This window comes from Zalophus californianus, chromosome X, assembly GCF_009762305.2.
Source record: "Zalophus californianus isolate mZalCal1 chromosome X, mZalCal1.pri.v2, whole genome shotgun sequence".
Lineage (NCBI taxonomy): Eukaryota > Metazoa > Chordata > Mammalia > Carnivora > Otariidae > Zalophus > Zalophus californianus.
The window spans coordinates 71274300-71344274 of NC_045612.1; the positions used below are offsets into that span (position 1 = coordinate 71274300).

At 43.8% G+C, this 69975-nt stretch overlaps 3 protein-coding genes across 18 annotated transcripts in view; 1 reads left to right on the forward strand and 2 right to left on the reverse strand.

Annotated features, from left to right (window-relative positions):
- Positions 1 to 9486: 9486 nt before the first annotated feature.
- On the reverse strand, positions 9487 to 32669 carry ITGB1BP2 (integrin subunit beta 1 binding protein 2). 6 transcript variants are annotated; one of them, XM_027609198.2, is made up of 12 exons: positions 31786 to 32067; positions 31640 to 31696; positions 31416 to 31561; positions 30622 to 30716; positions 30458 to 30516; positions 30252 to 30322; positions 30031 to 30130; positions 29651 to 29764; positions 29344 to 29406; positions 24609 to 24647; positions 13583 to 13624; positions 9515 to 9714 (listed from the first exon to the last, which is right to left on the reverse strand). In XM_027609198.2, the coding sequence occupies exons 1-11, from the start codon at positions 31918 to 31920 to the stop codon at positions 13616 to 13618; spliced, it is 888 nt and encodes a 295-aa protein (XP_027464999.2). In that variant the 5' UTR covers positions 31921 to 32067; the 3' UTR covers positions 9515 to 9714; positions 13583 to 13615. The 6 variants fall into 6 exon arrangements, with proteins under 6 accessions (XP_027464998.2, XP_027464997.2, XP_027464999.2 ...); XM_027609196.2 differs by lacking the exon at positions 13583 to 13624 and having other exon boundaries at positions 9505 to 9714; XM_027609199.2 differs by lacking the exon at positions 24609 to 24647.
- Positions 32670 to 32784: 115 nt separating this feature from the next.
- Positions 32785 to 47033, reverse strand: NONO (non-POU domain containing octamer binding). Of its 6 annotated transcripts, XM_027608803.2 has the most exons (14): positions 46879 to 46944; positions 45301 to 45390; positions 45089 to 45212; positions 41372 to 41423; positions 40624 to 40783; positions 39263 to 39456; positions 37751 to 38052; positions 36856 to 36951; positions 36465 to 36661; positions 36038 to 36122; positions 35531 to 35633; positions 34905 to 34944; positions 34565 to 34674; positions 32785 to 33813 (listed from the first exon to the last, which is right to left on the reverse strand). In XM_027608803.2, exons 5-14 carry the CDS (start codon positions 40772 to 40774, stop codon positions 33679 to 33681), a joined length of 1413 nt encoding a protein of 470 aa, XP_027464604.1. In that variant the 5' UTR covers positions 40775 to 40783; positions 41372 to 41423; positions 45089 to 45212; positions 45301 to 45390; positions 46879 to 46944; the 3' UTR covers positions 32785 to 33678. The 6 variants fall into 6 exon arrangements, with proteins under 6 accessions (XP_027464604.1, XP_027464605.1, XP_027464607.1 ...); XM_027608804.2 differs by lacking the exon at positions 41372 to 41423; XM_027608806.2 differs by lacking the exon at positions 45301 to 45390 and having other exon boundaries at positions 46879 to 46940.
- An 11298-nt stretch (positions 47034 to 58331) lies between these two features.
- ZMYM3 (zinc finger MYM-type containing 3) overlaps positions 58332 to 69975 on the forward strand; it is a 15824-nt gene continuing 4180 nt past the window's right edge. Inside the window, exons 1-21 of one of the 6 annotated variants that reach the window (XM_027609051.1) lie at positions 58332 to 58359; positions 60188 to 60873; positions 61874 to 61917; positions 62241 to 62313; positions 62761 to 63055; positions 63283 to 63460; positions 63813 to 64031; positions 64326 to 64476; positions 64774 to 64889; positions 65062 to 65148; positions 65276 to 65426; positions 65686 to 65858; positions 65995 to 66160; positions 67038 to 67135; positions 67219 to 67381; positions 67629 to 67741; positions 67890 to 68064; positions 68249 to 68395; positions 68878 to 68981; positions 69303 to 69471; positions 69812 to 69963. In XM_027609051.1, the coding sequence (XP_027464852.1) occupies positions 60207 to 60873; positions 61874 to 61917; positions 62241 to 62313; positions 62761 to 63055; positions 63283 to 63460; positions 63813 to 64031; positions 64326 to 64476; positions 64774 to 64889; positions 65062 to 65148; positions 65276 to 65426; positions 65686 to 65858; positions 65995 to 66160; positions 67038 to 67135; positions 67219 to 67381; positions 67629 to 67741; positions 67890 to 68064; positions 68249 to 68395; positions 68878 to 68981; positions 69303 to 69471; positions 69812 to 69963 (3441 nt within the window). In that variant the 5' untranslated portion in view covers positions 58332 to 58359; positions 60188 to 60206. Of the gene's footprint in view, positions 58360 to 58445; positions 58603 to 58728; positions 58779 to 58961; positions 58992 to 59281; positions 59429 to 60187; positions 60874 to 61873; positions 61918 to 62240; positions 62314 to 62760; positions 63056 to 63282; positions 63461 to 63812; positions 64032 to 64325; positions 64477 to 64773; positions 64890 to 65061; positions 65149 to 65275; positions 65427 to 65685; positions 65859 to 65994; positions 66161 to 67037; positions 67136 to 67218; positions 67382 to 67628; positions 67742 to 67889; positions 68065 to 68248; positions 68396 to 68877; positions 68982 to 69302; positions 69472 to 69811; positions 69964 to 69975 lie in introns of those variants that run through there. The other 5 variants (XM_027609050.1, XM_027609052.2, XM_035725751.1 and 2 more) reach the window with 5 other exon arrangements.

Genomic DNA, 69975 nt, shown 5'->3' on the forward strand with positions numbered 1-69975 from the left:
GGTGGCATTTTGATAGGGATTGCATTGAATGTGTAGATTGCTCTGGGCAGCATAGACATTTTAACAATATTTATTCTTCCAATCCATGAGCATGGAATGTTTTTCCATCTCTTTGTGTCTTCCTCAATTACTTTCATAAGTGTTCTGTAGTTTCTAGGTACATATCCTTTACCTCTTTGGTTAGGTTTATTCCTAGGTATCTTAGGGTTTTGGGTGCTATTGTAGATGGGACTGTTTCCTTAGTATCTCTTTCTTCTGTCTCATTGTTCGTGTATAGAAATGCAACTGATATCTGTGCATTGATTCTATAACCTGTCACATTGCTGAATTCCTGTATGAGTTCTAGCAATTTTGGGGGTAGAGTCTTTTGGGTTTTCCACACAAAGTATCATGTCCTCTGTGAAGAGTGAGAGTTTGACTTCTTTGCCAATTTGAATGCCTTTTATTTCTTTTTGTTGTCTGATTGCTGAGGCTAGGACTTCTAGTACTATGTTGAACAACAATGGTGAGAGTGGGCATCCCTGTTGTATTTCTGACCTTAGGGGAAAAGCTCTCAGTTTTCCCCATTGAGAATGACATTCACTGTGGGCTTTTTGTAGATGGCTTTTATGATAATGAGGTATGTTCCCTCTATCCCTACACTGTGGAGAGTTGTAATCAAGAAATGATGACATAGGGGCGCCTGGGTGGCTCAGATGGTTGGGCGTCTGCCTTCGGCTCGGGTCATGATCCCAGGGTCCTGGGATCGAGCCCCACGTCGGGCTCCTGACTCGGCGGGGAGCCTGCTTCTCCCTCTCCCTCTGCCTCTCCCCCTGCTCATGCTTTCTCTTCTCTCTCTCTGTATCTCTGTGTCTCAAATGAATAAATAAAATCCTTAAAAAAAAAAAAGAAATGATGACATATTTTGTCAAATGTTTTTTTCTGCATCAATTGAAAGGATCATATGGTTCTTGTCCTTTCTTTTATTAATGTGATATATCACATTGATTGATTTGTGACTGTTGAACCACACTTGCACCCAGGAATAAATCCCACTTTGTTGTGGTGAATAATCTTTTTAACGTATTGTTGGATCCTATTGGCTAATATCTTGGTGAGAATTTTTGCATCCATGTTTATCAGGGATATCGGTCTGTAATTCTCCTTTTTGGTGGGATCTTTGTCTGGTTTTGGGATCAAGATAATGCTGGCCTCATAGAACCAGTTTGGAAATTTTCCTTCCATTTCTATTTTTTGAAACAGCTTGAGAAGAATAGTTCTTCCTTAAATGTTTGGTAGAATTCCCCTGGGAAGCCATCTGGCCCTAGATGCCTGTTTGTTGGGAGATTTTTTATTACTGCTTCAATTTCCTTGCTGCTTATGGGTCTGTTCACGTTTTCTATCTCTTCTTGTTTCAGTTTTGGTAGTTTATAAGTTTCTAGGAATGCATCCATTTCTTCCAGATTGCCTAATGTTGGCATATAGTTGCTCATAATATGTTCTTAAAATTGTTTGTATTTCCTTGGTGTTGGTCGTGATCTCTCCTCTTTCATTCATGATTTTATTAATTTGGGTACTTCCTCTTTTCTTTTTGGTAAGTCTGGCTAGGGGTTTATTGATCTTATTAATTCTTTCAAAGAACCAGATTCTAGTTTCATTGATCTGTTCTACTGTTCTTTTGGTTTCTATTTCATTGATTTCTGCTCTGATCTTTATTATTTCTCTTCTCCTGCTTGGTTTAGGCTTTATTTGCTCTTCTATCTCCAGTTCCTTTAGGTGTAAGGTTACGTTGTGTATTTGAGACTTTTCTAATTTTTTGAGAAAGACTTGTGCTGCTATGTACTTCCCCCTTAGGGCCACCTTTGCTGCATCCCTGAGGTTTTGAACTGTTGTGTTTTCATTTTCATTTGTTTCTATGATATTTTAAAATTCTTCTTTAATTTCCTGGTTGACCCATTCATTCTTTAGTAGAATGCTCTTTAACCTCCAAGTATTTGATTTCCTTCCAAATTTCCTCTTGTGATTGAGTTCAAGTTTCAAAGCACTGTGGTCTGGGGGCGCCTGGGTGGCTCAGTTGGTTAAGCGACTGCCTTCGGCTTGGGTCATGATCCTGGAGTCCCGGGATCGAGTCCCGCGTCGGGCTCCCTGCTCAGCAGGGAGTCTGCTTCTCCCTCTGACCCTCTTCCCTCTCATGCTCTCTATCTCTCATTCTCTCTCTCAAATAAATAAATAAAATCTTAAAAAAAAACAACAAAGCACTACTTGAGACGTGATTTGTGACCCAGTATGTGACATATTCTGGAGAATGTTCCCTGTGCACTTGAGAACAATGTTTATTCTGTTGCTTTAGGATGGAATGCTTTGTATATATCTGTGAAGTCTATCTAATCCAGTGTGTCATTCAAAGCCCTTGTTTCCTTGTTGATCTTCTGCTTAGATGATCTGTCCATTGTTGTTAGTGGGGTATTGAAGTCCCCTGCTATTATTATATTATTATCAATATGTTTCTTTAATTTTGTTATTAATTTGTTTATATGATTGGCTGCTCCCAAGTTAGGAGCATAAATACTTATAATTGTTAGATCTTCTTGTTGGATGGTCCCTTTAAGTATGTATAGTGTCCCTCTTCATCCCTTACTACAGTCTTTTGTTTAAAATATAATTTATCTGATACAAGGATTGCCACCCCAGCTTTCTTTTGATGCCCATTAGCATGATAAATTGTCCTCCACCCCCTCACTTTCTTTTTTTTTTTAAAGATTTTATTTATTGGGCGCCTGGGTGGCTCAGTCGGTTAAGCCACTGCCTTCAGCTCAGGTCATGATCCTGGAGTCCCAGGATCGAGTCCCGCATCAGGCTCCCTGCTCGGCGGGGAGTCTGCTTCTCCCTCTGACCCTCCCCCCTCTCATGTTCTCTCTCTCTATCTCATTCTCTCTCTCAAATAAATAAATAAATAAATCCTAAAAAAATAAAGATTTTATTTATTTATTTGAGAAAGAGAGAATGAGAGATAGAGAGCACAAGAGGGAAGAGGGTCAGAGGGAGAAGCAGACTCCCTGCTGAGCAGGGACCCCCGATGCGGGACTCGATCCCGGGACTCCAGGATCATGACCTGAGTCGAAGGCAGTTGCTTAACCAACTGAGCCACCCAGGCGCCCCACCCCCTCACTTTCAATCTGGAGCTGTCTTTAGGTCTAAAATGAGTCTCTTGTAGACAGCATATGGATGGGTCTTGCTTTTTTATCCAAACTGATATGATACCCTGTGTCTTTTGATTGGAGCATTTCACTTATTTACATTCAGAGTAACTATTGAAAGATATGAATTTAGTGCCATTGTATTACCTGTAAAATCCCTGTTTCTGTAGATTGTCTCTGCTTCTTTCTGGTCTATGTTACTTTTGGGATCTCTCTTTATTTATAGGATCCCCTTTAATATTTCCTGTAGGGCTGGTTTAGTGATCACAAATTCTTTTAGTTTCCGTTTGTCCTGGAAGCTCTTTATCTCTCCTTCCATTCTGAATGACAGCCTTGCTGGATAAAGTATTCTTGGCTGCAATGCTTTTCTCATTTAGTACCCTGAATGTATCATGCCAGCCATTTCTGGCCTGCCAGTTCTCTGTGGATAGGTCTGCTGCCAGTCTAATGTTCCTACCCTTATATGTTAAGGACCTCTTGTCTCGAACTCCTTTCGGGATTTTCTCTTTATCTCTGAAATTTGCAAGCTTCACTATTATATGTTGGCATGCTGATCTATTTTTATTGATTTTGAGGGGGTTTCTCTGTACCTCCTGGACCTGAATGCCTGTTTCCTTCCCCAAATTAGGGAAGTTCTCAGCTATGATTTGCTCAAATATACCTTCTGTCCCTCTCTTTCTTTCTTCTTCCTCTGGGACCCCAACAATTCTTTCTTTTCTTTAATTTTTTTAAGGATTTTATTTATTTATTTGAGAGAGAAAGTGAGTGAGAGAGAGAGAGAGAGCATGAGCGGGGAGAGGGAGAGGGAGAAGCAGACTCCCCACTGAGCAGGGAGCTGGACCCGGGGCCCAATCCCAGGATCCCAGGACCACGACCTGAGCCGAAGGCAGATGTCCAACCGACTGAGCCACCCAGGTGCCCCTGGGACCCCAATAATTCTAATATTGTTTTGCTTTATGGTATCGATGATTTCTCAAAGCCTCCCCTCATGGTCCATTAGTTGTTTTTCTCTCTTTCTCAGCTTCCTTCTTTTCCATCATTTTGTCTTCTATGTCACTGACTCTCTCTTCTGCCTCACTTACCGTAGCTGTTAGAACATCCATTTTAGACTGCATCTCAGTTAAGGCATTTTTATTTTATTTTTTCATTATTTTTTAAAGATTTTATTTATTTATGTGACACAGAGAGAGAGAGCACAAGTAGGCAGAGTGGCAGGCAGAGTGGCAGGCAGAGGGAGAGGGAGACGCAGGCTCTCCGCTGAGCAGGGAGCCCGATGCAGGGCTTGATCTGAGGACCCCAGGATCATGACCCAAGCCGAAGGCAGCCACCCAACCGACTGAGCCACCCAGGTGCCCCAGTTAAGGCATTTTTAATTTCGGCCTGATTAGATTTTATTTCTTCACTAAGAGATTCTCTAGTCTTTTATGCTTTTTTCAAGCCCAGCTAGCAACTTTATAATCATTATTCTGAATTCAATTTCTGACATTTCACTTATGTCCATATCGATTAGATCTATGGCAGAGAATATTACCTCTGGCTCTTTCTTTTGCTGTGAATTTCTCCTTCTAGTCACTTTGTCCAGAGAAGAATAGATGGATGAAAGAACAAAATCAAAAATATCAACCACAACCTCCCTGAAATACACAGTAGACAAATTTGAAGAGGTAAGAAACCAAAAAAGAAAAAAAAGGGGGGGAAAGAGAGAATATAATCTCACAGGTGGACAAAACAGGGTGATCCACTGGGTCCTCGGTGTATTTTGGTCTGTTTGTTAGAAGACACTAAGTCCCAAAATTGTAAAGAAAAACTATATATATATTTAAAGGAAGTAAAAAATGAAGCATATATCTAGAAAATGTAAATGTAAAAATGAAAATTAAAGAAGACTTAAAAACAAAGAGTTGGGGCGCCTGGGTGGCTCAGTTGGTTAAGCGACTGCCTTCGGCTCAGGTCATGAACCTGGAGTCCCGGGATCAAGTCCCGCATCGGGCTCCCTGCTCGGTGGGGAGTCTGCTTCTCCCTCTCACCCTCTTCCCTCTCATGCTCTCTATCTCTCATTCTCTCTCTCTCAAATAAATAAATAAAATCTTAAAAAAAAGAGTTGATAAAATGAGAAAGTTGAAAAGGAAAGAAAAAGAAAATTTTAAACCAAAAGACTAAGGAGTCATGAGAAAAAAAGCTCAAATTCTATATACTATTTTCCCCTAGCACAGGAGTTTTTCAGTTCTGAGTGATCCATAAACTTGATATTCACCCGAGGATCCTGCTGGTCTTCTGAGGGAGGGGCCTGTTGCACTGATTCTCAGCTGTCTTTGCCTGGGTGGAGCTGCACCACTCCTTACCAGGGGCCAGGTTCAGTGTAAGCTGCTTCGGGTTGCTCTATTTGGCCTTGGCTCCCTGAAGGCTCCTCTCACTGCTCTTGCAAAAAGTGGTCACTTTTCTATTTGTAGAAAGGCAGCAATTCTTTTTTTTTTAGATCTCAGGTTGAATTCACAGGTGTTCAGAATGATTTGATAGATAACTAACTGAATTCAAGGGACCAGATGAAATGCAGGTCCCCTATTCTTCCGCCAGCTTCCCTTCTTTTATATACAGTGGAATATTACTCAGCCATAAAAAAGAATGAAATCTTGACATTTGCAACAACATGGATGGAGCTAGAGAATATAATGCTAAGCAAAATAAGTCAGAGAAAGACAAATACCATATGATCTCACTCATATGTGGAATTTAAGAAACAAACCAAACTAGCAAAGGAAAAAAAAGGAGAGAGATAAACCAAGAAACAAACTCTTAACTATAGAGAACAAACTTATAGTTACCAGAGGGGAGGTGGGGGGTGGGAAATAAAAGAAAACAAATAGATAAATGTCAGAAGTAAATTTCTCATTATCAGTACTCACATTAAATGTAGATGGTTTAAACTCTCCTAGCAAAAAGCAGAGCTTGGCAGATTGAATTTAAAAAAGAGGATCAGAATCTATATGCTGTCTATAAGAAACTCACTTTAAATATAAGAACGCAGAGGTTGAAACTAAAAGAATTGAAAAATATGTTCCATGAAAATAGTAACCAAAATAGCACAGGGGCTAGGCTTTAAATATAAAAAGGTTACAAGAGACAAAAAATGACATTATATATTGACAATATGTTTGATTCAGCAAGAATATATAATAATTATAAACATAAGAACAGAGCCCTAAAATATATAAAGCAACTATTAACAAAGCTGAAGGAGAAATAGACAGTTCTATAATAAGTTGGAGACTTTATTTTTTTTTAAAGATTTTATTTATTCATTTGAGACACAGAGATACAGAGAGAGCGAAAGCATGAGTAGGGAGAGAGGCAGAGGGAGAAGCAGGCTCCTCGCTGAGCCAGGAGCCCGATGTGGGGCTCGATCCCAGGACCCTGGGATCATGACCTGAGCCGAAGGCAGATGCTTAACCATCTGAGCCACGCAGGCACCCCTAAATTGGAGACTTTAATACTCCATTTTCAATAATGGATAGTACAACTAGACTGATCATTGCAAAACAGAAAACTTGAACAAGACCATAAACCAGAAGACCAGTAGCTGGGGGGTTCTGGATAGCCTCAGGATGGGGGCTGGTAGCGAGGAGAACCGACCCTGTGTATAGAGAATAGGGAAGGGAGAGAGGCTGGAGACTTACCAATGGCCAATGATGTAATCAATCATATCTATGTAATGAAGCCTCCATAAAAATCCAAATTGAAGAGGTTCAGAGAGCTCCCAGGCTGGTGAACATGTGGAGATGCTTTGGGTATGTGGGGCATACCCAAAGAAAGCATGTAAGCTCCACACTCCTTCCCCTATACATTTCTGTATCTTTTCCATCTGGCTGTTCCTGAGTTTCGTCCTTTTATAATAAACTGGTAATCTAGAAAGTGAACTGTTTTCCTGAGTTTTGTGAGCTGTTCCAGCAAATTATCAAATATAAGGAGGGGGTTATGGGGACGCCCAATATGTAGCTAGTCAGTCAGGAGCACAAATGACAATCTGGACTTGCAATTGGCATCTGATGTGGGGGCAGACTTGTGGGACTGAGACTTTAACTTGTGGGATATGATGCTATCTCCAGGAGACAGTGTCAGAATTGTAGAACACCCATTTGGTATCTGCAGAGACCTGGATAATTGCTTGGTGTGGGAAAAACACCCACACATTTGGAATACAAAAGTATTCAATTGGGGGGGCCCCTGGGTGGCTCAGTTGGTTAAGTGGCTGCCTTTGGCTCAGGTCATGATCCTGGGGTCCTGGGATCAAGCCCTGCATCGGGCTCCCTGCTCAGCAGAGACCCTGCTTCTCCCTCTCCCTCTGCCTGCCTCTCTGCCTACTTGTGCTATCTCTGTCAAATAAATAAATAAAATATTTAAAAAAAAGAAGTATTCAATTGGTAGAGGAAACAAATATGTCCCTTTCACACACACTCTACCAAAACCAACCCATGAAAAAATAGAAAATCTGCAAAGACCTATGAGTAGGAAGGACTTGAAACAGTAAGACTTCCTGACAAAAAAAGGCTCAGGACCAGATGGCTCCACTGGTGAATTCAACCAAATATTTAAAGAAGAATTAACACCAGTCCTTCTCTGACTCTTCCAAAAAATTGAAGAGGAGGAAACACTTCCTAATTCACTCTATGAGGCCAGCATCACTCTGATACCAAATCCAAAGACATCACAAGAAAAGAAAACTACAGGCCAACATCCCTGATGAACATGGATGTAAAAATCCTCAACAAAATACTAGCAAACTTATTTCGACATCACATTAAAAGGATCATATACCATGTCCAAGTGGGATTTATCCCTGGGATGCAAGGATGGTTCAATATATGCAAATCAAAGTGATACACCACATTAACATAATAAAAAATAAAAATCACACAGTCATGGGGTGCCTGGGTGGCTCAGTCAGTTAAGCATCTGCCTTCAGTTCAGGTCATGATCCCAGAGACCTGGGATTGAGCCCTGCATGGGGCTCCCTGTTCAGTGGGGAGTCTGCTTCTCCCTTACCCTCCGCCTCTCCCCCACCCTATTCCCCATCCCCGCTCGTGCTCTCTTTCTCTCTCTCAAATGAATAAATAAAACCTTCACAAAAATAAAATGGTAAATTTCATGTTATACATATCTGGCCATTAAAAAATACGAAAATAGGAGATCAAGTTCTCATGAATTCTCCCAGGAGCCACCACTCTTCCTCTTCCCCTATAGTGGCCTGAGGTGGCCTCTGAAAATGGTTCACTATTCACTTGACCCAGAAAACCCTACAAAATCATCCAAATCAAGAGGTTCAAATCTTTGTGTTCACTTTAATAACACACGTGAAACTGCCCAGCCCATCAAGGGTATGCATATCTGAAAAGCCACCAAGTATCTGAAAGACATCACTTTGCAGAAGCAGGATGTGCCATTCCTTCACTACAATGGTGGAGTTGGGAGGTGTACCCGGGGCCAAACGGTGGGCTGGACACAGGGTCGGTGGCCCAAGAAGAGTGCTGAGTTTTTACTGCACATGCTTAAAAATGAGAGAGTAATGCTGAACTTAAAGGTTCAGATGTAGATTCTCTGGTCATTGAGCACATCCAGGTGAACAAAGCCCCCAAAACTGCGGCATAGAACGTACAGGGTTCATGGGCGGATTAACCCATACAGGAGCTCTCACTGCCACATTGAGATGATCCTTACCAAAAAAGAGCAGACTGTTCCTAAACCAGAAGAGGAAGTTACACAGAAGAAACAGGTATCACAGAAGAAACTGAAGTAACAAAAACTTATGGCCCGGGGGTAAAATTCTGCATAGAATAAATGCAAATTAAAAAAAAAAAACGAAATAAAAGTAAAGTCAAAAGCCAAAGGAGAAACTCGGAAAAAATATTACAACCCATTTGACAAAGGCCTGATTTTCTTAGTATACAAAAAGCTTCTATGAAGCAATAAGAAAAAGAAAAATAGAAAACTAGGCAGAGGACATGAGCAATATACACATATATTCACATACACATAAAGGAAATATATGTGACTTTGAAATATATTAGAAAGAAGCTTAACCTTACTCATGATAAAAAGATCATGTTAAAAATACAATGAGATAACACTCTTTTCCAGTAGAAATGGCAATATCAGAAAGTTTGACAATACATTGTTTTGGCAAGGGTGGGGCGAAATAGACACCCTTGTATTTTGTTGTTGGCATTGTAAATTGTTATAACTTTGGGAAGGCGACTTATCAAAAACTTTTAAAGTACATATGCCTTTTTATTGGTAACAGAAAACCCAACTCCAATAGGCTTAAACAATAAAGAGGATTTATTGGTTCCCATACAAATGCAAATTCCAGGGGATGAGAGAACTCTGCAGTTGATTTGATTCCATGGATCAACAATGTCACCAAGGACCTAATTTCTTTCTGTCAGATCTGTCTTCCAAAGTATGAACTTCATCATAGATTTGACTTCCTTCTTGGTAGCAAAAGGGCTGTAGCATTTGAAGGCTTCACATCAGCCATACCACACTGTCCAAAAGAAGAGACAAAGTTGGCTTCTGTTATCTGTCTCAGAAGAGCAAAGAACAAAACCAAAACCAAAAACCTTCTCCCAAATACTTCAACAAACATCCTCTAACATTTCATTAACTTGAATTGGGTCAATGGTCCATTCCTGAGCAATCCCCTTGACAGGACAATGGTTTGCATTCATTGGCTATGGCCTGGGTAGTCAGAACCAATCACTAAGCATGGGGGATGGGCTTACCTTGATTGGGTTAGGAGGGTGGTGCACCCCAGCGAGAAGCTGGGGCTGAGATCAATTACAAACTTTATGACCATTAAACAATGGGGAAGATGCAGAATGGATTTTGGGCAGGGAATCACAGCAGCCACTAACCACTTTGATCCAGGAACCATACTTCTAGGAATTTATCCTATAAATATAGTGTCAGATGTATACAAATAAGTGTGTTCAAGGAGATTATAATAACAGGATATTGAAAACAACGAAAATGCCTGGAACTGGTTAAATAAGTGATATAACCATAAAAAAGAAAAGGCAGCTGTAAATGTATTATGACACAATCTCAAAGATATGTTAAATGAAAAAAGCAGAGTGAATAGCCTGCTGCCATTTGTGAAAAAAAGAGAAGAAATGGATACAGATATACAGATATAGATAGGTTTTTAAGGGGAAGGGGGAAAGTAAACTTGTTTTCATCAAAGTACGTGCCAGATAGAGATATCCAAACACATGTGCACACATACACCCATTTATACTTGCATATGCATGGTTTGCACAGAATGTATCTGGAAGATTCATGAGAGACCGACAATAGTGGTAGTCTGGAAAGGGAACCAGGGGAACTAGGGACTAGGAGGAGGGGTAATATATAACTTTCATTGTATATCCTTTTATATTGCTTGGATTTTCTTACCATGTGCATGTATTTTTAGTCAAAAAATATGTATTAACTACGTGTTTCTATGTGTTACCTGTCAGATCAGCAAAGATAAAAATATTTGTTAATAGTTGGCAAAGATGTTGGGAAACAGGCCCTCACATATATTGTTATTTAATATAATACATCCTCTTTGAAGGCAATTTGGCATTATTTATTAAAACTAATAATGCACAGGGCGCCTGTGTGGCTTAGTCAGTTAAGGGCCCAACTCTTGATTTCGGCTCAGGTCATGATCTCAGGGTTGTGGGATCAAGCCCCACATCAGGCTCCACCTTCAGTGCGGAGTCTGCTTGTCCCTCTCCCTCTTCTCCTCTCCCCTCTCTCAAATAAATAAATAAATAAAATCTTCAAAAAATTAATAATGCACATAATCTTTCACCTAGCACTCACAACATATCTAAGATTTTATCCTACCGATATACTTACACATATTGGCAAAGATACATGAATAAACATGCAGTGTTTGTGGTAACAAAAGACTGAAAAAAAACACTTAAATGTCCATCAATAGAGGATTGGTTAACTAAATTATGATATATCCATAAAATGGAAGTTAATTTAAAGAAGGTAGAATTCTACACAACAATGAAAAAGAACTACTGATATATTCAACAACATAGATGAAGCTCACAGAAAATGTTGAATGAAAGAAATTAGAGGCAAAAAGCGTACATACCCTTGATATGAAATTCAAATATAGGCAAAACTAATCTATGACCATAGAAGTCAGAATGTAGTTAATCTTGGGAGTGGGTAAAAAGAGGGAGCACAAGGAGCCAGCCTTCTGTGGTGCTGTAAATGTTCTATATTTAGACCTGGGGGGGAGGTTACATAAATGTATACACATATAAAAATATACTCTTAAGATACATAAATTTTACTAAAATGTAAGTTATACCTCAATATATGAAAAAGAGGAATGAACTAGGGCGCTTGGGTGGCTCAGTCGGTTAAGCGGCTGCCTTGGGCTCGGGTCATGATCCCAGGGTCCTGGGATCGAGCCCCGCATCGGGCTCCCTACTCAGCGGGAAGCCTGCTTCTCCCTCTCCCACTCCCCCTGCTTGTGTTCCCTCTCTCGCTGTCTCTCTCTGTCAAGTAAATAAAATCTTTAAAAAAAAAAAGAGAAAAGAGAAAGGAATGAGGTAGATTATACAGTGATATGGAATGAATTTCAAGATATATTTTTAAGTGTGTACAGATATGTATATCTCCATCCATATACATATATATGGTACACTGAGAGTAAAGTACAGGAAACAATGAATAAGCACAACTCGGCTGGGTAGGTTCTGGAGCAGACTTTTGCCCTGAAGTCATCTGATCTCTGGTGGCCTATAGCTTAAGTTTGTTTGTTTATTTGACAGAGAGTGAGCAGGAGGGAGAGGGAGAGAATCTGAAGCAGAACCACCCCCACCCCGCCCGGCACTGAACACAGAGCATGATGCAGCCTGATCCTACCACTGCGAGATCATGACCTAAGCCAAAACCAAGAGTCAGATGCTTAACCAACTGAGCCACCCAAGCACCCACCTACGGCCTAAGTTTAAAAGGCCCCATGCTTACAGGTGATGTCCAACTGGAGTTCAGGTGAAGAATAGAGAAAACAGTGGAACAGCAGTATTTGAAGAAAAAAATAGCTGAGAATTGGTGAAAGATGCCAATCTCCAAAATTCAGGAATCCCAAACATGAAAAAGAAACAAAAAAAGAAATCCCCACCCAGACACACTGTAGTGAAACTTCAGAACATCAAAGAGAGTATCTTAAAAGGAGCAAGAAACTTGTTACCTACTTATAAAAGTATACGACACTACCTATGACATATTCTTGCCCCCCAAAAGAGGAAAAAAATAGAACTGGAATCTAAATCTAATCAAGCCTTAGATCTAATCAATATTCAGGAAATAAAAAGAACAGGGGAACAACACCACAGGGATGCAATCACTAAAATCCATTCTATAGGAAGCACTACAGGAAGAACCACCCAGTTTCTTCAACAAATAAATCCCGTGGGACAATAAAGGGAGGGGGAGAAGGAAGGGGCACCTATAGATTAAGAGATTTAAGAAACATCAACCAATTGCAATGTATAGCCTGACAATCCTTGACAACAAACTCAAAATAAACACATAAATGTTTATGAGACAATCAGGAAAATGTTAACAGTGACTATAACATTTGATGATAGTTAAAGAATTGTGATGGTTTTATTGCAATGTTTAATAAAAGTCCTTATATCTTAGAGATACATACCAAAATGTTTATGGATAAAATGAAGTAATACAATGTCTGATATTTGCTTCAGAATAACATTGGTGTGCAGGTTGGGGAGCAGGTGTTAGGGGAATATAGATGAAACAAGATTGGCCATGAGTTAGTAATCACTGAAGCTGGGTGACAGGTACATGGGGATTCAGTATACTATTGTCTTTACTCTTGTATGTTTGAAATTTTTCATAATGAAAGTAGGGAAAAAAAGAGCTAAAAAGAAAAGATAGATTACCTACAAAGAAATGACTGACAGCTGATTTATCAACAACAACAACAAACCCACAGGGTTTAGAAGGTTGTTATAGTACAACACTCTTTGTGTAAAAAATAACATATTCACATACATATTTTTTTACATATATTCTTATATCTGCATTGATTTATTTCTGGTAGTTCACATAAAAATTGTTAATAGGAATAGCTTCTCAGTAAGGGAATTGGGAAACTGGGGAATAGAGATGGGCAACTCTTCAGCTACCCTTTTGTACTATTTGAATTTTTTAGCTTGTGTTTGTAGTACCTTAAAAATATTTTCTCAGTAGGCTAGGAACAAGAGAATTTACAACTTGATAGAGTATAGATAACAATGACAATCATCATACTCAATAGCAAAATATTAGTGGCATTCACCTTAAAGTCAGAACAAATCAAGAATACTCACCTGTTTTTACAAATACCACTACTCAACATTGTTCTACAGGTTCTAGTGAAAACATTAAAGACAAAAGAAGATAAAAGTTATAAATATTTTAAAGGAAGAGTCATAAAATGTCCTTGTTTACATAGGATATATAATCTAAGAAAATCAACTGAGAAATAATTAAAATTAAACAGGAAGAGTTTGTTTGAAATCAATAACTTCTCTATAAAAAATTTCTTTGTATTAAAATATCCAATTAGAAAATATAATGGGGAAAAAGATCCCATTCATAGTAATGGAAAAAAATGACAGAAGTAAATCCAACAAGGAATGTACAAAAAGGAGTGCCTGTCTGGCTCAGTCAGTAGAGCATCTGACTCTTATCTTAGGGTTGTAAGTTCAAGCCCCATGTTGGATGTAGAGATTACTTAAAAATAAAATCACACAAAAAAGATATGTATAAAACATTTACATGAATAAAACTACAAAATATTGCTGAAGGCTATATGTAATATTCCTGAATAAGAGGTTTTACAATTGAAAAAAATTTCAAATAACTATAAATTTCCATAACAATCTCATTGAGATTGGGGGGGTAGGGTGGGAATACCAGACAAGTTGGTTCTGAAGTTTATCTGAAAGAATGTTCAGAAAAAGCCAAGAAACTTTTTTAAAAGATAGAAAAAAGAAATGAGAAGACTTGCCTACCAGATATAAAATTACTATATAAAGGTGTGATATGCTTCAAGAATAGACAAACAGGGGTGCCTGGCTGGCTCACTTGGTAGAGCATGAGACTCTTGACCTTGGGGTTATGAATTGGAGCCCCATGTTGGGTGTACAGAATACTTTAAAAAATAAAAAAATAAGAAAGAATAGACAAACAAGTGGAACTAAATAGAGAGGCAGTTAAATGTGGGAATTTATTTTTTAAAGTAATCTCTATACCCAAGTTGGGGCTCGAACTTACAACCCCAAGACCAAGTTGCATGCTCCACTGACTGAACCAGCCAGGTGCCCCTTATGTGGGAATTTATTATGACAAATATAGCATTTCAGAGCCCTTCTGAGACACCACTAAAAGTATACTAATATATAAAATATGTACAAACACAAAGGACAAAAAGTTCCAGGTGTTCTCTAGAAGCAGGAAAGCCATTTGAGAAACGGTACCCGAAATAGTAGCTAGGAAGAAATTCTGGCCTAGTGCAAAGGATACAGAGCCACCCAGGGGGTGCCTGGGTGGCTCAGTAAGTTAAGTGTCCAATTCTCAATCTCAGCTCAGGTCTTGATCTCAGGGTTGTGAGTTCAAGCCCCGCGTTGGGCTCCACGCTGGGCATGGAGCCTACTTAAAAAAACTGAGGAAAAAAAAAAGGATACAGATGAGAAGGGGCAGTTTTACCACGAAAACTATGGAAAGGCTCCAGGATCTAGGAAAACAAGAAAATGAGCATGACACATGGGGCTGAAAACTAAGTTAGTTAATTAGTTTAGTTAGTTTGTTTATTTATTCATTTAATATTTTTTAGAGAAGCAGGCTCCCTGCCGAGCAGGGAGCCCAATGTGGGACTCAATCCCAGAACCCTGGGATCATGACCCGAGCCAAAGGCAGACATTCAACCAACTGAGCCACCCAGGTGCCAGTGAAAACTAAGTTTAATTGAAAGTCTGTATATGAATATTCAGTAAAAAAGAAAATGCTCACCCTTTGTTTTTTATTTTTATTTTCTTAAAAGATTTTATTTATTTGACAGAGAGAGACAGAGAGACAGTGAGAGAGGGAACACAAGCGGGGACTGGGAGAGGGAGAAGCAGGTTTCCTGCTGAGCAGGGAGCCCGAGGCGGGGCTCAATCCCAGGACTCTGGGATCAGGCCCTGAGCCGAAGGCAGACGCTTAACGACTAAGCCACCGAGGCGCCCCTCACCCTTGTTTTTTTTTTTTTTAAAGATCTTATTTATTCGATAGAGATTGCAAGTAGGGGATGGGAAGAGGGAGAGAGAATCTCAAGTAGACTCCCTGCTGAGCACAGAGCTCCACTTGGGGCTTGATCCCAGGACCCTGAGATCGTGACCTGAGCCGAAATCAAGAGTTGAATGCTTAACCAACTGAGCCACCCAGCTGCCCCTCACCCTTTCTTGTAATCAGAGGAAATGCAAAATAAAAATGAGATACCATCATTTGTACATCTGGTTGATAAATATTTTTTAATTGATAACAAAGTATTGATGAGGTTATTAGGGAAACTGGTACCTCATACATTGCTGGATGGCCATGTAAATTGGAATAGTTTTTGTGGAGGGAAATTGAATAGTACCTGTTAACATATTTTACTTTTTTAAAAGATTTTATTTATTTATTTGAGAGAGAGAGAACACAAGCAGGGTGAGAAGCAAGAGGGAGCAGGAGAGGGAGCAGGAGAAGCATGCTCCCCACTGAGCAAGGAGTCTGATATGCGGCTCGATCCCAGGACCCCGGGATCATGACCTGAGCTGAAGGCAGACGCTTTAACCGACTGAGCCACCCAGGTGCTCCCCTATTAACATTTTTAAAAATTAATTAATTAACTAGTTAATTAATTAATTTATTTATTTTAAAGGTTTTATTTATTTGCCAGAGAGAGGGAGAGAGACAGAGAGCACACACAAGCAGGGGGCGGCAGGCCGAGGGAGAAGCAGGCTCCCCGCTGAGCAAGGAGCCCGATGTGGGACTCATTCCCAGGGCCCTGGGATCATGACCTGAGCTGAAGGCAGACCTTTAACCAAATGAGCCACCCAGGCATCCCTAAAATTTATTTTTTAAGTAATCTCTATGCCAACGTGGGGCTCAAACTCATGACCTGAGATCAAGAGTCATGTGCTCTTCTGACTGAGCCAGCCAGGCTCCCCTCTATTAACATTTTAGATATATAAAAATATATATGTCTTCTTTAGATATATAAGATATATAAAAATGTATGTCTTCTTTTCAGCAATTCCACTTCTAAGAATCTATCTTTAAGAAATATTAGCACAAAGGGCGCCTGGGTGGCCCAGTTGGTTAAGCGACTGCCTTCGACTCAGGTCATGATCCCGGAGCCCTGGGATCGAGTCCCACATCAGGCTCCCGGCTCAGCGGGGAGCCTGCTTCTCCCTCTGACCCTCTCCCCTCTCATGCTGTTTCTCTCTCTCTCTCTCTCTCTCTCTCTCTCAAATAAATAAATAAATAAATAAAATCTTAAAAAAAAAGAAATATTAGCACAAACAGTAAAGATACATGTAAAATGATTTTCATTGCTGCATAATTTGTAATAACAAAAAACTGGAAACAACCTAAGTGTCCATCAGTAGGGGAACAGATAGATAAATTATGGCATATATGTACAATCAAGTACTATGCAGCACAAAAAAGAATGTCAGAGATCTATACATACTGACATGGAAATATCTTCAAGGACTATAGAGTGACATATTTAATGATTAAGCAAGCAATGGAAAAATATAGAATGATTTCAAATTGGCCAAAAAGAAAAAAAAATTTCTCCATATGTATATAGATTGCCACTTGGACTTTTACTATGTCCCTACATGTTATATGCCAATATGTTTGCAAATGCATAGAAAATGTTTGAAAGGATACACACCAAACTAACAGTGACTTCCTCTGAAGGATAAATTTAAGGGTTCAAATATTTTATTTTCCATTTTATTCACTTTTGCAGTTGTTGTTTTTTTAAAGATGAAAGTTGAATATTTAAGTCTCATATTGATGAAGATGATACTCAAATCTATTTTCAGTGCTGGCTTTTCTCATGAATTCTAATTTTGTATTTACAATTAACTTCCTGCTAGCATTTCTACTCATATTTTGCCATAATTTCAAACTCATATCTAAAATAAAATTATCAGAATATTCAAATATTAGCTCTAGTTCCCACTTCTCCTATTTTTGTTAAAAGCACTAGCCTTCTACCTATTACTTAAACTTGAAGCCTTGGAGTAGTCATCTTATACCATTCCATCCCATATCAGAAAAAAAAAATCACCAAGTCCAAGGTTTGTTTCTTCTTTTAAAATAATATCTTATGTGTCTCTTTCTTGTCTATTCTTTGCCACTCTAATCCAGGCCCTTCATTCAACAAATATTTATTGAGCATGTATTATATATGTGCTAGGCAGTTTTAGGTTCTGGGAATAGTGCATAAATACAGACTTATATTCTAGTGAAAGAAATAATGTACAAATAAAAAACTGATTATGCATTAATAGTGTTAACATTTTTATAATGTTTACCCTATACCAGACACTGTACTAAGCTCTTTAGATATGTTAACTCATTTAATACTACTAATGACCTTATGATCTAGGCACTTTTTTTTTTAAAGATTTTATTTATTTGACAGAGACAGCGAGAGCAGGAACACAAGCAGGGGGAGTGGGAGAGGGGGAAGCGGGGCTCGATCCCAGGACCCCGGCATCATGACCTGAGCTGAAGGCAGACGCTTAACGACCGAGCCACCCAGGTGCCCCTCTAGGCACTGTTATTAATCCCATTTTACAGTTGGGGAAACTGAGGCACATAGCTCTTAAGTAATCAAGATTTGAACCCAGGCAGCCTGATGTTATAGTTTGTCCTCTTAACCGTTAATGCTATACTGTTTCTCATGTAAAGAAACCTCAGTTGATGATAAAGACTATGGGGGAAAATCAAATGGTGTAATGTGATAGTAACGTGGACAGTAGGTGCTAATTTAGAGGGGATGGTCAAGAAAGGCCTCTCTGAGAGGTGATTTTTTTTTTTTTTTTTGTGGAAGAACTTGAGCAGTTTGACCTGTTAAGCTTCTCACTGTGGATTTTGCTGATTACCCAGGCATTGTGCAGTTCCTGTCTATTTCCTACAAATTGGCAGCTGGATCCAAAGACTAAATCAAACTTGGGTTCCATCTCTTTGGTATGACTATTGGATGGATACAATATCTGTTGTCTCTTTATAATCTTAGAAGCCGTTGATGCTTACTATTTTTATCTATTTATCAAGGATTGCCAAAAAGTGATGTTCTGATTTTATTATTTCTTTTCATTCATTGGAATAGTTTTGTCAAAAGACATTTCGCCCCATCTATTTTGTTACCCAATTCAGATAGGAAAGGCAGGATAAATGCTTGATTCTCTCCCTTTATTGATTAATTTTCAAGATAATGAATTGGTTACCTATCACGAGCTGAGACATGGATAACAAGAAGGAGCCAGCTATTCAAAAACCTGGAAGGAGACTATTCCAGGCAGGGGGATCAGATATTACAGAGGCACTGGGGAGGGAGGGAGTTGTGTAAGTTCAAGAAACACAGAACAGCACAGCCACATTACTTTCATTCTTACCTGTGGAACTATCTTGTTACAGACTGATTATGTCCCCTTATAATTCATATATTGAAATCCTACCCCCCCACAATATGAATGGTATTAGGAGGTAGGGCCTCTGGGAGGTAATTAGGATTAGATGAGGTCATAAATAAGATTAGTACCCTTATAAGAGTCATGAGAGAGCTTGCTTCCTCTCTCTGCTCTCCACCTAGTAGAGGGCCCTCATCAGAACTCAACTGTGTTGGTACCCTGATCTCAGACTTCCAGCCTCCAGAACTATGAGAAATAAATCTCTGTTGTTTATAAACTACCCAGACTATGATACTTTGTCATAGCAGCTTGAACTAAGACATATCTCTTTTTCTTTTAAGATTTTATTTATTTGACAGAGAGCGAGAGCAGGAACACAAGCAGGGGGAGTGCGAGAGGAAGAAGCAGGCTTCCCGCCGAGCAGGGAGCCCGATGCGGGACTCGATCCCAGGACCCTGGGACCATGACCTGAGCCGAAGGCAGACGCTTAACGACTGAGCCACCCAGGCGCCCTAAGACATATCTCTTACATCTGTGACTCTCTCCTCCATTCTTACTATCATGCCCACTTAGTCTGGGGTCTTAGCTTTCTCCCCTGGACCACTGCCAATTATCTTCAATTAGTTTCACTGCCTCTAAGTATCTCTTCCATCCTACTCAATTAACTCTTTACTCATCAAAAGTTTTCAATTCAGTGTATAACTATTTTTGGTGATAATGCATCTATAATTTTATAACAGATGTCACTGGCAAAATAGGATTCATTTGTGGAGGGAGGGAGGTGTTTGCTAGAAAGTACTGCTGGAACACCAAAGAACACGGGCTTTGTAGTCAATACCTAGATTTCTGTCCCAGGCTCTGACACTTGATAGCTGTGTGACCTAGGGAAAATTATGTAATCCCCCTGAAGCTCAATTTCCTCATTTTATAAAAATGATAATAAGGGCGCCTGGGTGGCTCAGTCAGTTAAGCGTCTGCCTTTGGCTCAGGTCATGATCCCAGGGTCCTGGGATCAAGCCCCGTGTCTGGCTCCCTGCTTCTCCCTCTCCTCCCAGCTTGTGCTCTCTCTATCTCTGTTTTTCTCTCAAATAAATAAATAAAATCTTTAAAAAAATTACAATAATAATGCTTTTGATACACTGTTTTGAGAATTAAATATATTCTCATTTGAGATACATGTATATATTATATAGAGACAGAAAAGGATAACAGAATAGACAGATTTATTACAGAGCTTAGATCACATTAAAGGCTCAATAAAGAGTAGTTTAATTTTTTGCTACTCCTCCCACCATGCCTCTTGCAGAAGCTCCAATTTCAGGGATGAATTCCACCTTAAAACCCCTGTTCTAGAGCCATTTGAGAATATCCATAACCTAAGGACCCCAGTGGAGTCCTAGAAGAGTCCCTTTGACAAGCCTATCTGGAAACCAATGAGTCCCTTGGTTAATCATTCATATCTCACATTGATGTAACACTTCTCCAAACAACTGGTTCGTCTCTGATCTCTTCAACTCTAATCTCAGTGGAACCCCTAGGTACTTTACCTCTCACTACATCCAGATCAGTTATTATCTCCCAGTTACACCAGATTCAGTGTTATGGTCTTTGGGATCCCTGCTTTCACTGTCCCCTTTCTTCCTTTCTGCTCCCCAAATCTCAGAACACTGCTACAGGGAGAACCAAGCAGACCAATATAAATTCATGCTGTCCAATTTCAACTTGGCCCTTGCAGCTACTCAGCAACTCCTTTATTTGTCTCATATGTTCCCTGGCACTCTCCCCACAGAGGCTGTTCCAGACCCTCCTCATTCTACTCAATCTCCCTGCTTCTACTTCTACCGAATTCATAGCAGACACTTTCATCAGTGTCCCTCCTGCAACAAATCAGCAATATCTTTCTCCCTTCCAGCCCTGTCCTCTAGACATCCAATTCCCTTCCTGGAAAAGCAATCAATATTCATTTTTTTTTTTAGGTTTTATTTATTTATTTAGAGAGAATCTCGAGCAGACTGTGTGCTGAGTGCAGAGCCCGATGCAGGGCTCAATCCCTATGACCCTGAGATCACGACCTGAGCTGAAACCAAGAGTCAGATGCCTAACCAACTGAGCCACCCAAGCGCTCCAAGCAATCAATATTCTTGATCTCTTATTTATCCTTTCAGAGATATTTTATGATTCTACAAGCAAAAATATGGAAAACAAAGAACTTGCACTGGTCATTAAAGATAAATAGGATTTGGATATGTGGAGACAAAGGAGATGATATTCCAAACAGAGGAAACATCCTAGGCAAAGGCACAGAGGTGGGAACGAATGGAAAAGATATATTTAGAAAACAGGGTATAGCAAGTAGAGTAATCCCTTGAGAAATAATCCCAACTGCTACCTCAAGTTCTACATCTCCTTTTCCAGTTCTGACTTCAGCCTGATCACCACTTCCTTGCCTGTCCTGCTCTACATACCAGCAGAGTGGAAATCTGACACTGCACGGCCCCTCACCCATCCTATCTTGCCTGGACCTCCGTTACTATTTATTGAGCTCTGACCCCAACCATCTGTTTCAGTACTGCTAAAGAGTCCTAGCTCTTTCCTGAGTCACTTGCCAAGCCAGACACCTTCCACTTCTTTGGTCACACGGACAATTTCTCCACCCCACTGAAAATAGGACAATGAATATAGAAGATGCATTGTACAGACACTGATTTTACCAATATATACAACAGAGGTCAAGGAAATATTTTAAACTGTACAGCAGAGATGCAATCAGCAAAACCCAGACAAAACTCTACTGAAAAATAATCTGATTTCCTCAGTAAAAAATTGTAAGGAAAAAAAGAGATGAAAGGGAACGTTTAGTTTAAAAGTGACATATGGGGTGCCTGGCTGTCTCAGTGGGTGGAGCATACAACTCGATCTCTGGGTCATGAGTTCAAGCCCCACAGTGGGTGCAGAGCTTACTTAAAAAAATAGATAAAAGTGACATACAACACATATCCACCAATCACAATGTGCAGGCTTTACTTGGATACCGATTCAAACAAAAAAGCTGTAAAAAATTCTTTTGACATTTATGAAACTATTGGAAATTTAAATACTGATTGCCACTTAATGATATTAAAGGGAATATTGCTTGTTTATGTGTGCTAATGGTATTACAACTATGATTCTTTTTAAAAAAAAAAGGATCCTTACCTCTTAATGATACATACTAAAATATTTAAGTATGAAATGATATCATGTCTGGGATATACTCCAAAATAATATGGAAAGGAGATAGATGAAACGAGTGTGTGAAAGCTGATACTAGTTGGAGCTGAGTGTTTGGTAAATGGGGATTCATTATACTATTCTGTCTACTTTTGCACATGTTTTAAATTCTCTAAAAAAAAAGTTTTAGAACAATGTTATTGAATTGTCAAGCGTCTCATGAAAGTGTGTGTATTAGTCTGAAGGAGTGGAACCGGAGGAGCTGGAATTTGAGAAGAGGAAGATCAGGGAACAGCCTCTATGGGGAGAATGCCAGGGAACGTATGAGACAAATAAAAGGGTTGCTGAGCAGCTGCAAGGGCCAAGTAGAAATTGGACAGCATGAATTTATATTGGTCTGCTCGGTTCTCCCTGTAGCAGTGTTCTGGGACTTGGGGAGCAGAAAGGGAGAAAGCGGACAGTGGAGGCAAGGATCCCGGAAATAGTAACTCTGAATCTGGTGTAAAAATTTTTGGAAAGGTGTTACATCAGTGTGAGATATCACTGATCCACCAAATGCTTCGCTGGTTCCTAGATAGGCTTGTCAAAGGGACTCTGCTAGGCTAGAGTGGCTTGGTGTTATGCTTCTCTTCTAAGACCCCTCTTCTAAGACCTCAGTTGGGTCCTTAGGTTTTGGATATTCTCAAATGGCTCTAGGACAGCTCTCAGCAATGACTGAGTTTTAATCAGTAGTTATGTTACTTCAAGCAAGCTATTTCCTGCCCTGAGTCTTGGTTTCCTCATCTATAAAAATTTGGGATAATAATACCTACCTCACAGAGCAGGTGTGAGGATTAAGTAAAATAATGTGGGTAGAAGTGGTTAGCACAGTGGCATTCTATACATGATGCTTCATTCCTTCAGCAGGTGAATACAATCTCCCTTAATCCTAGAGCTGAGGCAATGGTATGTTAAATATGTTATCACTTTGTGGACTAGCAAAACCTGACTGTCAAGAAAATCCTATTTTCGGGCGTCTGGGTGGCTCAGTCATTTAGCGTCTGCCTTCGGCTCGGGTCATGGTCCCGGGGTCCTGGGATCGAGTCCCGCGTTGGGCTCCTTGCTTGGCGGGGAAGCCTGCTTCTCCCTCTCCCACTCCCCCTGCTTGTGTTCCCTCTCTCTCTGTCTCTCTCTCTGTCAAATAAATAAATAAAAATCTTTAAAAAAAAAAGAAAATCTTATTTTCTTATTGAAACATTATAAAATTGGATATTGAAGATGTGTCCCTCCTCTCCAAGAGAAAAAAACACCCCAACTTTCCTAATAGTCTGAAGTGAAAGCTTTTGGTGAAGAGAAAGAGGAGTAATAGTACTAACAATAGCAAACACTTATATAGTACTTACTATATGTGCCAAACACTGTTCTAAATATGTGTTAGCTATTATTACTGTAAAATACAAATCTGGACCTCAAAGGAAAGATATGACCTAGAGATAAAAATGTGTGAGTCATCTGCATGTGGGTGGTATTTGAAGTCATGGGCATAATTGAAAATGTCTAGAAGAGTTATATATAAGAAGAGAGCAAGACTAGGGCTATGTCCTGAGGAACTTCATCATTTGATGGTCAGGTAGAAAACGAAGAGCCTGCAAAGGAGACTGAAAGGAATGGTCAGAGAAGTAGGAGGACAGCCAAGAGGAGCCATGGGTCATAGAAGCCAATGTATTGAATGTTATTTCAAGGAAGAAACCATCATGAGTGCCAATTTTTGCTTGTGAGATCAAGTAAGACAAGGACTAAAAAGTATCCACTGGATTTAGTGACTTGATGGCCCAAAGTGACCTTATCACCACAGACTGAGTGGGATAGAAGCCAAATTGAAGTGTGTTTTGAAGGGAATAAGAAGGTGGAAATAGAAAATGAATAGTTATTTCAAGAAGTTCACTTATAAAGGAGAGAAAGGAGTTAAGTAGCAGTTGGAAAGGGTTATGTAGTCAAGGGAAATTGTTTTTGTAGAATCGGAGACTTGAGCATGTTTAAATGTCAATGAAAATATCCAATGAGAGGGAAAGGTTGAATAAACAGGAGAGAGAAAGGATAATTAGTAGTAATAAAGTTCCTGGGAAGGTATAAGGGAAGAGGATACAAAGTACAATGGGAAGAAATAAGAAGTGTAAAGGAGGTAAGGAGAGGATTTGTGCTAATGTGAACAGATATGTACATTTGATGGTGGGAAGTAGGGAAGTAAATGAGATAACGCATGCAAAGCACTTAGCATAGTGTCTAGCAGGTTAGTTTGTATGAGAAACAGTAGCTATGGTTATTGTTGTTGTTATTATTAATGTTATGCACCTGCTTGAAAATTTCTTACATTTTAGGCTTTGGACTACGTAAAATAAGTACATTACATTATTAATTCTATAAACTTGAAATTTTATAGATCAAGTTTATATACAACAAGGGTTACTTGAACTTTTTGATTCCTCACCTTCATCCTCTCCAGGAAATCTGAGTAGCTGCTGGTCCCCTGATTTTGATAAGATAGAAAAAAGTTGTACATTTAAGATTAGTGCACTTTCTGCACTTTTCTATACGCATTCTACACCTCTAAATCTTTTAAATGTCCATCAAAGCCCCTATTGATGTCAACTCACCTGTAGAAAAATGACATTAAAAGTAGACTGCTGCCAGGGTTTGAAAGGACCTGAAAGGTTCAGGTCAAGAGGGAAACTTTATTTGTACTTCAAATCCGTAGAATGAGAGCAGAGAAATGAGCCAGAAATGCTGAATATCCTGGAAGTCCAGGAAGCCCCTTTAACTCTGATCAAACTTCTCTGTGAGGTTGAGATGCATTCCCTGGATGCATTCTCCAATATCCCCTAATCTTGCCTCAATCTCCAAATCCTCAGCCATGCTATCCTGTGACCCCTTACCTTTGCTGCCCATGTCCGTTCCCCCACCTCCATCTTACTTCTAGCTCCCAATGAGACCTTATGTTCCTTGAATCTGAAGTGAGAGAAAAGGGTGCTATGAAAAGAATTTGATGGGGCGCCTGGGTGGCTCAGTCGTTAAGCGTCTGCCTTCGGCTCAGGTCATGATCCCAGGGTCCTGGGATCGAGTCCCGCATCGGGCTCCCTGCTCAGTGGGGAGCCTGCTTCTCCCTCTCCCACTCCACCTGCTTGTGTTCCCTCTCTCGCTGTGTCTCTCTCTGTCAAATAAATAAATAAAATCTTTGAAAAAAAAAAAGAATTTGATATCATTTTGAGGCTTGGTGAAGCTTCCTAGTGTGAAGTTTCTTAGAGTTTGAATCTCCCAGATTCCTGGTCACCCTGTTGAGGGAGTAAATCTGACTCAAAGGAGACTCAGGAAAGAAATTATCATTCCTTTGATTAAGAATCTACATTTTAGGGGCACCTGGGTGGCTTAGTTGTTAAGAGTCTGCCTTCGGCTCAGGTCATGATCCCAGGGTCCTGGGATTGAGCCCCGCATCGGGCTCCCTGCTCCACGGGAAGCCTGCTTCTCCCTCTCCCACTCCCCCTGCTTGTGTTCCCTCTCTCGCTGTGTCTCTCTCTGTCAAATAAATAAATAACATCTTTAAAAAAAATAAAATAAACGTCTGCCTTTGGCTCAGGTCATGATCCCAGGGTCCTGGGATTGAGCCCTGCATTGGGCTCCCTGCTAAGCTGGGAGTCTGCTTCTCCCTCTCTCTGTCTCTACCCCTGCTCATGCTATTGCTCATGCTCACTCTTTCTCAAATGAGTAAATAAAAAATCTTTTAAAAAAAGAATCTACATTTTTAAAGGGCCTACACTGCCTTTCTCTCTTTTTTAAATTTTATTTTATTTAAAGATTTTATTTATTTATTTAACAGAGAGAGAGAGACAGCAAGAGAGGGAACACAAGCAGGGGGAATGGGAGAGGGAGAAGCAGGTTTTCCACCAAGCAGGGAGCCCGATGCGGGGCTCGATCCCAGGACCCTGGGATCATGACCCGAGCCGAAGGCAGTTGCTTAACCAGCTGAGCCACCCAGGCGCCCCTTAAATTTTATTTTATTTAAATTCAATATAGTATGCTATGAGTTTCAGAGATAGAGTTTAATTCTAACTCTCTTTTAAATCATGTTCAAAATCCTTCATCTAGGATTTTAGCCTCCTCCCAATCTAGCTACACTCAACTAATTTTTTTGTTCCCTCCCTTAAACACATCCTCTGTCTGATATGTTAGCAGTGGTTACAAACAGCAAAGGGACTAAGCTTGGAAAAAGTCTAAAGAAGAACATTTACTTTTTACTCTACATACTTCTGCATTGAGTATTTTACAGTGACGATGTATTACTTCTGGAATTTAAAATAAAACACAAAAAATAAAACAAAACACCTTCCAGCCTCAGCTTGGCTCTTCCCACTCTTCCATACCCATCCAAATTTCTCATTCCAACAAATTTCCATTGAAAATGTGTCTCTTACCCCTTACATTTTTGGTCAATTGATTTTCAACTAGGGTGCTAAGACAATCCAATGGGGACAGAATAGCCTTCTCAACAAATGGTGCTGGGACAACTAGATATCCATATGCAAAAACATAAAGTTGGAATCCTACGTCATGCCACATGTAAGAAATAACTCAAAATGGATCAAAGACCTAAATGTAAAACTATAAATCCCTTCGAAAACATAGGAGCGAATCTTCTTCATGACCTTGAATAAAGCAATGGTTTTTTTTGGCTATGACATCAAAAATATAAGCAACCAAAGAAAAGATAGATTCTTCATATAAATAACTTCATAGAAGTTAAAAACTTTTGTGTACCGAAGGACACCATCAAGGAAGTAGCAAGACAAAACACGGAATGGGAGAAAATATTTCCAAGTCATATATCTGACAAGAGACTTGTCTCCAGAATATAGTAAAAAAATTAGTACAACTCTGGGGCACCTGGGTGGCTCAGTCATTAAGCGTTTGCCTTCGGCTCTGGTCATGGTCCCAGGGTCCTGGGATTGAGTCCCGCATCGGGCTCCCTGCTCAGCGGAAAGCCTGCTTCTCCCTCTCCCACTCCCCCTACTTGTGTTCCCTCTCTCACTGTGTCTCTCTCTGTCAAATAAATAAATACAATCTTTAAAAAAAAATTCATACAACTCACTCAATAAAAAGACAAGCTAAGTTAACAAATGGGCAAAGGATTTGAATAGACATTTCTCCAAGTAAGAACACAAATGGCCAATAAGCACATGAAAATATGCTCAACATCATTAGCATTGGGGAAATGCAGTTAAAACCATAATGAAATTCCACTTCACACCCATAAAAAAGGACAAATAACAAGTGTTATTGAGGATGTGGAGAAACTGGAACCCTTACACTGCTGATGGGAATGTAAAATGGTACAGCCTCTTTGGAAAACAGTCTGGCAGTTTCTTAAAAGGTTAAAGTTACCATTTGACCCAGAAATTATACTCCTAGGTATATGTCCAAGAGAAGTGAAAAGTCCACATAAAAACTTGTATGTAAATGTTCATAGGAGCATTATTCAGAATAATGGAAACAACCCAAAGGTACCTCAATTGATGAAATAAACATAATGTGGTATATCCGCACAATGGAATATTATTCAGCCATAAAAGGAATGAGGTACTGATACACATTACAAAATGGTGGAACTGTGAAAACATATGCTAAGTGAAAGAAGCCTCTTACAAAAGCCCACATATTATACGATTCCAGTCATATGAAATATCCAGAACAGGTAAATCCATAGAGGCAGAAAGTACATTAGTGATTGCCCACACCTATGAGTTTGGGGGGACACTGGTATTGACTGCTAATGGGTATAGGGTTTCTTTTTGGAGTGATGAAAATTTATTGCGGTTGCACAACTCTGAGTATACTTAAAAAAACACTGAATTTTACACTTTAAAATGGGTGAATTGTATGATATGTGAATTGTATCCCAACAAAGCTGTTAAAAAAAATGTTCTTCCATGGAGGTTTCCCTTTCTACTATAGTCCACATTAATCATTCCACTCTCTCTCAACTCCTATAGCTCTTAATAACTGTACTGCACAATTTAACACTCAGTTAAGCTACATGATAATGTTTATTATTATTTCATGTAGATTAGTCTGTCAGCCAGACTACAATTTTCCTGAGAGGAATAAATAAGTCTTCTGTTTCTCAGATAGCTCTAAACTGACTGATGAATCACTGGGGAAAAAAATAAAAAATAAATTTTAAAAAAAAGTGTTATGGCTCTTATCGAATATTAAAAAAAAAAAAAAGATAGCTCTAAACCACCTAACACACAACTGGGCACATAGTAAGTACTGAGTAGATTACCTGGTGATTGTAAAGAACAGATTGAATGTACATGTGCTTGTTTTCACACACGTGTGTTAAAGACACACAGAAGTTGGGGGGAATGAAGACAATCTTATAGTGAGGTGAGAGAACGACACTATGTGAAACTGCAGAATACAAGATTTATTTCAGGGAAAAAAACAGCATGGTTTGGACACTTTTGTTCTCCACTCCTTCAGCCTGCTGCTGCTCAATGACACCACATGGCCAACCATATCCTGGTCTCTGAGATTCTAAGGGAACCACTGAGGTCCTATCTAGATACTTGACTGGTGTCACTATTCCCTCATTGCTTCCTCCTCTTCCTCCTCCTCTGTCCAGCTCAGATCATCATCTGAATCCTCAGATTCTTCCTCATCCATCTCTAACCCAACCTCTGCCTTAGCCTTCTCAGCTAGTGCATCGGGGTGCTCCAGCTGGGCCCAGGATCCTGGGTCAGCCTTGACCAAGGAGATTTCAACCCGAGATGGCATCAAGGAGACAGAGCTCTGCTCCACGTTTATGACCTGAGGAGGAGGAAAAGATAGAGGAATACAAGAAGAAGAAAATGAGGAAATCAAAGGGATTAGGGTCAGGGTGGGGTGGTAATGAATGACAAAGAAAAATAAACAAATGTAAGGTGGGCAGAACAAGACAGGGGAGGAACAAAATGATATAGTAACAAAGAGAGAAAGAGGAAAGAAGGAGGAGAAGGAGGAGGAGAGAGAAAAAAGGAAGAGAAAGGGGGAGAAAGAATATCAAAGCAAATGAAGAGAAAACCTCCACTTTCCCACTATAATTCCTTCCCTCAAGACACCCTCTATTCATTCCAGTCTGGTCCTTTTTACCCCATCTTCCTCCCCCTCCTGTGCCCCTTATCTTCACTTACCCCCCAGAGCTTCATCTGTGCCTGGAACACACGGTTACCATCAAAGACAATGTGGATATGGAGCTGAGAAAAAAGAATCACAGGGGTAGTAACAATCCTAGAAGGTCAGAACAAGTTATTACAACAGAGAACCAGGCCAGAGGTGTGAGCCCTATATCCACAGGTCAGCCAGATAGCCCTGACCTACTAGCTCTTCCTCTCAGGGGACTATGGAGCCCACATGTTTGCTGCATACAGCAACTCTGCCTGTAAAATTGTAGTATCACCCAATTCACCAGCCTCCCAACCAGCATCAGACATTCCTCACCTCAGTTTGACTGGCCTTCACCCAGTTGAACGCAGGAAGTGGAATCTGGCCATATACAGTCACCACTACTAAGGAATCCGTCTGGTGCCAATCACGACGGCAAGATGCTGGCAGCTAAAGAGAGGATGTGAAATGTGTGTGGTAAGAATGAACTCTTCACCCAAGGGAAGTTCTCAGGTGTGTCTAGAGAAGAGACACAGACTCTCAGAAAGATTAATACTACTTCATATGGCAAAGCCTCCAGGCTGTTGAGGATAAGCAGAATCTTATTTGGTTTGTACAAAAGGGAGGAGATAGAGAGCTTGGCCATGAGGTACAAGGAGGGGAAATTATTTCTGGAATTGGGTTCTAATTAAAAGTTCAAGAAAGCTGGGGCTTACCTGCTTCCCCCAGTCATGCCTACCAACTCTGCATCCTGGCTGTGCCAGGAATGCCCCAAAATCCAGGGTCTGGATGCCACAACAGCTCCAAGACTTCATCCTGAGGTAGGAGGATAATTCAAATGAATCTCCTTTCCCCTCCCCATGAGCCCCCACTCCCATATTATGATCAACGGTGGGAGAAACCGGTCTTATAGACCCTACCCAGTCCCCTCTCTCACCCCTCATGGAATCGAGGTGCTCCTGGGTGGTAGGTACATGGAGTAGCATCACTCTCAGGGCCTTGGTAAACCTAAGATGGGTAAAGGAGAATCAGATGAATCAGGTCACTCTAAAGTATACCCCACACAGCCTCATATCTATGCCGTCATCCCAGGTATAGTATCTCTCAGCCACATGCTTGCACCCCTTATAAGCTTTCACTCACAGCATCACATCCTGGATTCTGGCAGCTGGAACCAGTCCGGATCAGACTACTGTCAAGTCCTGAGCAAAGGAAACAGAGTCAGGAACCTATCTATTCCCTCCACCTAATTGCCACTTTCACTAAATTCCAGTCTGCAAAGCCTGTCCTACTAAGGACCCACTTACCTGCTCCAGGTTCCTGGTCTAATTCCTTCTGTTCCAATGCCATTTCCAGGGCTTGGGATATATTTAGGGGAAGCAGCTTTGGAGGCAACTCTGACCTAGGGGGTACGGGTGGGGTGATTTAGTTCTGACCCATTAACCATGATCATTAGCTCCAACACTCCCACCAGTTGTAATGGTGTCAGAGAAATCTGGTGAAAGTGGGGGCAGGGTTGGAAAAGTTGGGTAGCAACTCCATTGCCAATTATCTTCTTTGTGGACATCCCAAGTCCCTGAACCCTGGGGAAATCCCTAGGGCTTTTTTGCTCATCTACTCAGTCACTCTCAATCTACATTTCTTTGCAGAACTGCATCATATCCTTGTCCTCTTCTAATTGTGGACCTAATGTGACTTTCTTCTGTTGCTCATGCTACTTCCACAGAATTAATTTATTCTCTACAGCCGTTTGGCTGCCAATACTGCATCTTTTTCTTGATGTAAAACTCATTTTAAAGCTTTTTTCCAAAAAGAAAAAAAAATCAAGTCATTCTCAACAATCTCTCTTGTATTATAACTACGTATTTATGAGGGGCCATCTACTCTATTGACTTTAAATACCTATCCCATCACCCCCATACCAACCTTAAAGCAAAGACATTATTTCTGGATACAAATTTCCCCGAAGGTATAAAATATACACGAAACCCTGGCACTTGGCCCTCCTCTTATCCCTAGTCCCCAAGCCCCAGTGACCCATTAATCACTTCTAGGAAGCTCCATGAATGTAGGAAAAACCCAGGGACTTCCTCCTCTTTACTTGGGCCTCTCCCGACGCAAAGTCTCTGCTGACTTTGGAATCGTATTCAGAGGTTTTTGCTCCTGAAGTGAACTGCTTGTGGCAGGCACCTCAGGTTGAGGAGCCTCAGGGAGCTTCTCAGCACAGTGTGGTCCCACAGTACAGCCCTAGTACAGATAAGGAAAGAAGGTTTAGGGATAGAATCCTTCTATTAGGGACAGAATCCAAGGAAGTAAATAATTTACCTTGATGTTTAAGAACTCAGAGAAATCTACAGTTCGCTTCCGGCAGCAGGACCAACCCTGATAACAAAAGACCCAGCTCAGCTTAGATTCCTGGGTGTATTTCCTTTGGGAAATGCTCTTGCTATCCCCTCTTGCCTACTCCTCACCTTAAGTGCATCATGGAAGATTGGGACCCCAGGGTGATGGCAACAGGAATCTGTGGATACCAGCAGAAGGATCAAGGAAAGGCAACTATACCAAGTATCACTTCTCTTACTTCTTCCACAGATTAATATGCTCATGGTTTTTCTTTAGAATATAAAAGTAAGATTGAAGACCACCCAGACCAATTAAACTAGGGCAGACACACTAAATTTCTCTGCTCCTTTAACAGACTGCCCACAGCTGACCACTCCCCCAGCACTCACAGAGCCCCCTGGCAAAGTCAGAATTAGTTACTCACCAGGAAGGTTGGCATTGGGGTCAAAGTGCTGCCCACAGCCTTTGTTATGGCAGAGTAGAGACATGGAGAACGTTGGTAGAATTACTGAAAGGGTATTTCAAGGAGTCTGGCTGCCGAGTGGGGAACACCTCTTAGTCTGGAGGCTTTTAGCTGTCTGCAAGGGCCAGCTGTTTCTATCTTTAGTTCAGGAGGCGTACACCTCCTAACATGGGCAAGGGAACTTCAACTGGTCTTCTCAACCAATAGGAGAGAGCTCAAGAGCATTTTAGCTCTGGGGCTCAAGAAAAAAGGATCAGGCAGAGTACGGCTTGGAACTTGGGTGAGGTCAGCTAACCACTGTTGAGACAGTTTTAGATTTACCAGGCCAATTCCAAGCCTCTGACATACCAGCAGCTGCTCAGAAATGAATCCCAATTTTGAGACCCCTCCCAGCTCAATGAAGGTACCCCAGTTCCTCCAGCTCATTTTCTTCCTCTTTCAAAGCAGCAGCTTTCCTCTCCTCATTGCTTCCGTGTACCGCCAATAGCACCAATCTTTGTCAACCACAGAAGCCATAGTATGCATCCAACCTCCCCAAATTTGCCTAAATGGATAATTCATACTTTTGAACAAAAGGTAATAAAGGATTATACTTATCGAACCTATGCTTCTCTCGAGACAGACCTCCCCTCCCTCCATTCCCTTTCAAAAATAGCACAGAAAATTAAAAGGCTTAAAACGTATTTTAATAAGTTGATGCTGTATTACTGCTCCATTTCTCAGAAAAACTCCAAAGGTATCAGGGACAAATCAAACATGGTACACCAATAAAAAAAATGCACAGCATAACTACCTACGATAGGCAAGGCTAAGAGCTACTGTCCGACCTTCAGCACACAGCAACCCTGTTCCCAAGATTGTACTAGGCCTATCAAGAAAAGCTGTGAACAGCAACATCATAGACACAAAAGGGCCGTTCCTGGGTTGTCCTAACCCAAGAAAAAAGATGGGAGGCAACTCAACACAAGATTTTTTTTTAAAGATACACTAAAATGAAAATCTCTAAGAGAAAATGTCTTCCTTAGGACATGAAGGGGTAATATATGGGATATAACAGAACCGTATGTATGCTGTCTGTGACCTCTGTGGACATTTGCCTGAATTCAAACCTGCGAGTGAATGGAACAATGGGGCTAAGGTCATTGGGGGATGCTTGTTTTTGTGGTGTATGTGGCAGTGTCTCTGGGGTTTGGAGGGTATAATGAGAAACCAAATAGAACAGGATGGACAAAGAATGGAATGATCAAGATTAATGGGGGCTCTAACTGGATCCATTTTGCCATGGTCCCCCCCCCATAGGCCCTCAACAATCACATGAGACTTCAGGAATGCACCATACAAAATCAATTAGTTAAACGATATACCACACAGAACTGATTTGTTAAATATCGCCCCTCCCTTGCCCTCAGCCTCCAGCAAACTCCCTCAGAGTAGTACAGGCAAGGAAGACCTAACTATTGGGAGGAATCCCTAACACTTTTCCAGGGCAGAATTCTGGCTAGTCCAAAAAGGGTCCTTCTTTTAAGGGTTTTTGGGAAACTAGACATTGAAATTTTTATTAGTATCGGCGACGTTTGTTTGGAGCAAATTCAGCTCCAGGAGCTGCACGGTTGAATGCAGGAGGGGTTCCACCAATTGCCCCAATTCCTTCCATTGTAGCAGCTTGGCCAAAGCGTTCAGTTGTTGGTGGGGTCTTAAAGAGAAAAAGAGAGCAATGTTACAGTAGAACCTATGTCCCAAGCTTCCCACCCATTTGTAATCCCGCCCCTGGAGGCCATTTCCACCGACTATTCAAAGCTCTTGATGTGCTAGGGGAGACTAAGCCTGTTTAGAACTCTAGTGGATATCCCTGAAAAGAAGGCTATCTGAATTACAGACCCACCCAACTATCCTATCTTTATCTTCTTATCCCAATTCCTACTCATTAAATAATATTACATAGTAAAGTCCCAGACTAAGTTCCACCTAAGTCCCTTTTCCTGAACTAAGTATAGTGACAAGGACAAGCCATCACTCTTCAGCAACCTTAAGCGCACCCAGTTTTAAAATTTTGACACTAGAACTGTAACTCAGGACTGTATGAGCCATAAAGCCTTTTGGATTCCTATCTATTTTATGTGATAATACCTAACCTTCATTGCCTTCCCTCCAAAAACAAACAAACAAACAAAACCCACCAAACCCCTGTTACCTCCATTAACCCAGGGTAGCAACTAAACAGACTGGCCAGTCAAAGGCATTTACTTAACTCCTAGACAAAGTATAGTTTGAGATTGGGTTTGTTCAAGATTCAAAAATCAAGACCTTGAGGTTACATTTAATGGAAAACAGTGGCCCTAAAACCCGATTATCTGTAGCAAAATTGTGGCAGGCACAGGGACTGAAAGCAAAGTCCTTTCTCCTATCACCATTTAGAATTACTGTAAAGCTCTGCAGTTTATTACCAATCCCAAGGTTCCATCTGGCATCATAGTGGCAGGTCCTGGAGGAGCTGGGGTACCTGCTGGCACTGGAGCAGGGGGCATGGCGCCTCTGTTGTTGATGCCCATAGCACCTAAAGCAGAATAGTGTGATCAGTACAGGAGACAGAGACTGTCTCTTTCTGTGCAAGAGAAAACAATTCAACAAGACTTCTGAGCTAAGGACGTGTTACCCCTCCCCCAAAAAAGCGATGTTCCCAGAAATGTCAGCCCCTTAAATCTGGACTATGCCTGAGAAGCCACATAGTTCACCAGAAATGATAGAAAAAAGGAAATCAGAGCCACTAACCTCCTAAGTTCTTACCTCCCATAGCCATCTGGCCCATCCGTATCTCCTGTTCTCTCTGAAAAATAAGAAATACTCCAAACAGTCCAAGACAGCACTGCATTCTACCATTCGCAATACATTGAGGACCACATATTAAGGGAAGCAAGTAGAGTGATAACACATTCCTCCCAAGTACACTGAGGCCAAGCTGAGGAAAACCAACGTCTCCTTGCTAGGTGTGCAGTTGAATTCAAGGTTAGGACTATAAGGACAAAAGTCAGAGTCTCCTATTAGGAACAGAAGAGGTAAAAGGCAAGGGGAGAGAGCTGACTTCTTCTAGGACCTCAATCTGTGCAACAACTCCGAGGACATCAGAGAACTAGTTAAGGCTGCTATAGGACTGGATATATTTCATCGTGCAGTCACTGAGTCCAAAAAGTGTTAACACTGGCCCTAGCTCTTCATCCTAAATTGCCTGTGAGGCAAGAACTCCCCTTCAAACCTTACCTTTTCTTCCTATGAATTCTTCTTTCTAAAAGGAGTTTCACAGAATATAAAAACTGGTCATAACCCGGTATGTTTTATAGTCCTAGTGGACAACTCATGGTGGGTTTGTCGTATCATGACTGGCCTAATACATCATGGGCACATGGGAGATATACCGCATCAGGGAATGTTCCCTTGAATCCTTCCTGCTGTCGCCGCATCATTTCTTCCTGTTGCCGCCGCATCTCTTCCTCACGGCGCCTGCGTTCCTCCTCCTGCCTACAGAGTCACCAAGGTATTTAGCAGAGACAATTCCAGAACTTGAGCAGATTATCTCTTAACAGGGGAGGAGATCAAGAACCTACTGGAGACTATCATAGCTTTGCAAGAAACTCACTGTTAAATGTGTCCAGCCCTAAAACTAGCCAAACCTATCATTCAGGGCAAAAAAAGTTCTTTCGGAAAGGAGCTTCACAACACCGGCACTCAGCTGCTTTCCCTTTAGTGCAATCCTGGGTAATTCCTAGAATCATGGGCAGCTGAAACATTTCCCATCCAAAGGGAGAACTTGAGAAGCATCCAGGAAATATTTACAAATGCATGAAGTAGCATGGTAGTAGGAAATAGGAGTGAGACATTACCTCTTAGAGTTGTCAGAGAAAAAGGGTTTGGGAGTTAGTTACCTGAGCTCCAGTTGCTTTCGTTTTTGCACTTCTTGGTTGTGCAGCTCTTCCATCCTCCGAAGTTCTTCTTGACGCCTCATCAAATCTACAAAAACAGTAGACTGATTCAGAGTATTTTTCATTCTCCTCATATAGACTCAATAATTTTCCATAAAGATCCAGAAAGCAAAGGGGATATATAATCCCTGCATGGCCATCTGAGCTATCCAGATTCCAAAAATGGAAGTCAAACCTATTATTTCCTTCTCCACAGAATCCAGTATTCTCTGTCACATCTCCAAGCTCATTTGCCTACCAAGATCAACAAAATATTTCAGAGAATAAAAGCAGAGATTTAGGCTTTTCTCTACCAACTGATACAAAAAATTCCTGAAAAAAAGTCATTTTGTTCTTGTTCTAGGTCTAAGACCTACAGGTCTACACTCACCCTGTCTCATTAGCATGACCTGGTGCTCATGGCGAGCGGCCTCCATCTCCATCTCCAGCTTCTCACGAGCTTCCTTGATGTTGCGGTCCACTTGGTCCTGCTGCTGCTTCTCCATCTCAATGAGTGCCTTCCAGCGCATGGCATACTCATACTCAAAGGAGCCAGGCTGTGCAAATCTGGGTGGCTGCTCTCGCTCCCTATAGACAAGGTTCCTGGGTTATTAAAACTTTGTCCAAGATTCCCCCAACTAAGCACTGCATTCCTCCTGAGGGCCAAGATCATGGCTGCCAGTGAATACCTATAGGAAAGACCTGCCTCTTTTACACATCCCTTTACAAGCTTCCTTAAGAACAGACAAGCACCTAACAGGGAATCTGTCAGAACCACATACTTGTGAAATTGCTGGTTCTTTATAACCAGCTTCTCTGGAAGTCCCTCTTCATCATCCAACTGGTCCATGGGCTCCACAGTCACAGGCCGAGGAAATCTGCAAGAAAGCAGCTCAGTGTCCAGCAAATTATACCCTGCACCAGGCTTCCTCCCTATACCTACCACTGGCACAATAAAGTAGACAAGGATCAGGACTGGATAATTAAACATATTTCTGAAGGAATTTTTACACCCAGCCCCAAGTAACCAAGTTCTTTTAATGACATCGTGTGGAATCTGGGGTTGATAGCATGGAATGAAGCTTTAAATCTCAGAATACAGCCTTAAAGATGTTCAAAGTTAAGTAGATAGGATACTTAAGTGCAGTTTAAATATCCAATATCTGTAAAACCCCAGACAATGACTTGAAGTAAACAGAGAGGCTACATTCACAAAACAACTTTTCAGAGTTCTAAGACTTCAAAGGGGAGATTTAACACTGATTAAATGATAGCCTACTAGAAGACTGAAAGGTTTCTTTTTTTAATATTTTATTTATTTATTTGAGAGAGAGAGAGCGCACACAGAGGGAGAGTGAGAAGGAAAAGCAGGCCTCCCGCGGAGCAGGGAGCCCAACGCAGGGCTCGATCCCAGGACCCTGGCTAGGATCACGACCCGAGCCGAAGGCAAACAGACACCCAACCAACTGAGCCACCCAGGCGCCCCTGAAAGGTTTATTTCTTAATCCTCATATTATTTCCATTAATTTAAGATTACACTGAGAACCCTACTAGAAAGCTAAATTAGTATCCACCGTCTTTAAGTGAACACAAAAGCATGGTTCCTAGAGGCTACCTTCCCACACCTGAAGGAAGTAGCAATCTAAGGTCTATTTCTAAAAGCAGCCCTTCACTTACGTGGTTAGCAGGAAGGAGCCTTCACTGCACCTGTCCAGAGCTTTCCGAGCAGCTGGCTTCCCTGAGAATTCAACAATGCCTTTTCCTGAGGGCCTTCCTCGATCATCCACGATGACTACAGCCCTTTCCACCTGGCCAAACACCGAAAAGGCTTCCTCCAGCAGTTCATTGGAAACATACTGAGGAAGGTTTCGGACTGTAAGGGATGCACTATGGCAGGCAAAGCGCACACGCAGCTGCTTTCCACGGAGAGGCATGTTGTCCAGTTCTACTTTGGCAATCTCCGCTAGGGTTCGTGTTTCCTAGGAAGCAGAGGAAAGTTAGAATAACTCAAGTTTGACAAAGACCACAGGCACAGCCATCAAGAGTCTAAAGTAGCATAGCCCAATATAAAATGTCTGCCCGCCCCAAACCCCTGACAACGCACAAAGAAACCTTGATAGTACTGAAAGAATCGAAATTACGTATTTCAGATAACTCTTGGATAGTCTAATTGCTCTGACAGCCTTGCAATAAATCAACTGGAAATTCTAGAAGTTAATACCACTTACATGGTCATCAGTATCATATAGGTTATTCTCCCCAAGTGGTAACGGATCACTGGGACAAGGACCAGCCTAAAACCTACCCTTACAATACAGCAGCCAGAGTATTACAATTTCAGCTAGCTACATACAAGTTTAATGAGAATCATGTATGCCCGCCATTGAGACCTCTTTAGAACCACAGACCCTAATGGGAAGCCCCTCTCATATTACTCAAGAAGAACCTCGAACCCCAGAAAAAATGACTTGCCCGTGTAATCTTGAGTTAGTGGTAGATCTGGAAGGAAAACTAGTTCTGACCACCACATCTAGTGAACTTGCTAACACCTTATATTCCTTGTTTATGTAGATAATGCCTAAAAAAGCTCCTCCCTCATATACTTAAATATGCTTCCTAATCAAATCTGTCTTTATGAAAAAGATCTACACTTAAAATAGTTAAATAATAAATTTTATGTATATTTTAGCACAACTTAAAATTAAAAAAAAATAGATATGAATAAAACTGTCCCCTCATGGTTTTAAAAGGTCTTAAGTGAGACAATACATAGGCAAGAACTTAGGAAATAAAGTATATAAACTTTAATCATTACTAAGATAAAATAAAATTGAGTTGATAATTATTGAAGCTGGGCATCGAGTATCTATTTATAGGTTCATTATACTATTCTCTCTACCTCTGTATGTTTGAAATTTACTAATTAAAACAAAAGTTCCAAAGGGCATAGTTTAGTCTCAGCGTCCTAGACAAATAAACCTATGTTGTCCTTGAAACAAAACAAAAACCTGTAAGGAAAAATAAAAATAAAACCTGTTATCTTCTGTCCTGTTCTACCAACTACAACTATTAAACATTTAACAAACAGACCACCTGAGACTTATATCCACTGCCTCATTTTCCATATCCATCATTCCCCGACTTCCCCACCTTTTAGAGCATATACTGTAAAAGCCCACGGTTGCTCACCAAGCGGATAAAGCCAAAGCCCTTATCCTTATGAATGAAGACTTCGCCTGCCTTCCCATATTTCTCAAATAGTTTCCTCATCTCCTCCTCAGTGATGTCAGGAGGAAGATTGCCCACAAAGAGCCGGCTACGTTGGGTGAAGGTCTTCTCTCCTGGTTTCCTAAAATTCTTCAGGTCAATAGTCAAGCCTTCATCTGAGAGAATACACACAGTCACTCAAAAGATTGGGCAAAGAGATCTACAGTCACATTCTCAAAGAGCTACAACTGCTGCTAGATTAGGAAACCTAATTGCTGTAGAGAAAAACACCATTTCCCAATACAATCTATCCACTAACCACTTATCAGTAAATTGCCCTTAAAATGTGAGAGCGGTATGCAGACATCTGGGAGTACTTCTCAAGAGCTCTACTAGGGGCCAGGAGCCACCCGGACTGAGAGAAAGACAGACAATACAGAAGCTATTGGTCAAAGAGAAAATTAAGCAAGTCAAGGAGACTTGTGCCAGAAGAGATCAGTTTTTTAAATTTGAAACATAGGGGTGCCTAGGTGGCTCAGTAGGTAAGTGTCTGCCTTTGGCTCAGGTCATGATCCCAGGGTCCTGGGATCAAGCCCCGCATTGGGCTTCCCTGCTCGGTGAGGAGACTCCTTCTCCCTCTCCTTCTGCCCCTCCGCCTTCTCATGCGCTCTCGCTTGCTCTCTAATAAAATCTTTAAAAAAATAAAACTGAAACATAATTGCTCCATTTTCCCAATCTCTCACCAATCTTCATAATCTTAACAGTTCCCATTCTTTCATGCTTAGGTTAATGGAATGAAAGGAAATGAGTTAGGAAACAGTATTCTTTGTAGGGATCTCTGGAAATAAAAGAGGGCTGAGGTTGGTTCTAGTTTTAGAGGCACACAATAGGTGCTCAAAGTTTGCAGAATGAATGGAACATGCCTTTAAAGGTTTACTCTGATTAAAACGGATTGGCACAGACCACGGGCTGAAAGTGTAACACTCAGTACCAGACTTCTTTTCCCTTAAAGACTTGTTCTGTATTTTCTAACCACCAGTCATCTGACGATTACCTCTAAGAACGAAGCTCTGAGGTAAAACACACAGACATCTATTTGGCAGAATATGCCAACACAGCACAGCAACTTGTACTCATCTGCTACCCAACATGTCTGTTCCTTGTTTCAGGGAATCACCCTTTTTCTATCCTAAGATGTATTAATTAAGAGGTAAATAGGGGAAAAAAGAGCAAAAGGTGTGCCACAAAGGCTTATTCCTTTATAAGCCCGAGATTAATCTAAAAACCAAGAAATCTTTCCCAAGAGGGAAGCTATTCTGACCCCCCTACAAGCATGTACTCACTTTGGCTGCTGGCTTGTTGCCCATTTGCAGGTATTGGTGGCGGTGGTGGCTGCTGCTGTTGCTGCTGGTGGTGCTGCTGGTGGTGATGCTGATGATGCTTCCTTGGAGTATGGTTTTGCTTCTCCAAGTTAAAGGTTTTATTGCTCTGCATTTTTGCACCCTAAAAGGAAAATGTGGACTGTCAAATACATTCAGGGCTTATCAGTCACCTTCCTGATGATTTATATGTCACTAATCATCTCTGATATCCTGGCTTTTGCCAGATTCAAACGACTGGTTATTGTGAACAAGTATGGCAAAGTTGTACCACTCAAAAACCTAAAAAGAACCAGACATTAGCAGTTATGTAGCACACAGAAACTAGACAAGTACTAAACGAGAACAACTTGCACAGAAGTAGCTTGAAGAAACTTTCCTTTCACTAATTCTATACATTAATTGGAAACTACTTTCCCCAAAGAAGCTACTCCCTAAAATGTGGCCCTATCATAATATTAAAACTTAACGAGGGAAATAGATTCTACTTATCACAAGGACAAAAACTATTAAATCTTGTTATCTGGCACTTTGCAGTCCTAACCTACAGTAGATATTGTGGAATGAACAGTAGAAAAAGTACAGGCTGTGGAGTTAGACATACTTAGATTTGAAGCATGATCCTAGTACTCACTTACTAGCTATGTACTACTTAGTAAATCACTTCTGCACAAATTTAAGCTGTTATAAAGGGAATAATAAAAATACCTACCTCTCAAGATGGCTATGAGGATTCATAAATATGTGAAAACACTAGCTCAGTACTGAAATATAGTAAGCATTCAGTAAACATGGTTATTAATCACAATAAAGATAAATGACTATCAAAGCAATGAAAACATCAAATAAAAAAGATGAATATACAATCATAATGTTAAATCTCACCTAAAAATCAACATAAGATTAAAAGAAAACAAAATGAAAATTCCTGGTACAATCCAGAGTGAATTCAAGAGTTGATGGCTTTAAAACGAAAATCTTCTTACTGCTTTCTTACTGGTAACAAGCTGAGGACCATCTTCCTCATTTAAGGACTGTTCTCCAGTAATAAAAGGGCAAAGCCAATCCTAAATCCTTTCCCCTAAACACAAGACCCTCTAGTCAGAATTTAGCTGAAGGAAAAATGCAGAGAAGGACCTTTTCATGAACATTTATTGTTAACATTATATGATTCCTCTAAAATAAAGAAAACTGATTTCTCAGACAAAGAAAATGTGATGACTTGATAACTACTGATTCTGGATGATGGGTGTATGAGAATACTTACACAAGCTTTCCTGATACATTTCTTATCATATCCCTCCAAAACTGAAACAATTATCAAATTCTATACCCAAACTGTTTCATAAAACAAGTAATAACAAAAGCTATCAAAATGTTCATATTCTGTGACTCAGGAAACTCTACTCCTAGAAATTTACCCTAAGAATATAATTTTAGGGGCGCCTGGGTAGCTCAGTAGGTTAAGCGTCTGACTCTTGATTTTGGCTCAGGTCGTGATCTGAGGGTTCTGAGATCCAGCCCCATGTCAGGCTCTGCACTAGGTATGGAGCCTGTTTAGGATTTCTCTCCCTCTCCCTCTGCCCCCCCCAAAAGAATATAATTTTAAAATTTGAAAACTACATCCATGAAATAATCACTGTGATGACCTTTATGGTAACAAAGTAATGACTTAAAATACCCAAAATGAGAGGTATGGTTTTTAATAAATTACGGTACATCTATTCAGTGCAGTGTTACACAGCATTAAAAATTATGAAGGGGCGCCTGGGTGGCTCAGATGGTTAAGCGTCTGCCTTCGGCTCAGGTCATGACCCCAGAGTCCTGGGATCGAGTCCTGCATCGGGCTCCCTGCTCCTTGGGAGCCTGCTTCTCTCTCTCTCTCTCTCATGAATAAATAAAATCTTTTAAAAAGATTATGAAGACCATGTAAATGTGAAAAATGTTTGATTTTCAGTTTTGGGACGCCTGGGTGGCTCAGTCGTTCAGCGTCTGCCTTCAGCTCAGGTCATGATCCCAGAGTCCTGGGATCTGAGCCCTGCATCGGGCTCCCTGCTCAGTGGGGCGTCTGCTTTTCCCTCTGTCCCTCCCCACACTCGTGCTCTCTCTCAAATAAATAAAATCCTTAAAAAAAAGAAAAATGTTTGATGTTTCAAAAGGGGAAAGTTTCCAGAAACAGGAAAAGGGTGGGCTTTTTTCCCCTCAAAAATGCATGAATGTAGAATAGGAACAGAAGGCAGGCAAAAATGAAAACTGCCCTGTTTACAGATTAATGATCATTGTTTACTAATTTTATTATTTTTACTAATTCACCCAACAAATATTCACTGAATGCTTACTATTTGCTAGGCACTATTATAGGGGCTTGGGATGCATCAATGAACAAAGCAAAGATTCTTGCCTTCAGTTGTGCTTACCTTCTAGCAAGACAAAAAGACACGTAATTAAATTACATAGTACTTAATGAGAGGTAAATGCTCTTAGAAAATAAGAGAAATTGGGGCAAAGTGTATAGGGAGTTAAAGGGGTAAGACTGCAATTTTGAAAAAGATTTTATTTATTTATGTGAGAGAGATATCACGAAGAGGGGGGAGGGGTAGAGGAAGCAGCAGACTTTCCGCTGAGCAGGGAGCCTGATGCAGACTGGATGCAGGACTAGATCCAGGACCCTGGGATCATGACCTGAGCTGAAGGCAGAAGCTTAACCAACTGAGCCACCCAGGCGCCTGGTAAGACTGCAATTTTAAAACAGAGCTGAGGTAAGCCTCACTGGAAAGTTGACACTTAAGCCAAGACTTGAATCTTATTTGTATCATTTCATCAATTTTATGTTCCTCATTAACAAGGTACCTATTACAAAATGTTATCTTTAATATAGAAAACTTAGGAACAAAAATATTAAATAAAAATCCACCACCAGAAGTCAGTTAACATTTACCCTTCTGGTCACTGATTTATTTACATGTACTCTAAATGAAATACTATAAAAACTATTTTGCAACTTGCCTTTTCTACTTTATTACACGATGAGAGCTCTTATGTCACTCAATCTTCTACATTTTTCTTCTTCTACATTAATTTTTAATGGACGCAGTATTCAGCTGTCAACCAAGCACCTACTGTGTTGGACACTCGGGTTCTTCCTATTTTTTCACTATTATTTATAAACAATGTTCATAGCTAAGCCTTGGGCACATCCATGAGTAAATATTCCTCCCACAATATCCATTTTCACTTATTTACCTTCCAAAACATACATTATTACGTCAATATAATGCTGCTATACTGCACCATTGTATGTTCAGGTTTTCTTCACTTCTATGTCAACATACTTATAATTTTTAACAGCTACACAAAGTCCATGTGGATATATACTAACTTACTAAACTACCACCTACTATGAGACATTTAGGTTGTTTTCACCTTTTTCCTATTAGAATGATGCAGTAAATATCTTCTTGCTTATAGCTCTTGTTAACTATTTCCTTATAATAAATTCTTAAAATTAGAATAATTGCATCTATCTTTATTACTCTTACCCATGGTGCAGCATTTTTACCTCTAAAAAAAAAAAGGGAAATCATGTTTCTAAAAATAAGACATAAAAACAGGAAATTAAAACATACAAAATTTATGAAGTCTACCCCAGCAACCGGTGGGGATGGGGTTAGGTTGGCATTAGAATCAGATCTTTAACTATCTGAGTCCCAGCTATCAAACACCTCCCTTCCCTGACTCCAAATTGGCCTATAGCTGAAACTTGAGTTATCTTCACAGCCATTTCTCCAACTAGGTCTTCTTACCTTCTTACCCCTGGCTAGAATCCAAGGAACCTTTTTTTCTCCAGCCTTTAATTTGGGAGTCAGTGGCCCCAGCCTCAGTATCTTGCATCCCATTCAGGAATCCATAATTTATATTTACACATTAATAAAAATCCTCAGAGTTCCACTCAAGACTGAAATATTAAAAATTCTGTATATACATCTTAACCAAACTTCACTCCTTTTCAAAAAGGCCATTTTACAACTTCTTAACAGAAATGATCTACTTCCTTGAAGAAAAAGTGCTAGAATGTTCTAAACCATGTAAGATGACTTCAAGGGAGGTTATTTTTGGTTTTAGAAAGTGTAGCCCGGTAGTTAAGATGATAATATCAGATATTTACCGATCATTATATGCCAGGCATTGTGCTAAGTCTGCATTATCTCACTTAGTGCCCAAAACTATTATTCTCCTGGATAAGAAAACTGATGCCCATCTAAGGTTACCCAAATATGATGGAGCAAGGAGTGGAACTCGCATCTATTTAATTCTAAAGCTCATTCTTCATCACTAAGCTACAAGCTTAGTAATCAAACTCAGCTTGATTTCAAAGTTTAGAGTCCAACAAACTGACTGTCACCTAACTTCTGAGCCTCAGTTTCCTCACCTGTAAGGAGGGGGTAACAACGGCAACTTCACAGGGCTGGTTATTTTAAGGACTAAATGAGACTGCGTACACAGCACATGTTCCTGCTGGCAACCACTATCCATATTTCTGCATTCAGTTGGTGCTGTAGTTAGACAAATATCATTAATTACATTCTTCCTCCTCTCTTTCGGATTCTAGCAAAAATCATTTTTTACAATCAAATCGCCTACCTTTGTGTTTTTGAATGTCTCCACAATGCTAATCTTTACAATCCTTCCTTCCAGTTTACTCTTTCCCAAGAAGGCATTCAACGGTGAAGACTAAATAATATTGTATAAAACACTTAAAACAGTGCCCACAAAGTAGCAAGTACTCAGTAATACTGTCCCTATCACTTATTTCTGATGATGACCACCAACATAATATGGAAGTACGTGCAGAAATCTCTTGTGAGCAATAAATTCACTGCCCCTTAACCACTGGGCCTCTAAGAACTAAGCACAAAGATCAGCATCAAGGATTTGTTTATCTGTCCCAAAGACTAACCCTGATGAAGGATTTTTCTTGAGAGAAAGTATGTACTGCTGGTTTAGAAAGACTGGGGCTACTGGACACAGTACGATTGCATAAATGTGGTTTAGGTACAAAGACCAAACACTGCATCACACATATCTGAAATCAGTTTTCAGGAAAAGGATCAACTTTTTAAGTGGAAGCTGGTAAAAATCTACCGACCTAGATGGCTGCATGGATATGCACCTGCCTGGAAGCTGTAGAATGCACTGATATGGTAAGGTCCTTTTTCAGGCGTTTCTTTCATTCAATAGTAAGTTGGACAAAGACACAGCATAAATCTAGCCAGTACCCCCCACGAGAGTTGCCAGATTTATCAAATGAAAATACACAACGTAGAGTTAAATTTGAATTTCAGACTTTAAAAAATGATCTTTTAGTATTTAAGTCCCATGCAACGTATACTAAAAATACTTTGCTGTCTATGTGAAATCCAAATTTAACGGGGCGTCCGGTATTTTATCTGGCAACCCTACCCCGTACACCTACCTACCTCAACTTCTGTTGAAGATAGCAAAGTACCTCCAAGTCGTCTCTAACCTCAACTTCTCCGTTAAGAACACAAAGAAAGGTTTCAGTTGAAAATGATAGCTTCCCCGAGTGGAAGATACCCAACAGGAAATCCATAAAATTAATTTTCATTTTTAAAAAGTGATGCTATAAATGGGTCGAGTAGCTAGGCAACAAGACTTAAAAAAAAAAAAGAAAAAAAGAAAAAAAGACAGGAACCAGACTAGGGAAGCCGCGGGGTCTGGACTAGCAGATGAACTTCCCAGCTTAGAGTTTTGACAAAGAAACATCGCTCGGGGGGGGGGCCCCCCATTTCTCATTCTGAATTAATGGCCTCGCGAGGCCGAGAGGAGGAGCGCCGACGAAGCGCCTCCTCCTCCAGCCGCGACTTCAGGGCTCTCGGATAATAGACCCCACACCCTCAGGCCCAGGGCGGCTAAAGGACCGGGGAACTTACTGACAGGGATCAGAATCGAAGATGAGTCGCACAAAGAAACGGGGCGGGAAAGGCAACTGGAGCCAGGTTTAAAGCAGAAAACAAGGCGAGCTGAGAGCGATGGGCCCCTGCGGGTGGGCTGAGGAGGCCGTGTGGCGGCGGGGACAAGGCCTCAAGGGGCCTTGGAAAGAACGGCCAACCTCCCTCCAAACCTAGCCTCGCCCTAGCCTCTTGTCGCAAAAAATCCTACTCCCCTCTCAAACAAGAACTAAGTCGTCCCAAAACTCACCCTCTACCGACTGTTCTCTCCTCAGAGTAACGGCGACGCTACACGGCCTCTACCGTCCCGAGAAAAGAGCGCGCGACCGCCGGAAACGAGACGACGGAGCTCGGTGCCTCCCAAGGGGTACAAACTGGTGTTCTTGATTGGTTATCTGACTTGCCAATAAAGGTTTATCTTCGGAGGCGGAATCCTTTTTCCGCCATTCCTTCGATCCTATTGGCTACCGAACGCGAAAGAGCTGAGTTCGTGTGAACGACAGATGGGGACAAAGAGCGAGGCTTTCTACTTAATGCGCATGCGCAAGTTGCCATCCGCTCGAGACGGAAAAGGAAGGGGGAGGGGGATAAAGAGGGAGGGAGGGGGATGGAGGGTCGGAAGGAGAGGCATCAGCGGGCTAACGGAAAGACTGAAAAACCAAGTGATGGGAAAGGCAAAGGAGACGGCAAAAAAGGAGAGAGAGGAAAGTGGAAAGAGAAGGGGAGAAAACGTGCGCGTAGGCTGCTCTGAGAACTCCTGCACTGCGCCTGTGCAAGAGGCAAGAGTAACAATGTCATTGTATTCCGTGTGGTAGATGTAGCCTTTTCCTTACGAAAAAATGCCCCGCCATGTTTCTTTTTTCACACTTCCTCATTAGGGCTTGCCCTCTGACACTCCATAGTTACATTTCTAGTTGCTTCTGCTGCCAGGTCTACTCATGAAGCCCAACTGAAACAGTCATCACTATGGCTGTGGTTGTGGTTATAGTTACAGAAAGGGGTGGGGGAAAGGACGGGGATTGATAACTCCGTTTCTGTGATTAAACACAATTGTAACCACCTATTTCTATGGTAACCAGGGAACCCAGCAGTCCAAACACCACTATTGTTCCTGTGATTCACAAAGAGATTCAACAGGTGTCATTATTGCCATGGATACATTGTAGGCCTCCAGCTCAGACTGATTCTATATTCTGTAGGATGCCAATCAGGCAGGCGCCTTTATTTTTCTGTAATGCCAGACTAGCCGTGTGGTTAATCAAGAGCTACAGGGCTCAACTGATAGGTGTTTGTAGTTCGTTCCCACTAATTAATTCAGACCCAGGGTTTCAGGGTGTCCCAACTGGTGCCTCATTATGTGGGGACACAGTGATCTAGACCTGCACTGTCCAGTAGGAACTTCTGCAAGGATAGAAATGTTACTTGCTGTGTTCAGTACAGTAACTACTGGCTATACATATGTGGCCATTGAGGGCTTGAAATATGATTAATGCAACTGAGGGACTGAATTGTTAATTCTATTTAATTTTAATTAGCTAAAATTTAAATACTCATATATGGCTAGTGGCTACCATATTGGACATTTCTAGACCAATTGTTCCCAAACTTTTTGAGAATGAGTAACACCTCTATTATGACAACAGAAATATTACCTCTATTCTGAAAAACGTTTTTTCCTCTGCTCATGGAAAAAAAAAAAATTAAACAATACCCAAGAGTATAAAGAGAAAAGTCTCTCCCTCTGGTTACAATTATGACCACTTTGTTGTATTTCTATTTTCTATGTTTGTACTTACCCAGTCAAAAAGAAATGTTTATACTTTTTTATACACATAGGATTAAGCTAAGCTATACATACTTTTCTGAGCCATGACTTTCTCACTTTAAAAAATACTTTAGCTCTCGTTCCATATAAATGCCTAAAGATCTATGAGGATTTTTTAATATAAAATATTTTATAGACACACACATGATGATTTTTAGTGTCTCTTGAGTGGAAAAAATACAAATTATAGAAAAGCTACTATGGATTCGGTAACATTTTTTTAAAGATTTTATTTATTTGACACAGAGAGCACACAAGGTGGGGGCCGAAGGCAGAGGGAGAGGGAGAAGCAGGCTCCCTGCTGAGCAAGAGACGGGGGACTGGATGTGCCCCTGGACACAGTAACATTTTAATGAATGTATACTTTGTTAAAAATCACAACAGCTTTTTATGTTGGAAAATATTTGGTAACAAAATAAAAGGAAGATTGTTGTACTTGCACATATCTCAAGGCCATCACAACATAAACAGAGAAATGGTGATATAAACAAATAATTGCAATACTGTAGGCAAATGAAATAATAGCACTAGAGGCACCTGGGTGGAGCTCTCTGCTCAGCGGGAAGCCTGCTTCTCCCTCTCCCTCTGCCTATGGCCTGCTTGTGCTCTCTCTGTCAAATAAACAAATAAAATCTTTAAAAAAAATAGCAAAACCATATTAGAGGTAAAGTAGTAACTCAAAGGTAGCAAGGTTCTACATGAGTGGATCGGGATGGCTTCACAAGAAAGAACACTTTTGAATTGGGTCTTAACCAAGAGGTTGAAGTCAGACCAACTTACAACGGATCAGAGGCAGAATGACCTGTGTTTTATTTTTATTTATTTATTTTTTAAATATTTTATTTATTTATTTGACAGAGAGAAACAGCGAGAGAGGGAACACAAGCAGGGGGGAGCGAGAGAGGGAGAAGGAGGCTTCCCGCAAAGCAGGGAGCCCGATGCGGGGCTCGATCCCAGGACCCCGAGACCACGACCCGACCCAAAGGCAGACGCTTAATGACTGAGCCACCCAGGCGCCCCAGAATGACCTATGTTTTAGGTAATTCGGCCTGGCTGAAGAAAAATGGGGAGGCTAAGGGATGGGAAATTAGGCTAGAGAGATAGGCATAGGCCAAATAATTGAGGGCCTGTGCTGTGCTTAGAAGTTCGTACTTTACTCTGTAAGTAAAGCGGGGAAACATTGAAGATATTTTAAAAATAATTTATGGGGTTTTTTTTAAGATTTTATTTATTTGAGAGAGAGAGCGTGAGCAGGGTGAAGGGCAGAGAGAGAAGCAGACTCTCTGCTGAGCAGGGAGCCCAATGTGGGACTCGATCCCAGGACCCCGAGATCATGACCTGAGCTGAAGGCAGATGCTTAACCAACTGAGCCACCCAGGTGCCCCAATAATTCATGGGGTTTTTTTTAAGATTTTTATTTATTTATGTCAGAGAGAGAGAGCACAAGCAGGGGAAGCAGCAGGCTCCCCGCTGAGCAAGGAGCCAGACATGGGACTGGATCCCAGGACCGTGGGATCATGACCTGAGCTGAAGGCAGATGCTTAACTGATTGAGCCACCCAGGTGTCCCTATGTTGTTTTTTTTTTCTCTGATTATAAAAGTAATATATGCTTATTGAGGGCAAAACTCAAAGACAAGAGTATAAAAAAATCATCACAATCCCATTATGGAGAAAGCACTGTTAACATTTTAGTATATTTTCTTCTGGACTATCATAGATAGACAGGCATGCGGTGCGTGAACGCCTCTGTGTGTGTATTTATGTATGTATGTATGTATGTATGTATTTTTTTATAGAGAGCGAGAGAGACAAAGAGACTGAGAGACAAAAAGAATAAATTTTTTCTATGTATGATAGGTTTGAACTTCACGAAGATCACTGTAGTACTGTCCTGAAGCTGTTGTAAAAAAATTATCACAGAGTCGGTGGCTTAAAATAATAGAAATGTATTCTCTCACAGTTCTGGAAGCCAGAGTCTGAAATCATTATCACTGGGATGAAATCAAAGTGTGGGCAGGACCATGATTCTTCAGGATCTCTTAAGAGGCTCTAGGGGAGACTGAGTCTTGTCTCTTCCAGTTCTTGGTGGCTGCCAGCATTCCTTGGCTTGTTGGCATATCACTCCAATTTCTGTATACGAATTTTTATAGCAGTATTATTCATAATAGCTAAAAGGTACATCAACTGATAAATAGATAAGCAAAATATGACATATCCACATACAGTGGAATATTTTTCAGCCATAAAAGGAATACATTCTGATACATGCTACAACATGGATGGACCTTGAAAACATTATGCTAAGAGAAAAAGCCAGTCACAAAAGACCACATATTATATGATTCCATTTATATGAAATGTCCAGAATAGGTGAATCTATGGAGACAGAAAGTAGAATGGTGCTTACATAAGGCTACAGGGAGTGGGGGGATGGGAGAATATAGCTTAAGAATACAGACTTTCTTGGGTGCCCGGGTGGCTCAGGTGGTTGGCTGTTTGCCTTCGGCTCAGGTCATGATTCCAGGATCCTGGGACGGAGTCCCATGTCCGGCTCCCTGCTCAGCTGGGAGTCTGCTTCTCCCTCTGCCCCTCCCTCCCTGTTTGTGCTCACTCTCCCTTTCTCTCTCTCTCTCTCTCTCTCTATCAAAAATAAATAAAATCTTAATAAAATAAAAGAATACAGACTTTCTTTTTTTTTTTTAATGATGAAAATGGGTGGGAATGCAAACCAGTGCAACCACTGTGGAAAATAGTATGGGGGTTCCTCAAAAAATTAAAAATAGAACTACCCTATGACCTAGTAATCACACTGCTGGCTATTTACCCCAAAGACACAAAGGTAGTGAACTGAAGGAGTACGTGCACCCCAATGTTTATAGCAGCAATGTCCACAATAGCCAAAGAACCCGGATGTCCATCGACAGATGAATGGATAAAGATGATGTGGTGTACACACACACACACACACACACACACACACACAGAGAGAGAGAGAGAGAGAGAGAGAGAGGAATATTATGCAGCCATCAAAAAAAGAAATCTTGGGACACCTGGGTGGCTCAGTCGGTTAGGCATCTGCCTTCGGCTCAGGTCATGATCCTGGGGTCCTGGCATCGAGTCCTGCATCAGGTTCCCTGCTCTTTGGGGAGTCTGTTCTCCCTCTCTCTCTACCCCCTCCCCCCTGCTTGTGCTCTCTCTCTCTGACAAATAAATAAATAAAATCTTTAAAAAAATGAAACCTTGCCGTTTGCAATGACATGGATAGAACTAGAGGGTATTATGCTCATAAGTGAAATAAGTCAATCAGAGAAAGACAATTATCATATGATCTCACTGATATGTGGAATTTAAGAAAGAAAACAGAGGATCATAGGGGAAGAGAGAAAAACGTGAAACAAGATGAAACCAGAGAGGGAGACAAACCATAAGAGACTCTTGAATCTTAGGAAACAAAGTGAAGGTTGCTGGAGGGGAGAGGGGTGGGGGAATGGGGTAACTGGGTGATGGACATTGGGGAGGGTATGTGTTGTAATGAACACTGAGTATTATATAAGACTGATGAATCACAGACCTGTACCCCTGAAAAAAATAATATATGTTAATTAATTGAATTGAAATAAATTGAATTTAAATTAAAAAAGAATATAAAACACTCATTCAAAAGGATCCACGCACCCCTATGATTATAACAGCATTATTTACAATAGCCAAATTATGGAAGCAACCTAAGTGTCCATTGATAGATAAATGAATAAAGAAGATATGGTATATCACACACACACACACACACACACACACACACACCACACACTGGAATATTTTTCAGCCATAAAAAGAATGAAATCTTGCCATTTGCAACGACACGGATGGATCTAGAGAGTATAATGCTAAGCAAAATAAGTCAGCCAGAGAAAGATAAATACCGTATGATTTCACTCATAGGTGGAATTTAAGAAACAAAACAAATGAACAAAAGCAAAAAAAAAAAGAGAGAGAGAGAGAGAGACAAACCAAAAAACAGACTCTTAGTTATAAGGAACAAACTGATGGGGGAGGCGGGGCAGGGACAGGTGAAGGGGACTAACAGTACACCTACTGGGGCGCCTGGGTGGCTTCAGTCAGTTAAGCGTCTAACTCTTGATTTCAGCTCAGGTCATGATCTCAAGGTTGTGAGATGGAGCTCTGTGTCAGGCTCCCTGCTGGGCAAGGAGCCTTCTTGAGATTCTCCCTCTTGGGGCATTTGGGTGGCTCAGTTGGTTGAGTGTCCATCTCTTGATTTCGGCTTGGGTCATGGTCTTGGGGTCCTGGGATCAAGCCCTGTATCACGCTCTACACTCAGCATGGAGTCTGCCTGGGGTTCTTTCCGTTTCCCTCTGCCCCTCCCCCCTCTCAAAATAAATAAATAAAATCTTTGAAAAATATATTTTCTCTCTCCCTCTGCCCCTCCCCCACTCACTCTCTCTTTCTCTATGAAAAGAGTACACTTATCATGATGAGCACTGAGGAATGTATAGAATTGTTGAATCACTATATTGTACACCTGAAACGAATACAACACTGCATGTTGATTACACTGGAATTAAAATAAAAAAATAAAATGATGACAATGTTGTAAAATCATGGTAATTGTTGCACAGATCCATGAATATACTAAAATCCATTGAATTATACACTTGAAATGGGCAAATTGTATAATATATGAATTCTACCTCAATAAAGCTCTTATTAAAAAAAAGTGTAAGTGGAACTCAAAGAAGTATTATTAACCTGAGTTGATTTCCCGAGAGATACTGCCATAGCAGAAAGTCTGTAGGGACCTTGGGACCCACATAGATCCTAGGGTGTGTCTCATAAAGTCAGTTGATCTCACGTGGAGCAAATTGGGATATGTTTCCTCCAAACTTGGGAGAGATGTTTGGACAGGATAGAGGGAATGTTAAAGAGGAGAGTATAGTCAGAAGCACACTAGTAGGTCAGACTGCCACAATTAGACTTGCTGATACGGAGGAATAGGTGCCTTTTCACTACATTTCACTAATCCCTCTCTTTCTTAAATTTTAATTCCAGTCGGTTAACACAGTGTTCTATTAGTTTCAGGTGTACAGCATGGTGATTCAACGATTCCATACGTCACCCGGTGCTCATCACCCCAAGTGACTCCTTAATCCCCATCACCTATTTCACCCAAGCCCCACCCACATCCCCTCTGGTAAACATCAGTTTGTTGTCTTTAACCAAAAGTCTGTTTCTTGGTTTCTCTCTCTCTCTCTCTCTCTCTCTCTCTCTCTGTTTTTCCCTTTGCTCATTTGTTTTGTTTCTTAAATTCCACATAAGAGGGAGATGATATGGTGTTTGTCTTTCTCTGATTGGCTTATTTCACTTAGCAGTATACTCTCTGGCTCCATCCATGTCGTGACAAATGACAAGATTTCAGTCTTTTGTATGGCTGAGTAATATTCCATTGTATGTATATATGCCACATCTTCTTTACCCATTCATCAATAGATGGACACTTGGGCTGCTTCGGTATCTTGGCTACTATAAATAATGCTGCTATCAACATAGGGTGCACGTGTCCCTTTGAATTAGTGTTTTTGTATTCTTTGGGTAAATACCCAGTAGTGTGATTACTAGATCAGAGGGTAGTTCTATTTTTAATTTTCATAGGGTAGTTCTATTTTTTTAAACAAGTTCTACGCCCAACATGGGGCTTGAACTCACGACCCCAAGATCAAGAGTCGCGTGCTAGGGTAGTTCCATTTTTAACTTCTTAAGGAACCTCTATACTGCTTTTGCACAATGGCTGCACCAGTTTGCATTCCCACCAACACTGCACGGAGGGTTCCTTTTTCTCCACGTCCTCGCCAACACCTGTTGTTTCTTGTGTTGTTGATTTTAGCCATCCTGCATTTCTCAATTAAATAAAGCATGGTACATCCAAATGATGAAATAATACACAGTCATTACAATAATGTTGTAGAACATGTTGTACAAGAGAATTCCAACTTTGTAAAAATTTTGTAGTTTTGATTCGCATTTCCCTGAACATCTTTTCACATGTCTGTTGGCCATCTACATGTCTTCTTTGGAAAAATGCCTCTTCATATCTTCTGCCCATTTTGAAATTGAATGATGTTTTTTGGGTGTTGAGGTTTAGAAGTTCTTTATATATTTTGGATACTAGCCCTTTATCAGATATGCCATTTGCAAATATCTTCTCCCATTCTGTAGGTTGCCTTTTAGTTTTGTTGATCGTTTCCTTTGCTGTGCAGAAGCTTTTTGTTTTGATGTAGTTCCAATAGTTTATTTTTGCTTTTGTTTCCCTTGCCTCAGGAGACATATCTAGAAAAAAGTTGCCTCAGCCTGTGTCAAAGAGGTTACTGCCCATGCTCTCTTCGGGATTTTGATGGTTTCAGGTCTCACATTTAGGTCTTCCATCCATTTTGAATTTATTTTTGTGTATGCTGGAAGAAAGTGGTCCAGTTTCCCCAACACCATTTGTTGAAGAGACTGTCCTTTTCTCATTGGATATTCTTTCCCGCTTTATTGAAGATTAATTGACCATATAGTCGTAGGTTTATACGAATCCTTTTTAAAGAGAAAGATGAAGATTCCTTATTTTTGCCTTCCTTTTTCTCCTCTCTTGTTTCACTTTTATCTTTGCCCATGTTAAGCCTTACGTCATAGAAGTATTGCTACAATTTGAGTTCGTTGGGGCTTTTCTTCCCCCTCTCTGTCCTTCATTCACGCATTCATCAATTCATCCAATAAACATTTATTGAGTATCTATCTAAGGACTATGCTAGATGCTGGAGATAGAGACGAGTAAAAACTGGTCTCTATGGTTGAGGAGCTCACAGTCTAACATTTCCCCAATGTCTCCCTAAATACCTATTTCCTTTTCTTCACTCCAGGGTACTTCAGAATGGTATAAAACATTAAATAAGAATCCATGTGTTTCCACAGTTGGTTCTAAAGAGTGAACCTCACTCTAATCAAATGATTGCCAAATAGTACCTCCATTTCTTTGACCAAGTTATATGTAGGCTTGCCTGTGGTGCAAAAATAAAAGTTTGACATCCAGCAGTAATTAAATAAATAAAGCATGGTACTTCCAAATGATGAAATAATACACAGTTATTACAATTATGTTGTAGAACACGTTGTACAAGAGCATTCCAATTTTGTAAAAAAAAATGTATGCAAAAAAGAACTAGAAGGATATACATCAAAAAGAGCAGTGGTCAGCTCCGTTTAATAGGTAGGATATAAGTAATTAATGCCTTTTTCTTCAGACTTTTTATGTTTTACAAAATTTTTACAGTAAGCATTTATTATATTTTTGTAATCAGAAAACATATATATATAATATATATATATAATTAAAATGAAAGAGCTCTCATGAGGGCAGGGATTGAGTTTTTACCTGTCTTATAGTGCTTACAGCACTTGAGTGCTTTATAAATGATGAATAACAAGTAACAGAATTGAGTAGTATGTGATAACCAGCAAGGCTAAAATGAGGGTGTTGAATTGCAGGCCACACTCTTAACCAACCCCCCCCACCCTAGTCTATATTACAGCCTTTCATCTGTGGCCTATTCAAACCTATCAACTGTGGGCACGCTTGGCTTAGTCAAAGACCCCCCAAAATGTATTTAAGGACATGAAGGTTTCAGGGTGCAAAGTCCCAGACCATGCATGAAGTCAGATACATTTCTTTTCCAATGATACTAGTAACCTATGAAGCAGTATCTATTCAACACCTGCTCTATGTCAGACACATGTCCATCTCAATAGCAACCCTATGAGGCATTATCTCCAGTATTTCTTTCCAGTCTTTTTCTATGTATACATGTACAGTTGACCATTGAATAACACGGGGATAGGGGCACAGTTGAAAATCCAAGTTTGACTCCCCCCCAAACCTAACTACTACTGTTAACCAGGAAGCCTTACCAATAACATAAGTCATTGATTAACACGTATTTTGTATGTTATATGTATTGTATACTCTACGCTTACAATAAGGCAAGCTAAAGAAAAGAAAATGTTATTAGGAGAATCGTAAGGAAAAGAAAATACACTTATAGTACTGTACTGTATTGAAAAAAATCTATGTATAAGTGGACCCACACAGTTCAAACCTGCGTTGTTCAAAGGTCAAATGTATATAGAATTTCTCTACAAAGTTAGCATCATATTTTAACTCCTTTTTAGAAAATGTAACTGGGGGGCATCTGGCTGGCCCAGTCAGTAGCGCATGGGTCTTTTGATCTCAGGGTTGTAAGTTCAAGCCCCACATTGGGTATAGAGATTTCTTAAAAACAAAAATAAAAAAGTAACATATCAGGAACATTTTTGTGTGTCATTAATTCTTTTAATAGACTAAAGTATATTTTTAGAACAGTTTTAGGTTTACAGCACAAGTGAGCTGAAAGTACAGCGTTCCCACATACCCTCTGCATACCCTCCTGGCACCACGTCCCTTGATCAACATCCCTTACCAGAATGCTACATTTGTTACAATCGATGACACCTTGTTATCACTCAAAGCCCATAGTTTACATAAGAGTTTACTTTTGGTGCTGTACCATTCTATGAGTTTTGATAATGGGTGACATGCATCCACTGCCCTGAAAATGGTCTGTGCTATACCGTCATTGGTTCTTTTTTTTAATGTAACCACATTTTAATGAGTTTAAACATCCACTGAATGAATATAGACAAAACTGATTTAACCAATCCCCTATTATTGGACATTTAGATGGCTTTCTTATCTCTGTGTTAAAGATGAGAGAACTAAGACCCAGTGACTAGACAAGTGACTTTGTCCAAAGTCAACTGGCTAAAAAGTGAGCAGAGTTGAGGTTAGAATTCTGGTCTGTCTATGCCACCACACTGCCTCTGAATTAGTAATACACCATTAATCCCTCCTTAGACTGTCTCCCTTCAACTTGAAACCAGACATTCTCCACAACCAGACCAGCCAAGGATCCAAGCATGTGTTGAGAAGAGCAGGCACTACAAAAGAACGAGGTGGACTGAGACGGAACAAATTGAAAATGCAAAGGGAGGTACAGGGAAGGGACATGGAAATAAGCAGAAGGTGGGGGATAGGGACACAGAATACCGGTTAAGATCTAAAGGAAGCTGGGTTTCGGAAACCTGAAGGGGAAAAATAGGAGAGAGCAAAGATAATCTCAAGGCCATGTGGGGAGCCAGGAAGAATTAAGGTTTCTGGGAAAGTGAATGAGACAAGGGAGGATAAAACTCCCTAGGACTACAAGGCTAGGAGAGGCTTAGTGTGGGAAGGAAGGCCCAGAGCAAAGAGGCAAGCTAGAGCAGGCACTGGACACCAAACCTACACGTTCCTAAATCTGCGGCAGGACTCCCCTCCGGCCTGAGCCTCCTCCAGTATCTCGGATACTAAAAGCTCTCCAGCCCTTAGGGGTTGGAGGAGGAAAGTAGGGGGCGGGGACTGCAAAGTGCTCTAACTATAATGGGGACTGAGAAAGGATCCTGGCACACATATTTCTTTTAAAACCAGTAGGCCTAACGCTGGTGCCCCCTCCCCCTCCCCCACTTCTCAAGCTTCAACCTCAGCCACACCCACATGCTAAGGACCGTCCGGGAGCGGGGTTGGGGTGGGGGTGGGGGGTTGGGAGGGGGCGTGTGTGCGCGCGCGTGCGTGCTCGTGCATCCGAGAGGCAGAGACAGAGACAGAGACTGAGACAAAAAGAGACCGGCAGAGAGAAAGAGAGAGAGAGAGAATGCGCGCCAGAGAGAGAGAGAGAGGGAGGGAGAAGGAAGAAAGAGACAAGGACAGAAAAAGGGAGGGAGGGAGGGAGGGAAGGAGTGAGAGACACAGGGAGAGAAAGGAGGAAACAGAGCTATCGGCCTCGGTGAGGAAAACTACTGAAGAAAGAACGCAGGGAGCTCCTGCAGGAAGACTCAGGGAGAAGATCCCAGAACTTACCCTAAGACCGTTGAGGGAGTGGGGGAGTGTCTTTGCAGGGCCTGGTTTTGGGGTCATCAGGCAGTAACGGTTACTGCATAGGCGTTGTCACTGAGCCAAAGCCATTGAACCCGCCTTGGGTGGCTGGAGACCAAGCTTAAGACACCCCACAACTATGACATTCAGAATGGTGAGGGGAGCCTAGGGCTGCAGACAAGGGAAGGAGGGGCACGTGAGGGCTGGGTCCCTGCCTCCCCCACCCCCTCCGCTGTCACTCATTACCCCAACAGTCGCCCAGGGGGCGGGCCCCGGAGAGGTGGGGTTGGGGGGAGGGTAATCTTGGCAGGCGCCTGCTGCATGGCGTAGGTAGGGACTGTTGAGGGGGGGCGGACGCTGGGGGGTTGAACACGAGTGGGAAGCGAAGAGAGACACGGGGAGGGGGAGGGGACCGGGAACCATTTGAATGAGAGGAGGGGATCACGGGTAGAGTGGGCTCCAGGAGGTAGGGCGGGCACGGGTGTGACGGGGGGGGGTGGGTGGGAAGGGGGAGAAGACTCTTGGGCCAGGTAAGAGAAGCAGGTGCGTAGATCTATTTTTTGTGGGTTTGGTGTACTCGGCCATTCTGTGGAGAGGGGGTGCCGCCTTTCCCGAGGGCGGGCTTCAAAGCTCCAGAGGCTATCTTTTCCTCCTCAACTAACGGGGCCCCGGGCGGGGGCTCAAGCTCCATCCCCAACGACTACGCTCCACTCCGCAATTTCCAGGCGGCCACTGGGCTGGGAGTCTCGCGCCGGGGGCCGGCGCTGTCTCGCGAGCCCCCTCCACGAGCCAGCCAATGGGGTTGGTTGCTGGCGCCGCCCGCCCGCCTGGTGCAGAGCGCTGGGCGCTGTGAGCGGCGCTGCCATTTAAAGGGGCCGCGACCCCTGTCCCGGCTGCTAGGGAGGGAGGTGGAGAAGGAGCGCGGGGCCGTCGCTGTCTGCAGTTCTAGGCTTGTAGCCGTTACACTAACCCTGCCGCAGGTAGGGGTCGGGCCTGATCAAGCCGAACCGAACCTGCAGGCGGGATCTCGCAGTAGCCAGGAAGGGGGGGGTCTAAGGAGAGATCGTAGCTCCAAAATGTCTTCCTGTAAATGCCTGAGGTGGGGGGTGGGCAACAGGAGGAGGACGACTAGGGGAGCAATAGGAAGGGGGGACGGGGCTGAGGAAGTGGGCGACCCTGAAAGGTAACTGGGGGGAGGGGTTAGGAAGGGTAGTTTGTGGGGGCGAAGGAAGGGCTGAGGGAGGACCTTGCAACGCGGGGAGGGGGGGGGTGGGGCCAGACAGGGTGGGTAAAGACTGGGGAGCTGGGGGGCTCCAGGAGAGAGGGGAGGGGATAGGAACTGAGACCGCGGGGGTGGGAAAGGCTCTTGGTGGCAACGGCCCTAGGAGACTCTGAGGGGGCGTTCAGCCCGAGTTGGGGGGGGTGAAAGGTAAGGGGGGAGGGGAACTGGGAGTTGCAGTGGGGTGGCGGGGGCAGGCGGGAGGGTGGAACGACGGACTGCCTGGCGAGTGTGGGCACAGGGCCAGGGCGGGGAACGCCTCTCCCCACAGGGGGCGCTGTACGGGGGGGGGGGGGGAAGTGGTCATTCGGACCAAAGCCGGTGGAAATGCTTGTCGGTTGTGGTGGGGGCTGTTCAGGAGAAATCCAAGTGGATGATGGGGTGTGTCCCAGAACCTATATAAGAAGGAATTCTGGCGAAGACCACCTCTTCTGCCCCCTCTTCTACCCCTAATCTACAGCCCATATCCAGTCATCCTCATGGACCCCAGTGATTTCCCCAGTCCGTTTGACCCATTGACCCTGCCAGAGAAGCCCCTGGCTGGAGACCTTCCAGTAGACATGGAATTTGGAGAGGACCTACTGGAATCCCAGACTGCCCCAACTCGAGGATGGGCACCCCCTGGCCCTTCTCCATCCTCAGGAGCCCTGGACCTGCTTGATACCCCTGCTGGCCTGGAAAAAGACCCTGGAGTCCTGGATGGAGCCACTGAGCTGCTGGGGCTGGGGGGGCTGCTCTATAAAGCCCCCTCCCCCCCAGAGGTGGACCATGGTCCTGAGGGGACCCTTGCATGGGATGCAGGAGATCAGACCCTAGAGCCTGGACCAGGGGGCCAGACCCCTGAGGTGGTACCACCTGAGCCAGGGGCTGGGGCAAATCCCTCTTCACCGGAGGGGCTACTAGAGCCGTTGGCTCCAGATTCGCCGATAACACTGCAGTCCCCCCATATTGAAGAGGAGGAGACCACCAACATAGCTACAGGGAGAAGGGGCTCCCCTGGGCAGGAGGAGGAGCTTCCCCAAGGGCAGCCACAGAGCCCAAATGGTCCCCCCAGCCCTTCAGTGGGAGAGACTCTGGGGGATGGAATCAACAGTTCTCAGACCAAACCTGGGGGCCCTAGCCCTCCTGCACACCCTTCCTTGCCAGGTAGGTTGCCTAATCAGCTGGAGAGTCCAGGATGGCGAGAGGGTAGGGGTAAGGAGGGGTGGTTGTGTGTTTGGGGAAGACGTAGGGGAGGAGGAGGGGGTTGGTGGAGAGATGAGAGTAGGGAGGTATAGAGAAGGAGTTGGGAGTTTGGAAGGGAGGAGTTGGGGGGTGTGGCAAAGATGAAGGAAAGTAGGGGTAGGGAGGCAGCTCAGTGGCTGTGGGAGAGGAATAGGGGTGAGGTTTCAGGGGGTGGGTTGGGAAGAGTGGATTTGTTGGGGGAGGTTCCCTTTTTCTTACCCCAGTGGGCTGTTGGTGCCCGGGTCCTTCCTTCAGAATTTGGAGAGGATGCCGGGCTTCTTGGTGCTAAGATGTTTCCAGCTATTTTGTTCCAGAAGAGAGTGGGGTCTCTGGGTTGGATGAATGATAACTGGGTCCTGGAGCCGCCAACAGCATAGTGATTTCGGGGGCATGGTAGAAATGCAGGGCCTGGAATTGTGTCTCTGATAGGGGAGGGACAACCTGGGCCTGAGAGGCTCTCCTTTCTCCCCTGTTCTGCCTCTCCCAGCTTGTGCCCAGGGTCTTGGGGCTTATATAACCACCTGAGTCCAGGGGAACCTATCCACATGTTAATGCTTCCTTTTCCCCTTGCTACCTTTGGGTGGTTGCGTTTGGTTTGGTTAGTGAACTCTTAAGTCCTCTGATGAAAGGCGTGTGTTACCTGCATTTCCTTAACTCCCAACGATTGGGCCAGAAGCTGGTGGGAAGGCTAGGGTTTTGTTTGTTTGTTTGTTTGTTTGTTTGTTTTTAATGGAGAATAGCTGGCCCCCTTAGTGCAGAGCTCGAGGTAACCCTGCCAGGGGCCCCAAGAAGCCACAGGCACTTGAGTTTTCCCTTTCAGTTTTGAGTAAGTCCTTCCCCAGGAATGGAGGCGGAGGTTGGGCCAGGGAGGGGGCGGTGAGGGCAAGCGCAAGATTTAGGCTGTTTTATGCTTCCTTTGCAGGAGATGGCCTGACTGGGAAGGCGAGTGAGAAGCCGCCTGAGAGGGTGAGGGGGGAGGGGATTGGAAGGAGTCTGGTTCCCCCTATAGCTCTGGGAAGGACGGACCCTTCATTTTCCCTCCCAGATGTTGTTCTGTGGAGGGTGTGTGTGAGGAGAGTTAGGAGGAGGGAGGGAGCTCTTGTGTCTCCTGCTTCTTAAGGAGAAAGTCCAGCCCCCTTTTTTTCCCTCCTCCTAAGGGCTGGGCCAAGGGTCCCTACTCTCCCTTCCCCCTCCTGTCTCTGTACTCCCCCCCCACACACCCTGCACTAGTGCGGCAGGCCCTTTAGCCTGCCCCTGGTGTCAGCTTTCCTCCCTTCCCTGTTTCCAAGGTACAGAAGAGAAGCGAGCGCGTTAGAAGAGTAGAGCCTCCCAAACCTGAGGTTGTGGATTCCACTGAGAGCAGTGAGTAGGACTTGAGGAAGTGTGACCGAGTGGGATGTGGCGGGCCACGGATCAACCGGCTCCCGCAGAGCTGCGCCCCGCAGAGTGTGAAGTGCCTATCTCTGCTGTGGGTTGGCATGGGAACCAGGGGCAGTGGGGGAAATGGAAAACAACAGCAGTGAGAAAGGAGTTTCCTGTTTCAGCTGTGCCATCCCTGTCCTGAGTCTTCTCACTTGGAGCCCTCCCTAGGAGATTATGGAGTGACTAAGGGGGAGTGACACCAGGGGCTTAAGATACCAGTGTACTGGGGGTGGGGGTGGAAAGGCAGGAACCAGGGGGAAGGGTTCCCCCCTCCCCCCCGGGGGGGGAATCCAGTATCTGCTGAGCTCCCTGTGCCGTCAGAGGATGGCTGGAGACTAGGTCCGGTCCAGTAGCCTCTGCTCACTGCCCCTCTCCCCACGTCCTCAGTTCCAGTGTCAGATGAGGATTCTGATGCCATGGTAGATGACCCCAATGATGAGGACTTTGTGCCATTCCGGCCCCGGCGGTCCCCTCGCATGTCCCTCCGCTCGAGCGTGGCCCAAAGGGCCGGGCGCTCTGCAGTCGGCGCCAAGATGACCTGTGCGCATTGCCGGACGCCACTGCAGAAGGGGCAGACTGCCTACCAGCGCAAGGGGCTGCCCCAGCTCTTCTGCTCTTCGTCCTGTCTCACCACTTTCTCTAAGAAGCCTTCGGGCAAAAAGACCTGTACCTTCTGCAAGAAGTACGTGAAGGTTCCCCAGGTGCGGGGAGGGCAGGGAGCAGGCCCGGGAATAATGGCTGAGACAGGGACTATGTTGGCAAGAACGTAGCTGAGCGGGCCTGGCAGCGAGGCAGGTGAGGGAGGGGGCCCGTGGTCATTGGTCCCCGAGGAGAGGGGGTGGGAGCTGGCGAAAGGAGAGGGTAGTGCCGGGTGAATATCCAAACCCGTCCCCCCCCACCCCCCTCCAGGGAGATCTGGAACACCAAGGACTCGGTTGTGGCCCAGACTGGTTCAGGAGGCTCCTTCCATGAGTTCTGCACGTCCGTCTGTCTCTCCCTGTACGAGGCCCAGCAGCAGCGCCCAATCCCCCAGTCCGGGGATCCCGCCGATGCCACTCGCTGCAGCATATGCCAGAAGACCGGAGAGGTGAGGAAGCTCGATGGGGGCCAGATTTGCAGAGCCTGGCCAGCCCGGAGCTGCCCCTGCGCTCCTGGGGCTGCAGGGGCCAGGCCCTGTGGAAGAGGGGAGTGGGGAAGGAGAGGCAGCCATCGTGAGGGAGCGTATTCAAGGATAGAGCTTCTCCAGGATGTACGCAGCCGGCCTTCCTTGCCTCCCGGGACCTCACCATCAAGTCGGCAGCCCGATGTGCAGGTTGGGGGGTCCCCGGGCCCACTGTCCGCTGTGAAGGTCTAGGGTGAGGCGGGGCGGGCTGTCCTTGCTCCGGGGTGGGTGGTGGTGCCCAGGCCCTGGCTCAGGGTGTGCGTGTGTGTCACGGCAGGTCCTGCACGAGGTCAGCAACGGCAGCGTGGTGCACCGGCTCTGCAGTGATTCGTGCTTCTCCAAATTCCGGGCCAACAAGGGACTGAAAACCAACTGTTGTGACCAGTGCGGGGCTTACATCTACACCAAGACCGGGAGCCCCGGCCCTGAGCTCCTCTTCCACGAGGGCCAACAAAAGCGGTTCTGCAACACAACCTGCTTGGGGGCGTACAAGAAGGTGGGGCCGAGGGAGTAGTGCATTAGAGGGCTGTGGAAGGGGGTTGCGGTTCCTGGGTGACGAATAAAGGTGCCTGACGGGGTCGAGGGTTGGGAGGAATAAAGCGAATAAAGGGGGTTTCAATTGTATCTGTTATGTTTTATTTTTGAAGCTGGCTGGCGGATACACAGGTCTTTGTTATATCATCATCTATACTTTTTTTGTATGCCTGAAACCTTTCATGTTTTAAAAAATTTAACAAATAAAAATGAAGGGACAAATCCAGCCTCAGCCTCTCCTTCCCCATCCTCACAGAAAAACACACGTGTGTACCCCTGTGTCTGGTGCAAGACCCTGTGTAAGAACTTTGAGATGCTATCACATGTGGATCGTAATGGCAAGACCAGCTTGTTCTGTTCCCTGTGCTGTACCACCTCTTACAAAGTGAAGCAGGCAGGGCTCACTGGTAGGTGCAAAGCCCTCTTCTCTGAGACCCCTGCTGGCCTTCCTTCTACCTCCCGTACTCCCCTCTTCTAAAGTAATCCCTGCCGCCCGACCTCAGCCCCGGCTACATCTTTCCATCTTCCCATGGGTTTCCTGTTCCGTCTCTGCACTGCCTTACACCTTCTCTGTGCTCTCTCTCTCTCTCTCTCTCTCTCTTTCTTTCTCTCTCTTTCTCTCTCTGTCTCTCTCGGTCTCTCTCGGTCTCTCTCGGTCTCTCTCGGTCTCTTTCTCTCTCTCTCCCTTTCTCTCTGTGCCCCAGGCCCTCCCCGACCCTGCAGCTTCTGCCGCCGCAGCCTCTCTGACCCCTGTTACTACAACAAGGTTGATCGCACAGTCTACCAATTCTGCAGCCCCAGCTGCTGGACCAAGTTCCAGGTACTCCAAACCCTGGACCAGGGATTAAAGAAGGGTGTGGTGACAGAGAGAGGGTACGAGAGTTGGGGTAGGTAGGCCCCGGGCCCCCGAGCCAAGAACGAGCCCGACTCCCCCCAGCCCCCCACCACTGCCGCCGCCACGCACCTCCCTTACTTGTGTTCCTTCCCTTCAGCGCACAAGCCCTGAGGGGGGCATTCACCTGAGCTGTCACTACTGCCACAGCCTCTTCAGTGGCAAGCCTGAGGTCTTGGACTGGCAGGTAAGACCCCCGCGCCCCACCGCCGCCCTGCCACAGGACCCCGGCCGGCCGGATGGCCGCCTCAAGGGCTCCGGCCACGGCCGGATGTCACAGCTCTGTCCTCCCCCACCCTGTGCCCTCATCTCAGGACCAGGTGTTCCAGTTCTGCTGCCGGGACTGCTGTGAGGACTTCAAGCGGCTTCGCGGGGTGGTGTCCCAGTGTGAGCACTGCCGGCAAGAGAAGCTCCTGCACGAGAAACTTCGATTCAGCGGGGTGGAGAAGAGCTTCTGCAGCGAAGGTGAGGAGGCGGCGACGGGGCAGGAGGCCCTGTACCTCGCAGCCCCTGAGGGGCTGGCAGGGAAGGGAGGAGGGCTCGCAGTGGGGCCTGCGGGCCGAGGGCCTCCGGCTCCTCCCTTCCGTGCATCCGTGCATCCCAAGGCTTCAGGCCCCAGAGGCTGTTGGGGCTTTTACTCGGACCCCCTTGGAAAGGTCGGCTCTTGCCACCCCCCGTGGCCATGTCTGTGTCCCTGGACTCTTCCCTCTTGCCCTCTCCCCAGGCTGTGTGCTGCTCTACAAACAGGACTTCACCAAGAAGCTGGGGTTGTGCTGTATCACTTGTACGTACTGCTCCCAGACCTGCCAGCGTGGGGTCACCGAGCAGCTGGACGGCAGCACCTGGGACTTCTGCAGCGAGGACTGCAAGAGCAAGTACCTGCTGTGGTACTGCAAGGTGAGGGGCGCAGCGCATCCGGGAGGGGGAGGGGAGGCAGCACAGAGGGCTTCTCCCGGGGGCGGGGGGGCCGGGGGGCAAAGGGCCCAGCACGTTTGTAGGGAGGCGGGGCTGACCATCCTGTCGACACCCTCAGGCTGCCCGGTGCCACGCCTGTAAGCGCCAGGGGAAGCTGCTGGAGACCATCCACTGGCGCGGGCAGATCCGTCATTTCTGCAACCAGCAGTGTCTATTGCGCTTTTATAGCCAGCAGAACCAACCCAACCTGGATACCCAGAGTGGGCCTGAGAGCCTCCTGAACAGTGAGTCCCGGGCTGGGGGTGGGGGTGGGGGTGGCTACTCCGGTAGAACCGGCCCAGACTCTTCTCTCCCTGGGCCCAGCCCCTCTCTTCTCCCGCTCTGGCTTTCACCTCATCCTTGGCCAGAGCCCCTGGTGCCGTGTTCCCTTGCAGCCTCTGGACCGTGTGGGTACTAGGGGGAGCCTTGTTTAAAGGTTCTGAGAGTTTGAGTCTCCTGCGTCTGTATCGAGGACGTGTTTTTAGGGAATAGGCACCAACCCAGGTGGGATGGGGCCTATGGGGGCTGTGGTTAGCGTTCTTTTCTTTTTTTTTAATTTATTAGTTTATTTATTTGATTGAGAGAGAACGCACACGAGCAGAGGTGAGGGACAAAGGGAGAGGGAGAAGCAGACGCCCCACTGAGCTGGGAGCCCGATGTGGGACTCGATCCCAGGCCCCTGGGAGACCACGACCCGAGCTAAAGCAGATGCTTAACTGACTGAGCCACCCAGGTGCCCCTGTGTTTAGTTTTCTGAGAGACGGAAGTGTCAGCATAAGCCCTACCTTTAGTGAGACTGAAGACTATTGTTTCTAGAATGTTATCTTAGCCCCTCCACTGCTTCAGGGGGTCCCAGGCTTCTGAGGGCCATCTGCACGGAAGGTCTCAAAATGTGGGTTCCCCAAGAATTTCTGATCTTCTTGGCAGCCAGGAGCAAAGAATCTTCTTGGCCCCTGTCACTGGGGCCTAGAGAAGACTAGATCTGGGGTGGCGAGGAGGGGAGAGTCTAGGTATCCCATTTGCATTTAGCGCACCTCTTAACGGAGCTCTCCTGGGACGGGGACGAGGAAAATGGAAGAGCAGGTTCCTCAGATGAGAGCATTCACTTGTTTTGATCTCTAGGTCAGTCTCCTGAGTCAAAGCCCCAGACACCGTCTCAAACCAAAGTGGAGAACAGCAATACAGTGAAGACCCCAGAGGAAAATGGGAATCTGGGCAAGGTCAGGGCTGAAGCTGAGGGGGTGGATGGCCTCAGAAGGGGGTCTGGTAAGTTGGCGGCCTTAACGTTCCTTCGTCTCTGCAGATCCCTGCAAAGACCCGATCGGCTCCCACCGCTTCCACCCCGCCTCCACCCCCACCGCCCCCAGCAACACCCCGCAAAAACAAAGCTGCCATGTGTAAACCACTGATGCAGAATCGGGGGGTCTCCTGTAAGGTGGAGATGAAGTCCAAAGGGAGCCAAACAGGTGAGCCAGGGTACCTAGACATCCCAGCCCTGTGCTTGGGAGCTGGACCAGGGGTTTTTTTAGGCGGCAGAGGTATCATGCATCTGGTGGTTCTGGAACCATAGAGTTGTCTCTCAGCCTTTGGTGCAAGGGCAGGTTTGTGACACTGAGCGTGCGTTAGAGCCTTCGGTGGTGACGAGCGAGTGGCCCCGGGCTGGATGTGACCGATCTAGCGGGGGCTCTGAGAAGACCCCTTTCTCGTTGGCAGAAGAGTGGAAGCCACAGGTGATCGTGCTGCCCATCCCAGTGCCCATCTTTGTGCCAGTGCCTATGCATCTGTACTGCCAGAAAGTTCCGGTGCCTTTCTCCATGCCCATCCCGGTGAGTTTCCCAGCCCTTCCTGCCGCAGTCTCCTCTACCCTCTCAGGACTGAGACACCCCCCCCCCGCCCCCCCACCTCCCTCTCACCAGCCGTCCCTCTTCCTCGCTGCTGCGCTTCTTGGTGTCTAGCTGGGATTTGTGCCTCCAGGTGCCTGTGCCCATGTTCCTGCCCACCACCTTGGAGAGCACAGACAAGATTGTGGAGACCATTGAGGAGCTGAAGGTGAAGATCCCTTCCAACCCCTTGGAAGCCGACATCCTGGCTATGGCAGAAATGATTGCAGAGGCTGAGGAGTTAGACAAGGCCTCATCTGACCTTTGTGGTATGCCATGGACAGCGGTGTTGAGGGACACAGGGTGCGACCTGTCTGTCTCGGCCTCAGGGGGCGGAGCGTGGTGACCTTGGTGCCTCAGCAGGACTGGGGAGTAGCTGGGGTCGGCCCCTGAGGGCCCGTGAGGGCGCTAGGCAGGAGCTGCAGTGACCAAGCCCCCTTCTCTGCCTCCCAGATCTTGTGAGCAACCAGAGTGCAGAGGGGCTTCTGGAAGACTGTGACCTGTTCGGGCCAGCAAGAGATGACGTCCTGGCCATGGCCGTCAAGATGGCCAATGTCCTGGATGAGCCCGGGCAAGATTTGGAGGCCGACTTCCCCAAGAGTGAGTAGGATGTGAAGCGTGTCCAGGGAGTACAGGAGCCATTGAGGAGCTGAAGGTGCCATCAGGGGAGGAGTGACCCTCGTGACCTAAGCATGACCCTAACCAGTGCTCCTTGTGACCCCATGACAGAAGGCTCACGCAGGGACCAGTGCCAGAGATACTGGGACAGGCATGCTATTTTACAGTTGTGTCTTGCTTGTTTTTCTAATCGTGGCAAAACACATGACCTGAGATTTACCATCTTACCCACGTTTAAGTACGCAGTTCCGTGGTGTTACGAACATTCGCATCGTTGTGAGTTTTGGTGTCTGTGTGCCTCTGAGTGTGTTCCTGGTATAGCTTTGCTGGTTCCTGTTGCGTACGGTGAAGCTGTGTGGGAGGCTCATCTCCGGGCAAGTGGGCAAGTAGGAGGCGAAGGGTGGGAGCACTACCAGGTTGAGATCTTAAAACCTTGATTTCTTCTTCCTTTCCACTCTTAACAGATCCTTTGGACATTAACCCCAGTGTAGACTTCCTCTTTGATTGCGGCCTGGTAGGACCCGAGGACGTGTCTGCTGAACAAGACCTTCCCCGCACCATGAGGAAGGTGAGGGCTGGGGTGCTGAATCCACAGCAGAGGGAGGGGGCCCAGAGAACTCGGGGAAGGCTCTCGTAGCCAAGCCAGCAGCCTTAGCGTGACGTCCCTTGCCCTCTTTTCTCTACCATTGTGAGTGCCGAGAAACAGCCAGATTTTTCTCTCCCCGGTTCACGAGCTCGTCAGGGCTGTTTCTGGGGCTCTGTGCTCTGGAAGCTTGCCGTGTTCTGATGTCAGTCCCCTCGTTCCGCGGTGGTCAACACTATCCCAACTAGCTTCCATGGTGCCCCTGGCCTTGCCCCAGCCACGCCTCTCCTTTCTCTCCCCCTCCAGGGTCAAAAGCGGCTGGTGCTTTCCGAGAGCTGTTCCCGGGACTCCATGAGCAGCCAGCCTAGCTGTACTGGGCTTAACTATTCGTACGGTGTCAATGCTTGGAAGTGCTGGGTGCAGTCAAAATACGCCAATGGAGAAACGAGCAAGGGGGATGAGCTGCGTTTTGGCCGTAAGTGGGGGGGGGCGGGGAGGAGGGTACCCTATAGGGAGGAGAGTGGGGAGAGGGAGAGGAGGAGGAAGGGGGCCGGGGCTGTGATCCGGCCGAGGACATGAGGGTGTCTAGGACTGATAAGGCTGTGGTCACCGAAGGGTGTCCTGTGAAGATGGGGAGGGGCTGCCTAGGTTTCATGGCTGAGGGCTTTTTTTTTTTTTTTTTTTTTGCTGCAATGGGTGGGTTTGTGTTGGAGCTGGATGCGACTGAGGGATGGAGGGATTAACGATGGACTGAAATGAAATTCTCCATGTGGAGCGTTCTTAATCCCATCCACCTCTACTGCATATCCCTGCAGCCAAACCGATGCGCATCAAAGAGGATATCCTGGCCTGCTCAGCCGCCGAACTCAACTATGGCCTGGCCCAGTTTGTGAGAGAAATCACTCGACCCAACGGGGAACGATACGAACCCGACAGTATCTACTATCTGTGTCTTGGCATCCAACAGGTACCCCTTGCA

Bases quoted from the DNA above. Each gene is read 5' to 3' on its own strand.
- ITGB1BP2 (XM_027609194.2), bottom strand. From the start codon at position 31,920: ATGAGCATATTAATCTGTGGAAGAAGTAAGAGAAGTGATACTTGGTAT. The intron at 31,697-31,785 runs GTGAGGAGTAGG...TTTTGTTATCAG, and splicing joins TCTTCCATGATGCACTTAAG to GGTTGGTCCTGCTGCCGGAA. The intron at 29,765-30,030 runs GTAAGCCCCAGC...TCCTCTCTTTAG, and splicing joins GGCATGACTGGGGGAAGCAG to CTGCCAGCATCTTGCCGTCG.
- NONO (XM_027608802.2), bottom strand. From the start codon at position 40,774: ATGCAGAGCAATAAAACCTTTAACTTGGAGAAGCAAAACCATACTCCA. The intron at 38,053-39,262 runs GTGAGCAACCGT...TCTGCTTCCTAG, and splicing joins GCTTTGGCTTTATCCGCTTG to GAAACACGAACCCTAGCGGA. The intron at 34,945-35,530 runs GTATATCTCCCA...CTTATTTTTCAG, and splicing joins AGGGAACATTCCCTGATGCG to AGAGAACAGGAGATACGGAT.